The 72,089-nt window shown below is 45.5% G+C and overlaps 1 protein-coding gene across 1 annotated transcript; it reads left to right on the top strand.

Moving 5' to 3' along the window:
- The first annotated feature begins 31,325 nt into the window (after positions 1-31,325).
- Positions 31,326-60,656, top strand: LOC134346388 (uncharacterized). The gene is made up of 3 exons (XM_063047746.1): positions 31,326-31,522; positions 54,469-54,852; positions 59,680-60,656. Exons 1-3 carry the CDS (start codon positions 31,462-31,464, stop codon positions 60,138-60,140), a joined length of 906 nt encoding a protein of 301 aa, XP_062903816.1. The 5' UTR covers positions 31,326-31,461; the 3' UTR covers positions 60,141-60,656.
- The last annotated feature ends 11,433 nt before the right edge of the window (positions 60,657-72,089 follow it).

Here is a 72,089-nt window from a genome sequence, read left to right as displayed (position 1 = left end):
TATAATCCATGTAGAAGACTAAACTAAGATACATTAAACAAAGTGTGGTAGGATGCAAGGGAAAATAATATGGTGCGGGGATTTCAATGGACACAGTATACTATGGGGATGTAAAAATGTGGACGAAAACAGATTAGTGATAGAAGAATTTCTAGATGATGAAAAACTGGTATGTATAAATAATGGAGAAGGTACGAGATATAATATCCCAAAACACAGAAACTGCAATAGATTTAACATTTGCAAGTAGAGAATTAGCAGGAATCAGTACTTGGAACGTATTGAAACAAACTACAGTAGGAAGTGATCACTATCCCTTACTCACAAGAATTCAGGTTAAAATAGAACAAAATGTAGGATCTCAAGTGTCAAGGTGGAAACTAAATAAGGCAGAGTGGGAGATATTTCAGAAAAGAAGTGAAGTAAGATGCACAAAGATTTTAGATGAAAATATGTCAGCTATAGAAAAAATGAATGATAAATTGGTCACAGCAATTATAAATTCAGCAGAAGAAACAATTCCGAAAAGTAAAGGTACAGGAAAGAGGAAAAATGTTCCATTATGGAATTGTGAATGTAGTAGAACTATAAAAGCAAGAAATAAAGCATTTAAAATGTTAAAAAGACAACATTCGGTAGAAACATTAATACAATATAAAAGAGCACAAGCAGAAGTTCAGAAAACAATCAGACAAGCAAAGTGAGCATTTTGGAGACAGTATTGTAACAAAATTGGAAGAGAAACTCAACTGTCCGAAATATGGGGCATAATAAGGAAAATGAATGGTATAAGAAGTAGTAAAGAGATTCCTGTGCTAAAAAGTAAGGACAAAATGGCAATTAACAATGTAGAAAAAGCAGCAATATTGGCAAAAACTTTTGTAATCATACATAGCTCGGAGAATTTGACGGTCGAGGCTAGACAGCAAAAGGAGGAGAGGCTTAAGCAAAATTCAGGAATTATGGACAAAAGAGCAACGTCAGAAGAAGTACTGGATACACCCATTAGCATAACGGAAATAGAAAGAGCCATTATGAATGCGTGGCCAACTTCTCCTGGGAAGGATCAAGTATGGGGTATAATGCTGAAGCATTTATCAAGAAGTGCACTTCTAGTTCTACAGAGACTGTTTAATAAGATATGGGAGATAGGTAAACTACCAACTGCATGGAAACATTCTGTTATTGTTCCAGTATTAAAACCTGTTAAAGATTCATCAGACCCAACAAATTACAGACCAATTGCACTAACTTCACAGCTAGGTAAACTTATGGAATGAATAATAATGGATAGGGTTACATACTTTCTAGAAAAAAGAAATCTTATTTCTCCCTACCAAAGTGTTTTTTGTCAAGGGAGAACTACAGTGGATTCAATACTCAGCTTGGAATCTGAAATTAGGAAGGCTCAAACAAATAAAGAAACGGTCCTGGCAGTATTTTTTGACATAGAAAAGGCTTACGATATGCTCTGGAAAGAGGGTATGTTAATTAAATTGAAAGAAGTAGGGGTGGAAGGAAAATTATATAATTGGGTTCTAGACTTGCTTTTTGGTTGAACAATTCAAGTCAAGGTGGAAACAGAGGACATATCTGGTTGAAAATGGAACACCACAAGGTCGTGTCTGCAGTCCATTACTATTTTCCATAGTGATAAATGACATATTTGCGCACGTTGAGCATAGTGTGGGGAAATCCTTATCTGCAGATGACGGGGCTTTATGGGTGAGGGGAAGAAATTTAATTTGTATACAAAGGAAAATGCAAGATGCAATAAATAAAGTGGAGGAGTGGGCAAATAAATGGGGTTTCAAATTGTCCACAAGTAATTTGCAAGTGATATGTTTCTCAAGAAATCACAAACCAGTTTCCTTGAAATTATATGAACAAAAATTAGAGCAGGTAAAGGTAATTCGGTTCCTTGGTTTGTTATTTGATGAGAAACTTACCTGGAAAAAGCAAATCGAGAAAATTACAAACAAGTGTGAAAAAAATAAATAACTTATTGGGGTGTCTTGCCGGACAGGACGGGGGTGCGAGCAGGATATCGCTATTAAATATTTATCTAGCTCTGATGAGGGCGACATTGGATTATGGAAATGTAGCTTACATATCAGCTGCAGAAAGTAATTTAAAAATGCTGGATGCTGAGCAAGCTCAGGCCCTCAGGATATGTAGTGGTGCATTCAGAGCATCAACTATATCAGCTCTTCAAGTCAAAATGGGGGAAATGCCATTAAGACTCAGAAGAATAAAGCTAATGCTAAATTACTGGGTTAACCTCATGGGACATAACTACTCACATCCAGCTAAAGCGATATTAAAAGACTGCTGGGAACATAATAAGTCAAGTTATAATAGTTTTGGATGGATTGGGGATGCAGCAGCACAAAAATATGGGCTACATGAAATGGAATATAGCCCGACAGTTCCAATACCTCATGTTCCTCCATGGGTCTTTACAATGCATACAGTAGATAAAAACCTACAACAACTTTTAAAAAAGAAGTTTAACCATGGAATCAAACAGATAGTACAAGAATATATAGACTGGCATTTTAGAAATAAACTTGTAATATTTACGGATGGATCAAAAGACCCTAGATCTGGCCATACAGGTATTGCAGTCTACATTTCTCAGTGCAAAACTAGTATCAGGAAAAGAACATCAAACCATTTATCAGTGTATACAACAGAATTAATGGCAATATTGAGTACATTATCTTGCTTAGAAGAAAATAATATCAAAAAGGCTGTAATCTGTTCAGACAGTTTATCTGCATTAACCTCAAACAAATCAAGAAAATCAAAATGTAGGCAGGATATTTTATTGGAGATTTTATGCAAGTTATGTACACTGACCAAAAATGGGGTAGAAGTAAGCTTTCTTTGGGTTCCTGCTCATTGTGGAGTGGAGGGTAATGAAAAGGTGGATAGTAGAGCTAAACAATTGCTCAAATCGTCTATAATAGAGGCCCAGATCCCTCTTAGCAAAGCGGAAGTCAAGAGCATTATTTAAACACGTATTGAGGAGACATGGCAGAAGCATTGGGATGTGACTGAAACAGGGAGACAACTGTACAAAATACAGAGGCGTGTCAGATACAAAAGATTGTCAAGTGGATATAGAAAGATAGAAGTGATCATCAGTCGTTTGAGAATTGGACACACTAATCTCAATTACACATAACACAAAATAGGGAAACATCCAACTGGGTTGTGTGAATACTGTAATCAACCAGAAACAATTGAACATGTATTGATAAAATGTAAGAAGTATCAAAAAGAAAGAGTGAAGATGATAGGAGCGCTTAAGATAAACAAAAGAACTGATGTGGGTATAGAAGACATTTTAAGTGGGAATTCAAGAGAAATACAGATCCGTATCATGAAGTGTCTGAAAGACTCAGGTTTATTATATAGAATAAAGGGAATGCAATTCTTTTCCCTTTTCCTGTTTATCCAACGATCCACACTCCAGTCTAGCAGGTGGCAGTAATGCACCTAAAAGCTGGTTTGCCAACCGCCATAAAACAACAGAAGAAGATGAAGAAGCTGCTTCAGTTGTTGGATTGTTCCTGTCCAAACCTCCCTGTCTGAATCCCTTCTCTGCCCCTTCCTCCTGAAGTCTTGCCTTGCAACCAGTGTCTGAAGCCTCGCCTCGCCTGGAACCTTCGCTTGCACCGCTGTCAAGTTCAACTGCCGGAGCAAGATAAGGAAGTGTCTATCGTTGTTTTAAACTGTCTCTGTGTCCACACCTTCATTAGGTAGTTCCAGCCATTTGCCACTACCTTGTGTTGGGAACCGTCTCTTTGTGCCCTCACCTCTGCTGGGTAGATCCAGCCGTTTGCCGCTAGCTTGAGTGGAGATCTGTTTCTCAGTGTTCTGTGTAAGAGTCCTGGCCCTACGTCCTGTTTCCAAGGAGGAGTCCCAGCTCTGTGTTCTTGTTCCTGTCTCTCAAGATTACCAAGGCTCTGCGTTCCTGTCTCCCTTGACCAAGGCTCGCCTCGAGGAACCCAAGCCTCGTCATGTCCTCGCCTCGAGGAACCCAAGCCTCATCATGTCCTCGCCTCAAGGAACCCAAGCCTCATCACGCCCTCGCCTCGAGGAACCCAAGCCTCGTCATGTCCTCAAGGCATCCGGTTTTCCTCACCCAATTTTGTTTTGGGATAGGAACACTGGCATATCTTCCTTTCCCTTTGATTTTTTGACAAAACTCCCCTAGTTCTCAGGAAAATCACCCCCTTGAGTGGACATGTTCCTATCTTCTTGGAACAGTTGTTCCATCCTCAAGTCTCCCAAATCAGGACTTTCATGTGCATCAATTGTTATGGCCGATGGTGAGAACATTTCTGTTTCTCCCTCACCAATTTCAGCTGGTTGATATGGTACCACCCACTTTTATCAGGAGAAGTCAGTACTTTGTACACTGAGGGGCGTGCTTTGTCTATAATTTCATGGGGCTCTGCAAAGCTTGGATTTAAAAATGAGTGGGTTGGTGTATTCTAATCATCACTCTTTGTCCTGCGCTTAATTCTATGGGACTGACTTTTGAGTCAAAGTAAGCTTTACTCTGTTGTTTCTTTCCTGTTTGGTGGGCTGCCACATAATTGACCTCTTTCACTGTCTCTACCAATTGTTGTACCCACTTTTCTGACACAGTCCCATCAATTTCAGGTTCTGACAAATCTAATCCTAAGAACTCCTCTAATCCTCTCACGTCCCTTCCGGTCATGAGTTTATCAGGGGTGTAGCCAGTTGAAGATGTCACTGTATTCCTTATTATCATCAAGGCACAAGGCAAATCTAATCCTCTGATGTCCCTTCTGGTCATCCCTTGCTGGGTGTAACATATTGAAGATGTCACTGTATTCTTTATTATCATCGAGGCACAAGGCAAAACTACTTGACATGTTATTCCATGTTGTCGCACCAATTTGCAATCATGTTTTTTAGTGTTCGATTCATCCTTTCCACAATTCCACTGGACTGTGGTCTATAGTGTATATGAAATCTCTGCTTGATCCCTGAAAGTGCCATGACATCTTGCATTATCTGGGCTGTGAAATATGCAACTTGATCTGATTCGATACTCCGGGGTAGTTCCCAACGAGTGAATATCCTTTCCAATAACATTTTTGCAGTGGCCTTTGTGGTTATTTTAGCTGGAAAAGTTTCCACTCCCTTTGTATCTATTTCTACCAGAACATATTTGTACCCTCCTGGGGTGGGTGGTAAGAGACCAACATAATCTATCTGCAAGGCCCTTCCACCGGTCGTGTGTGGAAAGGCTCCTTTCTTTACATGTCTGTCTGGATTATATTGTACACAAATCAAGCAATTTTTGACATACTGCTCCACATCATTCTTCTTTTTAGGCCACCAACCCACTTCCTTGATCTTTTCCAGGGTGCTTTCGCACCCCTGGTGTCCCCATAGGTCATGGCACCAATGGATCATCTCATTTCTTCCTCACTTTGGAACAACAAGCTTTCCTTCATGAAGGACAACTCCATCTTTGACAAACACTCCCTTGTCCTCTGTATATTTCAGACCCTGCACCTTCTATCATGTTTTTTAAATCTTTATTTCTTCTGCTCCTCTGTTAAATCCATAACCTTAATCTGTTTTTCCTTCTGCCTTCCAATCTGCCCAATCTGTGGCTGCCATTCCTGCCTAAAGAAAGCACCTTGCTTCACCAATTCTCAACCTTTCTATTTCCCTCAGGAGATGATTTAGAGTGGGCATTCACCTTTATGACTCCAAATTCTTTTCCCTTTGCTTCCTCAAATCCTTATCATCAACATCAGGTGCCATGCCCAGTTTGAGCTTTGACTGCCATGGCTCACACACTCCTGTTTCGGGTCAAGTGGATCAATTCATTGGCATTCATTTTCAGTTCTCTGGCTGCTGTCTCCATCATCATGTTGTCTTTGTCTTCTTCTTGCTTTCTTCCCTTCAATCTTTCCCATAATTACCGTGCATTCTAACTCTTCTTTCCTAATCACACATCCAATGAAGTTACGTTGCCTTTTCATGATCTCATACATTATTTCTCTTTTCGTGTTTCCTCAGATATATATTGCGATAAAGCAGCAGATGGGAGAGGCCTCGCATCAGCTGAAACAAACCCCCTGGCTTCCCACAGAGGGAAATTTCTGTAAGGCTGTTACAAACATACATACTATCAGAGTGTGACTGACCCTGGTGGAAAACGTTCGGGGTGGCTCACCACAAATACCACAGCTGCCATTTCTGCTGCCTGTACACCCATGGTTATGAGTAACATTAAAGCTATACTCTACCTTTCCTGGCCATGTTCATCCTCTACATATACGTCACACCCAGTTCTCCTCTCACCATCCTGTACTGATGAGGGGCCATCCACAAACATTTTAAAGTGGGGTTTTTCTTCTTCCTTTGTTTTTGTTCTCACTCATTACTTTATCTGATCTGATTCCACACCCTCTTTTTGTTTTGATGCAGCTGGGCCCTTGGGATCATTTACTATCATAACTTGGCAGTCATGTTCACTTCCTTGGTGTACCAGGTTATCGGCTAACATAGAGGTAGTGTTTACTCGCTTTACACTAATATTTCTCCCTCAAAACAGCAATGCCTATCTTGCAAATCTGTTTTGGCTTACTGACCAATCATTAATCCTTCCATCTAACAGTAATTGTATGGGGGTGTGTTCTGTCAGTATTGTGAATGGATTAAGTCCAACTATGTAGGTGAAATGCTGTACTGCCCAGAAAACTGCTAACAAGTGTTTTTCACATACAGTATACCCCTGTTCTACTGGTGAGAGCATGAGTGAAGCATAGCTTAACTGCCCATGCATCTCCTGTAATATCATTGCTGAGGGGGTGGTATCAGTTGTCGCCATCTCCAATGAGATTTGGGTTTTTAAAGCAGGCGCAGTGGCCAACGCTTGCTTCAGATCTGTGATGGCCTGGGTGTGTTCTGATTTCCATCCCACACCACATTCTTTTTCAGTAACTCCATTAAAGGAGCTGCCTTAGTGGAAAATCCATCAATGTGATCCCTGCAGTAGCTGACCAGCCCCAGAAAGGACCGCAGCCCTTTCAGGTCTCGGGGAATAGGCAGTTTCAAAACTGATTCAACTCTTTGCTTATCAATTTCCCTTCTTCCCAGTGTCAAGATTGTTCTCAAATAACTAACTTTTGTCTCGTTACCTGTGCTTTTTTGGGGTTTACCTTCATTCCCAATGCAGAAAGGGGCAGCCATGGGCACTCACATGGGTCCCAGCTATGCCTGTCTGTTTGTTGGCTTCGTGGAACAGTCATGTTCCAGGCCTACACTGGGGACTGTCCCGCACTTTTCCTACACTACATCGACAACTGCATTGGTGCTGCTTCCTGCACCCGTGCTGAACACTTCGATTTCATTCACTTTGCCTCCAACTTCCACCCTGTTCTCAAATTCACCTGGTCCATTTCCGACACCTCCCTTCCGTTTCTCGATCTCACTGTGTCTATTCCAAACTCTACCAAACTCTGTGTTACCTTACCCACATCTTCCTCTGCTTTTTTGGAAAACCATGGTTCTGTGGTTTGGGGTCTGGACCTTGTATGCTCACAGTGCCGACCATCTTTCTGCAGTCATGCTTGTGCCTTGCAAATATCCCTGAGTTCTGTGCAACAATTTGCTGCACCTTCTGATCATTGCTCATCTCCTCCGGTTTTATCCATATTTCACCCACTGTGCATATTCTATCCTGACATTCTCCTGCTGGGATCTGTATGTGGTGTCTGTTATTCATGCCAGTTGGCATCTGCCAAATCATACAATTAACTGGGTCAAAACAAAGCCCCGCTTTCCCCAGTTTATGTTCGTACTCCCTGGGTAATTCCACCAACACTGTTGAATGTTTCTCCAGACAGTGTGATGGAGGAAGGGTCGCAGCAGGAGGAGGGGAGAGGGGCTCGGGAGAGTGCTCAGTGCTGGGAAGCTGCTCAGGTGAGTGTGCTTTAAAAAGGAGCGTGGAGGGCAACCGAAGGGTTAAACAGAGTGTTGATTGGAGGGAGTGAGTACTTGAGATAATTGGCAGGGACAAATAAAAGGAGGGGTAACTGAAGAGGAGCGGCCAGTGTGTGAGTGGCTCAGGGTAGGAGTGGAGCTTTGAGGCTTTGGCTCGAGAGGCTTCGGTGAACAGAGGCTGAGAACGAGCCTGCTCCCAGTGAGGTAAGGCCGGGTGAGTTCCTGTAATTAATTTAATTAACTTGGGAGTAGGTAATGGAGGCAGCAGTTAGGGTAGTCGAGTGCTCTGTTTGCAGTATGTGGGAAGTCAGGGCCAGCACAATTGTCCCTGATGACTACACCTGTAAAAGGTGCATCCAGCTGCAGCTCCTGACAAACCGAGTTAGGGAACTGGAGCTGGAGCTGGATTAACTTCGGATCATTCGGGAGGCAGAGGCAGAAACAGACAGGAGTTTCAGGGAGATAGTCACCCCTAAAAGTCAGGTGGCAGGAAGCTGGGTGACTGTCAGGAGGGGGATGGAGAATAGACAGAATGAGCAGGGCACCCCTGTGGCCATTCCCATCAATAATAAGTATACCATTTTGGATACTGTTGGTGGGGACGACCTACCAGGGACAAGTTGTAGTGGTCGTGTCTTTGGCACCGAGACTGGACCCTTAGCTCAGAAGGGAAGGAGGGAAAAGAGGAGAGCAGTAGTGATAGGGGATTCGATAGTTAGGGGGACAGATAAGAGGTTCTGTGGGAGAGATCGAGAATCCCGGATGGTCTGTTGCCTCCCTGGTGCCAGGGTCCGCGATATCTCGGGTCAAATTCTCGGTATTCTCGGGAGGGAGGGTGAGCAGCCGGATGTCGTGATCCATGTAGGGACCAATGACGTGGATAGGAAGGAGGAGGAGGTCCTGCAAAGAGAGTTTAGGGAGTTAGGTGCAAAGTTGAAGGACAGGACCTCCAGGGTTGCAATCTCAGGATTGCTGCCTGTGCCACGTGCTAGTGAGGCTAGAAATAGGAAGATAATGCAGCTAAATACGTGGCTAAGGAGATGGTGCAGGAGGGAGGGCTTCATGTTTCTGGACAATTGGGCTTTGTTCCAGGGAAGGTGGGACCTGTTCCGATGGGACTGTTTGCACCTGAACTGGAGGGGGACTAACATCCTTGCGGGTAGATTTGCTAGTGCTGCTCCAGGGGGTTTAAACTAGATTTGCAGGGGGAGGGGAACAAGAGTGTTAGAGCAGATAGTGAGGTGGAGGAGGATAAAGGTCATGCAAGGACTGCATGTATAGACAGAAATCAAAGGTTTGTATGTGATAGAAATGTTTCTCAGGTGCATCTACCGTATTTCAGTGCAAGGAGTATTGTAGGTAAGGTAGGAGAGTTTAGAGTGTAGATTGACAGGTGGGATTATGAAATTATTGCTATTAGTGAGACTTGTTTGCAGGAGGGGCAGGACTGGCAGCTTAATGTTCTGGGGTTCCATTGTTTCAGATGTGACAGAGGGAGAGGGATGAAAGGGGGAGGAGTGGCATTACTAGTCAGGGAGAATATCACAGCTGTACGTAGACAGGACAGCCCGGAGGGCTTGTCTACAGAGGCCATATGCGTGAAGCTGAGGAATGGGAAAGGTGTGACCACACTAATAGGGTTGTATTATAGACCACCCAATAGTCAGAGAATTGGAGGAGCAAATCTGTAGAGAAAGATAGCAGACCGATGTAAGAAACAGAAAGTTGTAATAGTAGGGGATTTTTACTTTCCACATATTGAATGGGACTCCCACACTGTGAAAGGATTAGATGGCGTGGAATTTGTCAAATGTGTCCAGGAAAGTTTTCTAAATCAATACATAGAGGTACCAACGAGAGAGGATGCAATACTTGATCTCCTGTTCGGGACCCAGACAGGTCAGGTGACAGAAGTATGTGTAGGCGAACATTTTCGGTCCAGTGACCATAATGTCATTAGCTTCAAGTTGTAGATAGTGTAGAGTATTGTCGAAGATTGCGGAGAGACATTGATAGGATGCAGAAGTGGGCTGAGAAGTGGCAGATAGAGTTCAACCCGGAGAAGTGCGAGGTGGTACACTTTGGAAGGACAAACTCCAAGGCAAAGTACAAAGTAAATGGCAGGATACTTGGTAGTATGGAGGAGCAGAGGGATCTGGGGGTACATGTCCACAGATCCCTGAAAGTTGCCTCACAGGTAGGTAGCGTAGCTAGGAAAGCTTATGGGGTGTTAGCTTTCATAAATCGAGGGATAGAGTTTAAGAGTCACGAAGTAATTATGCAGCTTTATAAAACTCTGGTTAGGCCACACTTGGAGTACTGTGTCTAGTTCTGGTCGCCTCACTATAGGAAGGATGTGGAAGCATTGGAAAGGGTACAGAGGAGATTTACCAGGATGCTGCCTGGTTTAGAGAGTATGGATTATGATCAGAGATTAAGGGAGTTAGGGCTTTACTCTTTGTAGAGAAGGAGGATGAGAGGAGACATGATAGAGGTATACAGGATATTAAGAGGAATAGATAGAGTGGATAGCCAGCACCTCTTCCCCAGGGCACCACTGCTCAATAAAAGAGGACATGGCTTTATGGTAAGGGGTGGGAAGTTCAAGGGGGATATAAGAGGAAGATTTTTCACTCAGAGTGGTTATGCATGGAATACACTGCCTGAGTCAGTGGTGGAGGAAAATACACTAGTGAAATTTAAGAGACTACTGGACAAGTAAATGGAGGAATTTAATTTGTGGTGTTATATGGGAGGCAGGGTTTGAGGGTTGGCACAACAATGTGGGCCGAAGAGCCTGTACTGTGCTGTACTATTCTATGTTCTATGTTTAATTATGAATAAGGATAGGTCTGGTCCTCGAGTTAAGGTTCTAAATTGGAGAAGGGTCAATTTTGAGGAAATGAGAAAGGATCTAGGAAGAGTGGATTGGGATAAGTTGTTTTCTGGCAAGGATGTGTTCAGTATGTGGAAGGCATTCAAAGGGAAAATTTTAAGAGTGCAGAATTTGCATGTTCCTGCCAGGATTAAAGGCAAAGTTCACAGGCATAGGGAACCTCGGTTTTCAAGGGATATTGGCGATCTGGTTAAGAAAGAGAGAGGTGTATAGCAGGTATAAGCAACAAGGAACAAATGAGGTACTTGAAGAGTATAGAAAATGTCAGAAAATACTAAAGAAGGAAATCAGGAAGGCAAAAGGAAGACATGAAGTTGCTTTGGCAGATAATGTGAAGGTAAACCCGAAGGGTTTCTACAAGTATATGAAGAGTAAAAGGATAGTAAAGGACAAAATTGGTCCCCTAGAAGATCGAATGGTCGTCTATGTGTGGAGCCTCACGAGATCTTAAACAGTTTTTTTGCATCAGTATTTACTCAGGAAACTAGCATAGCGTGTATGGAAGGAAGGAAAACAAGCAGCAGTGTCATGGAACATATAGAGATTAAAGAGGAGGAGGTGCTTGCTGCCTTACAGCGAATAAAGGTAGATAAATCCCTGGGGCCTGACATGATATTTCCTTGGGCCTTGAGAGAGACTAGTGTAGAAATTGCAGGGGCCCTAGCAGAAATATTTAAAATGTCCTTAGCCACGGGTATGGTGCCGGAGGATTGGAGGGTAGCTCATGTTGTTCTGTTGTTTAAAAAAGGCTCCAAAAGTAAACCAGGTGATTACAGGCCGGTGAGCCTGACATCAATAGTAGGTAAATTATTGGAAGGTGTTCTGAGAGATCGGATATACAAGTAATTGGACAGCCAAGGGCTGATTAAGGATAGTCGGCATGGCTTTGTGCATGGTAGATCGTGCTTAACGAATCTTGTAGAGTTTTTCGAGGAGGTTACCAAGAAAGTAGATGAAGGAAAGGCTGTGGACATTGTCTACGTGGACTTTAGTAAGGCCTTTGACAAAGTCCCACATGGGAGGTTAGTTCAGAAGGTTCACACCCTAGGTATTCATGGAGAAGTTGTAAACTGGATTCGAAATTGGCTGTGTGGGAGAAGACAGAGAGTGGTAGTGGATGATTGCTTATCAGACTGGAGGCCTGTGACTAGTGGTGTGCCTCAGGGATCTGTGCTGGGACCATTGTTGTTTGTTGTCTATGATCTAGATAATAATGTGGTAAATTGGATCAGCAAGTTTGCTGATGACACTAAGATTGGAGGCATTGTGGACAGTGAGGAAGGCTTTCAAAGCTCGGAGAGGGATCTGGACCAACTGGAAAAATGGGTCAGAAAATGGCAGATGGAATTTAATGCAGAAAAGTGAGGTTTTGCTTTTTGGAAGGACAAATCAAGATAAGACATACACAGTAAATGGTAGGGCACTGAGGAGTAGGGAGGAACAAAGAGATCTGGGAGTACAGATACATAATTCCCTGAAAGTGGTGTCACAGGTAGACAGGATTGTAAAGAAGGCTTTTGGCATCCTGGCATTCATAAATCAAAGTATTGAGTATAGGAGTTGGGATGTTATGGGGAGGTTGTATAAGAAATTGGTGAGGCCAAATTTGGAGTATTGTGTACAGTTCTGGTCACCTAACTATTGGAAGGATATCAGTAAGATTGAAAGAGTGCAGAAAAAATTTACAAAGATGTTGCCGGATCTTCAGGATTTGAGTTACAGAGAAAGATTGAACAGGTTAGCACTTTATTCCTTGGAGCGTAGAAGAATGAGGGGAGATTTGATAGAGGTTTACAAAATTGGGGGGTGTAGACAGAGTAAATGCGAGTAGGCTCCTTCCATTTAGATTAGGAGAGATAAAAACGAGAGGACATAGCTTTAGGGTGAAAGGGAAAGGTTTTGAGGGAAAATTAGGGGGATCTTCACTCAGGGAGTGGTGGGAGCGTGGAACGAGCTGCCATCTGACGTGGTAAATGTGGGCTCACTCTTAAGTTGTAAGAATAAATTGGATAGGTACATGGATGGGAGAGGTCTGGAGGGTTATGGACTAGATGCAGGTCAATGGGACTAGCGGAATAATGTTTTGGCACAGACTAGAAGGGCCGAATGGCTTATATTTTGTGCTGCAGTGTTCTATGGTTCTATGGATGCTATGTCCCCTATTCTAACTTCCAATGGTACATTCACATGTCCCACTTGTAAATGTCCTGTGAATCCACTTCGGATAATTTTGCCTTGTATCTCTCAATTTACGTTACTTATATTAATGGTGTTGATAGTAGTTTGGGATCCTCCAGTGTCCCATAAAAAGGTAACAGGGCAGCCTCTGACCCTACCACTCACTAGAGGTTTCCAGTTTCATCCCACCTTGTGTCACACACCCATGTTGATGAGGCCTGACACTATCATTCAGGCTCAGGGTACAATTCCCTGGATGATGGTGTCTCCACCATGTTATTTCATGGGCTTGGTCTTTCTGGCCCCTCCGAGGATGAACTGCATTGTTCTGCTCTTTGTCGTCTCAGGTTTGGACATTCTCTCTTCATGTGTCCCTCTTGGCCACAGATATAGCATTTTATTACTCCACCTTCAGTTCTCCCTGTTCCCGGCCCTGTTCCATTTCCTCTGCCCTTCTTTGACCCTTGATAGCATGACAGGGAGACCCTCGGGGTGGGTTCCCTACCCTCAGTTCTCCAGGCAGGTGCCTGACTTTTAACAGGCATCACCTTCCCATTCGGGAGTTTAGTTGGTCTTTGTATCTCCTCTTCCCTCGCTCCACACATTTTCCTTAGTACCCATGCCTCAGTATGTGTGGGTTCAGAAGGATCAAACATTTCCAGTGTCTTTTTAGATTCATCGGTACAGTGAGACACCAGTGTTCACAACCATCTAAATGGCCCCACTCTAATGCTGTTCCATAAACCCCGATGTTCACCTTTCCTCTGGTAACATTTGGCTAAAGCGTCCACCGGGTCCCCTCTGTTAACACCCGTAACAGTCAATATTGTGTTCTTCAGTTCCTCACTTGTTCCCCCACCATGTCACTGTGTATCTGGCAAAGCCGAGGGCATATTTGGATGGAAACACGTTATAATCAGTCTCCTTTTCTTGAAGTTATCTCTGATGGCTAGTTGTTTGGTAAAGCTCTTGAGGATTGTCTCTGAGCACACGTGTCTTGATATCCTCAGCAATATCTTTAAGTTGCTGTACACTGAACAGTGTGGTGTATGTTATATTCTCAGTTTGATTTGCTGCCCTGCTCCCCCTCTCTGATAGTAACGAGGGGTGCTAATCGTGCAGACGGTGGCACCAGCTCCCATTGGGAGGCTGTCGGTGGGAGTTCCTCAGGAAATGGAGTTTTGTAATTATCATAATTATATCCAGTAGCTTCATCTGCAAAATGATGCCAATCAATGTCTCCATATTCACCTCCCCCACCACTTGGGACTGGGTTTGTTCTGAGGTAAGATCATAAAGAATGGCTTTGTTTTCAGGAGTGACTGAGGTGTGATCGGAGAGTGGGTTTGTCCTGAGGAGAGACAGTGGAGAGATCAGAGGCTGGGTTTGGTCTGAGGGGAGATCGGACGGGCTGAGTTTGGTCTGAGGGGAAATCGGATGGGCTGGGTTTGGTCTGAGGGGAGATCGGACGGGCTGGGTTTGGTCTGAGGGGAGATCGGACGGGCTGGGTTTGTTCTGAGGGGAGATCGGACGGGCTGGGTTTGGTCTGAGGGGCGATCGGGCGGACTGGGTTTGGTCTGAGGGGAGATCGGATGGGCTGGGTTTGGTCTGAGGGGAGATCCGATGGGCTGGGTTTGGTCTGAGGGGAGATCGGGCGGGCTGGGTTTGTTCTGAGGGGAGATCGGATGGGCTGCGTTTGGTCTGAGGGGAGATCGGGCGGGCTGGGTTTGGTCTGAGGGGAGATCGGGCGGTCTGGGTTTGGTCTGAGGGGAGATCGGACGGGCTGGGTTTGGTCTGAGGGGAGATCCGATGGGCTGGGTTTGGTCTGAGGGGAGATCGGGCGGGCTGGGTTTGGTCTGAGGGGAGATTGGACGGGCTGGGTTTGGTCTGAGGGGAGATCGGGCGGGCTGGGTTTGGTCTGAGGGGAGATCGGATGGGCTGGGTTTGGTCTGAGAGGAGATCAGATGGGCTGGGTTTGGTCTGAGGGGAGATCCGATGGGCTGGGTTTGGTCTGAGGGGAGATCGGGCGGGCTGGGTTTGGTCTGAGGGGAGATTGGACGGGCTGGGTTTGGTCTGAGGGGAGATCGGGCGGGCTGGGTTTGGTCTGAGGGGAGATCGGATGGGCTGGGTTTGGTCTGAGAGGAGATCAGATGGGCTGGGTTTGGTCTGAGGGGAGATCGGGCGGGCTGGGTTTGGTCTGAGGGGAGATCAGACGGGCTGGGTTTGGTCTGAGGGGAGATCGGACGGGCTGGGTTTCGTCTGAGGGGAGATTGGAGGGACTGGGTTTGTTCTGAGGGAAGATAATAATAATGCCTAATTAGTTTCACAGCTGAAAAGACTGACCTTGCCTTTGGGGATGTGATAAATAAGGAAGTAGCTGAAAATATCTCCTCTTTCATTGCAGTAGGAAGAACAACAGAGAGCTCTCAGTGACTTGAGCAAGATTAAGTTACAGATTGGCTTTATCTGTCCCACGTTCATCGAAATAAACAGTTTGTTGTGTCACAGACAGAGATGTGCACATCATGCTGAGATGCATCCAGACAGGGTGCTGTCTGTGGTGTTTGATAACTCTGGTCTTGTACTCGCTGGAGTTTAGAAGAATGCTAGGGGTGCAGGGGTCTCATTGAAACCTCTGCATTACTGAGAGGCCTAGATAGAGTGGACATGGAGAGGATGTTTCCGATTCTGGGCAAGTCTTGGATCTGAGGGCACAGTCTCAGAATAGAAGGACGGCCATTTAGAACAGAGATGAGGAGGAATTTCTTTAGCCAGAGAGTGGTGAATCTGTGGAATTCATTGCCATACACAGCTGTGGAGGCCAAATCAGTGGGCATATTTAAAGCAGAGCTTGATAGGTTCCTAATTAGTCAAGGAGTTAAAGGTTGTGGGGATAAGGGAGGAGATTGGGGTTGAGATGGAAAATAAATCAGCCATGATGGAATGGTGGAGCAGACTTGATGGGCTGAAGGGCCTAATTCTGCTCCTATGACTTATGATGACGTAATAAAGTTTACTCTTGTAAATTGTTTGTGCAATAAATTTAAAAAAACACATTTCTGTGGTCACCCAGCTCTTTGCAGAATGTGGATTTGCTAAGAGGATGTGGAGAAGATGCAAGAGCTCGTGTCACAGTTCATTCCTCGCAGCAGCTGTGTAACAGCGGACTGACTCTCTGATGTACGGGTGTACCGAGGCAGACTACAAGTGTGCTGGAAGATCAGCAACTCAGTGATGGAAGTACTTTGTGTCAGGGAATGTAGAGGAGGCTTATCCCAAAAGCAGAGCAGCGGAGACGATTCAGCCGTGAACAATAACTTTGATAATAGACTGTAAAATAACAAGCCACGAGGGGCCACAAAACAAGAGAGAAACAGAAACAGGCAACAAGGTAAACTTTAGACAGGGAGAGTGAAGGCTGGGAATAACTATTCGAGGTCAGTTGGTTCGATGAGTGAACAAAGAGTGCGGATGAGATCTGGGTTTAAATAGGCTGCCGGTGATGAGTCTGGAACGATCGGCAGGTGAATCCTATTGGCTGGGTGGAGATGCGAGGTGCCTGAATGTGCAGGCTGGGGTTGTCAGTGTGAGCAAGCCTGACACTTTGATCTGCCCAAAACCTGTTGGTGACCCAAGGAAACGGGATGTCCAGTACCTCAACTGGAGGGCTGAGGCCAGTGGGGAAGCCCCTTGAACAGACTAGCGGCCACTTAAATGTCAGTGGTGTTATAATTTTAAAAAATAGGTTGACACTAATTAATGACCTGAATATAAAGATTTTGTAGTTTCTTTGTTTGTATATATTTTTAACATGTACCAGGGTTATTTTTGAAATATAAAAGTGTGATGAAAACTTGCAAGATTTATTTATGTAACACACATCAAATTTGCTGGTGAACGCAGCAGGCCAGGCAGCATCTCTAGGAAGAGGTACAGTCGACGTTTCGGGCCGAGACCCTTCGTCAGGACTAACTGAAGGAAAAGCTAGTAAGAGATTTGAAAGTGGGAGGGGGAGGGAGAGATCCAAAATGATAGGAGAAGACAGGAGGGGGAGGGATGGAGCCAAGAGCTGGACAGGTGATTGGCAAAAGGGATATGAGAGGATCATGGGACAGGAGGCCCAGGGAGAGGGAAAAGGGGGAGGGGGGGAAAACCCAGAGGACGTGCAAGGGGTATAGTCAGAGAGACAGAGGAAGAAAAAGGAGAGAGAGAGAGAGAGAGAGAAAGCATGTGTGTATATAAATAAATAACGGATGGGGTACGAGGGGGAGGTGGGGCAATAGCGGAAGTTTGAGAAGTCAATGTTCATGCCATCAGGTTGGAGGCTACTCAGATGGAATATAAGGTGTTGTTTCTCCAACCCGAGTGTGGCTTCATCTTTACAGTAGAGGAGGCCGTGGATAGACGTATCAGAATGGGAATGGGATGTGGCATTAAAATGTGTGGCCACTGGGAGATCCTGCTTTCACTGGCGGACAGTGCGTAGGTGTTCAGCGAAACGATCTCCCAGTCTGCGTCGGGTCTCGCCAGTATATAGAAGGCCACATCGGGAGCACGGGACGCAGGATATCACCCCAGCCGACTCACAGGTGAAGTGTCGCCTCACCTGGAAGGACTGTCTGGGGCCCTGAATGGTGTTAAGGGAGGAAGTGTAAGGGCATGTGTAGCACTTGTTCAGCTTACAAGGATAAGTGCCAGGAGAGAGATCAGTGGGGAGGGATGGGGGGGACGAATGGACAAGGGAGTCGCGTAGGGAGCGATCCCTGCGGAAAGCGGGGGGGGGGGAGAGAAAGATGTGCTTAGTGGTGGGATCCCGTTGGAGGTGGTAGAAGTTATGGACAATAATACGTTGGACCTGGAGGCTGGTGGGGTGGTAGGTGAGGACCAGGGGAACCCTATTCCTAGTGGGGTGACGGGAGGATGGAGTGACTGCAGATGTGGGCGAAATGGGGGAGATGCGTTTGAGAGCAGAGTTGATGGTGGAGGAAGGGAAGGCCCTTTCTTTAAAAAAGGAGGACATCTCCCTCGTCCTGGAATGAAAGCCTCATCCTGAGAGCAGATGCGGCGGAGACGGAGGAATTGCGAGAAGGGGATGGCATTTTTGCAAGAGACAGAGTGAGAAGGGGAATAGTCCAGATAGCTGTGAGAGTCAGTAGGCTTATAGTAGACATCAGTAGATAAGCTGTCCCCAGAGATAGAGACAGAAAAATCTAGAAAGGGGAGGGAGGTGTCAGAAATGGACCAGGTAAACTTGAGGGCAGGGTGAAAGTTGAAGGCAAAGTTAATGAAGTCAACGAGCTCAGCATGCGTGCAGGAAGCAGCGCCAATGCAGTCGTCGATGTAGCAAAGGAAAAGTGGGGGACAGATACCAGAATAGGTGCGGAACATAGATTGTTCCACAAAGCCAACAAAAACGCAGGCATAGCTAGAACCCATATGGGTGCCCATAGATGTATTTATTTTATTTATTTATTTTCTTTAAAGTTAAAAGTACATTTATTATCAAAGTACGTGCGCAGTATTCAACCCTGAGATTTGTTTTCCCACAGACAGCCACGAAACAGTGAAACACCGTGGATCCCGTTCAAAGAAAAAGGTCAAACACCCAACGTGCAGAAAACAGAACAAATTGTGCAAACAACAAAAAGAAACAAGCGAATAAAACACAGAATATAAAACATCAAACCGCAGAGTTCTTGGTAGATCGATGGCCTCACTCCAGTGCAGAGGCCTCCTCCAGCCGCACCCCCTGACTCAATCTTTTGTAACGCTTCAGTTGGCCACACTGCCATGGAATCTAGTCCACAGGGGCTGCGCAAGGCCGCACCCCAAAGATACACGTCTCCCAGGCCACCCCGGAGATATCAAAAATGGGCAGTCAGCAAGCTCTGGGAGCGGGAACCCACTGCTGTGAAGAACTGCAGTTTGAGTGCAGTTGTAGATCACAGACTCCAACAGGACTCCTGCACCCTTGAATAGGGGAAAAAGGAGACATTAAAGAGAGGAATTTGAACTTTTTTGCAGACGAGCTCAAAGAAGTCACTCTCTGGCAAAGAAGTTATCTAAGTTCCTCTTTCTGGTTGTCACTATTGTAACCAATATTTTAACGTGAACCTATGATCTCTGGTATGACTAACTTCTGTAATTCACAGTGGAGAGTTTGCGGACTGGTCGAATTACGACCTGGTATGGAAATCCCAATGCCCAAGAAGAAAAAATCTTACAAAAAGAGGTGGGTACGGCCCAGTCCGTCACAGGAGATGCCCTCCCCACCATTGAGCACATCTACAAGGAGTGCAGTCACAAGAAAGCAGCAACCATCATCAAGGACCCCCACCAGCCAGGCCAAGCTCTCTTCTCATTGCTGCCATCAGGCAGGTGGTACAGGAGCCTCAGGACCCACACCACCAGGGTCAGGAACAGTTATTACCCCTCAGCCATCAGGCAGGAGGTACAGGAGCCTCAGGACCCAAAGCACCAGGTTCAGGAACAGTTATAACCCTTCAACCATCAGGCTCCTGAACCAGTGTGGAAAACTTCACTCAGCTCAACTGTGAACTGATTCGACAACCGATGGACTCACTCTCAAGGATTCTGTAACTCATGTTCTCAGTGTTACTTATCTCATTCTTTTTGCCCAGTTTGTCGTCTTTTGCATATTGATCGTATGTCTGTCTTTCTTTGTGTGTAGCTTTTCACTGATTCTGTTGATTTCATTGTTCTACTGTGAATGCCTGGAAGAAAATGAATCTCAGAGTAGCGTATGGTCTCACATTTGTACTTCGACAATAAATTCACTTTGAAATTTGAGCCTCTAAGGAAGAGATCGATCAGGTAGGATTGGAGTGTGGTCCAACAGTGAGTAAATCTAGAGATTTCTGGACATGAAAGGACCTGTAGACAAAGTTAAAGAGCAAATGAGTTGTCCAGCTTGTAACTAAACTTATAAATAACAAAAATACCAAGAAAAACCAGGCTGATTACAAAGGATCAGAAGGGAATTGAAAAGCAGAAGAGAGACGGTAAGAGAGTATGAGTAAAGGTTAGTTGCCTCTGTGAGGAATGACATAAAAGCATTCTGTTGAGTTGTATATAGAAAGGTGCGTGTCTGGATGAGGACAAAATAAACTACAAACTTCTCTATGGGTGCTGACAAACTAATTGTTTCATCAGATTAAGTGGTTAAGTGGTTCATTTTAATGTCTGAGAATGTTTACAGTATTCTTACTCTTCACAGGCATCCATGAAAAAAACGAAAGAAGGAAATTGTGAAAAATGTTAGACCCCAAAGCCCCCCACCCCCTCCACACACACAAGCAGCAAGAAAACATCAACCCTTCCCCCTCCCCCAACTTGTTCCAACAAAAAGCAGCAGCAATCAACCATTACCAATTAACCTACTGACTGGTACGTCTTTGGACTGCAAGGGGAAACTGAAGGAAACCCACATGGTCATGAGGCCAACGCAGAGTTGACAGCGCTGCTCCGTTGGTAAAAAATGAAATCAAATCTTTAGAAAGAGGTGACTGAGGGTCGGAAGGTGTTGAATCATTGCAGACAGAGTTAAAGAACTGCAAGGGTTAAAAAACCCTGATGGGAGTTGTATACGCACCCCCAAACAGAGGTAAGGATGTGGCATACAAATTACAATGGGAGATGGAAAATGGATGCCAAAAGGGCAATGTTACAGTAGTTATGAGGGAGTTTAATATGCTGGTAGAGTGAGAAAATCAGGTTGGTGCTGGATTCCAGGAGGAGAAATTTCTAGAGTGCCTACGAGAGGGCTTTTTAGAGCAGCTTGTGGCTGAGCCCACTCGAGGATCAACTATTCTGGATTAGGTATTGTGCAATGAACCAGAATTGATCAGAGAGCTTAAGGTATAAGAACTCTTAGGGGCAAGTGATCATAATATAATCAAATTCACACTGAAATTTGAGAAGAGGTGCAAGTCAGGTGTAGTGGAGTAAAGGAAATTACAGAGGCATGAGTGAGGAGATGGTCAGATTGGATTGGAAAAGAACACTGGCAGGGATGATGGCAGAGCAGTAGCGGCTGCAATTTCTGCAAGCAATACAGGAGACTCAGGATGTATACATCCAAAGGGGGGAAAGTATTCTCCAGGAAAGATGACACAACCATGGCTAACAAGGGAAGTCAAAGCCAACATGAAAGCCAAAGAGAGGGCATATAATAGAGCAACAATTAGAAAATAAGACCGTAAGACACAGGAACAGAAATAGACCATTCTGCCCATTGAGTCTGCTCCATCATTCAATCATGGTTGACCCTTATCTTCCCTCCTCAGCACCACTACCCAGCTTTCCCCCAGTAATCTTTCATGTCATGGCCAATCAAGAACCGATCAATCACTGCCTTAAATACATCCAACAACCTGGTCACCACAGCTGTCTGTGGTAATAAGTTCCACAAATTCACTACCCCCGGCTGAAGCAATTTCTCTGCAACTCTGTTTTAGATGGACACCCCTTTATCCTGAGGCTGTGCCCTCTTGTCCCAGACTCCCCCAGCATGGGAAACATCCTTTCCACATCTACTCTGACTAGGCCTTTCAATATTTGAAAGATTTCAGTGAGATCCCCCTCGATCCTTCTAAATTCCAGTGAGTACAAGCCCAGTGTTCCTCACATGATAACCACTTCATTCCAAGAATCATCCTTGTGAACCTCCTCTGAACCCCCTCCAATGCCTGCACGTCTTTTCTTAGATAGGGAGCCCAGAACTATTCACAATACTCAAGATGAGGCCTCACCAGTGCCTTATAAAGCCTCAGCATCACATCCCTGCTCTTGTATTTCAGACCTCTTGAAATGAATGCTAACATTCCATTTGCCCTCCTCACCACCGACTCTGCCTGCAAGTTAACCTTTAGGGTGTTCTGCACAACAACTCCCAAGTCCCTTTGCATCTCAGATTTTTGAATTTTCTCCGTTTAGAAAATAGTCTGCACAGTTATTTCTTTTAACATGACCATACATTTTCCAACATTCTATTTCATTTGCCACTTTCTTGCCCATTCTCCTAATCTAAGTCCTTCTGCAGCCTACCTGTTTCCTCAACATTACCTGCCCCTCCACCAATCTTCGTATCATCTGCAAATTTGGCAACAGAGCCACGATTCCACCATCTAAGTCATTTATATACAGCATAAAAGGAAGTGGTCCCAACACCGACCCCTGTGGAACACCACTAGTAACTGGTAGCCAACCAATAAAGAATCTTTTATTTCCACTCACTTCCTCCTACCAATCAGCCAATGCTCTAACCATTGCCAGTAACTTCCCTGTAATACCATGGCTCTTAACTTGGTAAGCAGTCTCATGTGTGACACCTTGTCAAAGGCCTTCGGAAAATCCAAATATACAACATCCACTGCATCCACTTTATCTATCCCACATCTAATCCCCTCAAAGAATTCCAACAGGCTCGTCAGGCAGGATCTTCCCTGAAGGAAACTATGCTGACCTTGTCCTATCTTGTCCTGTGTCACCAAGTACTCCATAAGCTCATCCTTAACAATTGACTCCAAGATCTTCCCAACCACTGAGGTCAGACTAAATGGTCAATTATTTCCTTTCTGCTGGCTCCCTCCTTTCTTAAAGAGTGGAGTGAAATTTGCAATTTTCCAGTCCTCCGGAACCATGCCAGAAATATCATTACAAATGCCTCCGCAGTCTTTACCACGGCCTCTCAGAACACTTGGGTACGGTTCATCTGGTCCATGTGACTTATGTACCCTTAGGTCTCTCAGCTTTTTGAGCATCTTCTCCCTTGTAATAGTAATTGCACTCGCTTCTCTTCCCTCACACTGTTCAACACCCGACACACTGCTCGTGTCTTCCACAGTGAAGACTGATGCAAAATACTCATTTAGTTCATCTACCATCTCCTTATTATTTCTCTGGCCTCATTTTCTAGCAGTCCTATATCTACTCTCATCTCTCTTGTATTTTTTGCATACTTGACAAAAGCTTTTTCTATCCACCTTGATACTGTTTGCTAGCTTGCTTTTTTATTCCATCTTTTCCCTCCTGATGATTCTTTCAGTTGATTTCTGCAGGTATTTAACAACTTCCCAATTTTCTATTATAGTCTTGGACGACTTCCACATCTGTTCCCTTGATGGAGATGGGAACGCTGGGTGGTTCCACCTTCCTGAAGTCCACCACCAACTCTTTGTTTTAGTGATGTTCAGCTGCAGGTAATTCAGCCCACACCACTTAACAAAGTTGTCTCCACTCTTCTGTACTCAGCCTCTTGCCCTCTCTTTTGCTTTTACATTAGCTTTGACTTCCCTTGTCAACCACAGTTGTATTATTTTGCCGTTTGAGGTTTAGTTTGTTTTTGGAACGCATCTACCCTGCACCTTCCTCATTTTTCATAGAAACTCAAACCATTGCTGCTCTGCTGTCATCCCTGCCAGCATCTCCTTCCAATTTACTTTAGCCCACTCCTCTCTCATACCACTGTAATTTCCTTTACTCCACTGAAATACTGCTGCATCAGACTTTACTTTCTCCCTATCAGATTTCAAGTTGAACACAATCATTTAGTCATACTTTATTAATCCCGGGGGAAACTGGTTTTCGTTACAGTCGCTCCATAAATAATAACTAGTAATAGAACCATAAATAGTTAAATAGTAATATGTAAATTATGCCAGCAAATTATGAAATAAGCCCAGGACCAGCCTATTGGCTCAGGGTGTCTGACCCTCCAAGGGAGGAGTTGTAAAGTTTGATGGCCACAGGCGGGAATGACCTCCTATGACGCTCTGTGCTGCATCTCGGTGGAATGAGTCTCAGGCTGAATGTACTCCTGTGCCCACCCAGTACATTATGTAGTGGATGGGAGACATTGTCCAAGATGACATGCAACTTAGACAGCATCCTCTTTTCAGACACCACCGTGAGAGGGTCCAGTTCCATCCCCACAACACCACTGGCCTTACGAATGTGTTTGTTGATTCTGTTGGTGTCTGCTACCCTCAGCCTGCTGCCCCAGCACACAACAGCAAACATTATCGCACTGGCCACCACAGACTCGTAGAACATCCTCAGCATCATCCGGCAGATGTTAAAGAACCTCAGTCTCCTCAGGAAATAGAGACGGCTCTGACCCTTCTTGTAGACAGCCTGAGTGTTCTTTGACCAGTCCAGTTTATTGTCAATTCATATCCCCAGGTATTTGTAATCCTCCACCATGTCCACACTGATCCCCTGGATGCAAACAGGGGTCACCGGTACCTTAGCCCTCCTCAGGTCTACCACCAGCTTCTTAGTCTTTTTCACATCATCCCTGCCAGCAACTCCTTCCAATTTACTTTAGCCCACTCCTCTCTCATATCACTGCAATTTCCTTTACTCCACTGAAATACTGCTACATCAGACTTTACTTTCTCCCTATCAAATTTCAAGTTGAACTCTCATATTGTGGTCACTATTTCCTCAGGGATCTTTTATCTTAAGTTCCCTAATCAGCTCCGGTTCATTACATAACACCCAATCCAGTAGAGCTGATCCCCCAGTAGGCTCAATGACAAACTGCTCTAAAAAGTCATCACTCAGGTATTCAAAAAACTCACTCTCCTGAGATCCATTACCAACCTAATTTTCCCAATCAATCTTCATGTTAAAATTTCCCATGACTATCATAACAATGCTCTTTTGACATGCCTTCACTATTTCCCTTTGTCATCTGCAGTCCAAATCCCAACCACTGTTTGGAGGCCTGTATATAACTGCCATCAGGGTCCTTTTCCCCTTGCAGTTTCTGAACTCAACCCACAAGGATTCAATACCTTCTGATCCAGTGTCACATGTTTCTACTGATTTGATGCCATTCTTTACCAGCAGAACCACACCACCCCCTCTGCCTACCTTCCTATCCCTCTGATACAATGTGTAACCTGGGACGTTCAGCTCCCAACTCCAACCATCCTTCAGCCATGATTCAGTGATGGCCACAGCATCATACCTGACAATCTGCAACAGTGCAACAAGATCATCCACCTCATTTCCTATTCTCAGTACATTGTGATATAACACACTGAGGACTGTATTTGCTTTTCAGGCGATTGGGGCTCATCAGCCTTGGATGACAGCCCGTCTCGGAGAAGGAAAACTCTGATTTTAAGCCTTCATTACTTGCGGCCATACCCACCCATGGGAAAGGCTTTGGGAGTAAAGCCCGAGGAAGAAATCCAGAGCTGGGGTCCCTAAGGCAGTTTGATGTTGTTTACAGCTTCACTCTGGCAACCTCTGTGACGACACTGGTGCCAAGCTGTATCGGTGTTTGCCCTTCCCTTGGACTATATCAGTGACGTGGAGAGGGGGAGCCCACTGCACGGGAACAGCCGGTTCTTCAAATCTTCCCACCCAGGCTTGTGCCCTGGAGAGGACACAGTCCACCAGAGGCACAAACCCATGATCCCCTGGGACTGACGGCTGCCGACTGTATTTACTACCCTTTTTGATTCTGCATCCCTGATGCACTGACACTCACCCTGATGGCTGCCTGTCCTTCCTGACAGTCTGACTGCATGCTGTGTTTGCTTTTTCACCATCTGTCCTATCCTGAGTCCCTGCACTCCAGTTGCCATTCTCCTGCCAAATTAGTTTAAACTCTCCCCAACAGCTCAAACAAACCTGCCCACAAGAATATTGGTTTCCCCTGAGTTCAGGTGTAACCCATCACTTTTGAACAGGGTCATACCTCCCAGAGAAGAGACCCCAATAATCCAAAACCAAAGCCCTGCCCCCTGCACCAGCCTCTCAGCCACGCATTTATCTACCAAATCATCCTGTTTCTACTGTGGCACAGGCAGCAATGCAGAGATTACTACCCTGGAGGTCCTGCTTCTCAGCTTTCTACCGAGCTGTCTAAATTCTCTCTTTGCTTTTCTTTCCTTTGTCATTGGTACCAATATGTATCAAAATGTCTGGCTGCTCTCCCTCCCTCTCCATAATGCTGTGGACGCGATCTGAGACGTCCCTGACCCTGGCACCTGGGAGTCAACGTCGCATCTGGGTGTCCTGTTCACATCTACAGAATCTCCTGTTTGTTCCTCTGAATATCAGAAGCAGGTTTGGGTCCCTTTATCTTTGAAAGGATGTGCTGAATCTGGAGAGGGTTCAAAGGAGGTTCACGAAAATGATTCCAGGATTGAATAGCTTGTCACATTAAGAGTGTTTGATGGCTCTGAGCCTGTATTCACTGGAATTCATTAGAGTGAGGAGTGACTTCATTGAAACCTATTGAATGGTGAAAAACCTTGACAGAGTAGATGTGGAGAGGATGTTTCCTATGTTCGAGGAGTCTAAGACCAGAGGACACAGCCTCAGAATAGAGGGGCGTCCTTTTACAATAGAGATAAGAAGTAATTTCTTTAGCCAGAGAGTGGTGAATCTGTGGAATTTGTTGCCATCGGCTGCTGTGGAGGCCAAGCCTTTATGTATATTTAAGACAGAGGTTGATAAATTCTTGAATGGTCATGATGAGATACGGCAGGAGACTGGGGCTGAGAGGAAAATTGGGTTGGCCATGATGAAATGGTGGAGCTGATTCGATGGGCTAAATGACCGAATTCTGCTCCTATATCTTACAGTCGTATAGTCACAGAGAGAAAGTACAAACTCCTTACAGACCGTGGTGGTAATTGAACCCTGGTTGTCTGTGCTCGTCACTGCACTAGGTGCCACTCCATCTCAACTGGCCCTTTTTCTCACTAATGACAGAGAGATATCCCTCCTGCCACAGCAAGAGGTGAGGCCAACAGCTCGCTGTTTCGATGTTACTGTCTGCAGTGTCGCTTATTTCGAGTTCCCTTGACTCGAGAATCAGCAGACCCTCTCTTACTATTGAGCTAGAGAGAGAGTCATGATAGTGTAAGAGGGAACAAGAAGATGGTTTGGACTCTGTATAGATTAAAAATTACATGAAAATATTGGAAAAATTTATTGAACTTAAACTGGGATAAGTCAGTGGAGCAAAGTTCCAAAGTAAGTTGTTTATCAAAGTATGCATGTATACCCTGAGATTCATTGTTTGCAGAGGTTTACAGGCGAAAAGAAATACCAGAGAACTTATGAAAAACTATACACAAGATGAGCTTCATTTGTCACATGTACATTGAAACATACAGTGAAATGCAGCATTTGTGTTGAGGATGAGCTGGGGGCAGCCCGCAAGAGTTGCCACATAACAAGCTCACCATGCCCAGCAGAACAACACAGAACACAACAGCAACTGAACGTCAACAGTGAGACAAGCCCCATTGCTCCCTCACACCCACCCACCCACACACAGGGACTTTCATCCAACCCCAGGCCTCCAGTCTCCAGTCTCAGCCTGACCTCAGTGGAAAAAAGCCTGTCCATACCCCCCATAATTTTGTATACCTCGATCAAACCTCCTCTCATTCTCCTATCCTCCAGGGAGAACATCCTCAAGCATTCAAACGTTCCCTGTGCATAGCAGACTGATTATTGCTGCAGACAGTACAAGAAACAATGTGATGGATAGAGCGGTTCACAGGAAGGGTCTCAACTCGACCCAAAATATCCATCTCCTTCAAACCTCACCTGTCCATCTGTCTCCACAGATGCTGTCTGACCTGTTCTGATACGGCACATTTCAAAAATTCGATTGCTGCCACATTGGACACCCACCAACATGATTACAGACAGAACTGCTCCAGAAGTACAACAGTGGGAGTTGTGATTGTGGGAGATTTTAATTTTCCACACATAGACTGGGAAGCCCATTCTGTAAAAGGGCTGGATGGTTTGGAGTCTGTCAAATGTGTGCAGGATAGTTTTTTGGAGCAATACATAGCGGTACCAACTAGAGAAGGGGCAGTGTTGGATCACTTTTAGGGAATGAGATAGGGCAGGTGACGGAGGTATGTGTTGGGGAGCACTTCGGTTCCAGTGATCACAATACCATTAGTTTCAGTGTAATTATGGAGAAGTATAGGACTGGACCTAGGATTGAGATTTTTGATTGGAGAAAGGCTAACTTTGAGGCCATGCGAAAGGATTTAGAAGGAGTGGATTGGGACAATTTGTTTTATGGGAAGGATGTAACAGAGAAATGAAGGTCATTTAAAGGGGAAATTTTGAGGGTTCAGAATCTTTAGGCTCCTGTTAGGTTGAAAGGAAAGGTTAAAAGTTTGAGAGAGCCATAGTTTTCAAGAGATATTGGAAACCTGATTTGGAAAAAGAGAGGAATCTTCAATAAATATAGGCATTTGGAGTTAATGAGGTACTCGAGGAATATAAAGAATGTAAAAAGAATCTTAAAGAAATTAGAAAAGCTAAAAGAAGATACGAGGCTGCTTTGGCAAGTAAGGTGGAAATAAATCCAAAGGGTTTCTACAGTTATGTTAGTGGCAAAAGGATAGTGACGGATAAAATTGGTCCCTTGGGGAATCAGAATGGACGGCTATGTGCGGAGCCAAAAGAGATGGGGGAGATTTTGAACAATTTCTTTTTTTCGGTATTCTCTAAGGAGAAGGATATAGAATTGTGTAAGGTAAAGGAAACAAGAAGGGTAGTTATGCAACATACGACAATTAAAGAAGAGGAAGTACTTTTAAGGAATTTAAAAGTGGATAAGTCTCCAGGTCCAGGCAAGATATTCCCTAGGACCTTGAGGGAAGTTAGTGTAGAAATAGCAGGGGCTCTGACAGAAATATTTCAAATGTCATTAGAAACGGGGATGGTGCCGGAGGATTGGCATATTGCTCATGTGGTTCCATTGTTTAAAAAGGGTTCTAAGAGTAAACCTGGAAATTATCGGCCTGTGAATTTGATGTCAGTGGTGGGTAAATTGATGGAAAATATTCTTAGAGATGGTATATATAATTATCTGGATAGACAAGGTCTGATTAGGAACAGTCAACATGGATTTGTGCGTGGAAGGTCATGTTTGACAAATCTTATTGAGTTTTTTCAGAGGTTACTAAGAAAGTTGACGGGGTAAAGTGGTGGATGTTGTCTATATGGACTTCAGTAAGGCCTTTGACAAGGTTCCACAGGGAAGGTTAGTTAGGAAGGTTCAATCGTTAGGCATTAATATGGAAGTAGTAAAATGGATTCAGCAGTGGCTAGATGGGAGATGCCAGAGAGTGGTGGTGGACAACTGTTTGTCAGATTGGAGGACGGTGTATAGCAGTGTGCCTCAGGGATCTGTACCGGGTCCAATGTTGTTTGTCATATATAATAATGATCTGGATGATGGGGTGGTAAATGGGATTAGTAAGTATGCAGATGATACTAAGATAGGTGGTGTTGTGGATGATGAGGTAGGTTTTCCAAGCTTGCAGAGAGATTTAGGACAGTTAGAAGAGTGGACTGAAAGATGGCAGATGGAGTTTAATGCTGAAAGATGTGAGGGACTACATTTTGGTAGGACTAATCAAAATGGGACATACATGGTAAATGGTAGGGTATTGAAGAATGCAGTAGAACAGAGGGATCTAGGAATAATGGTGCATAGTTCCCTGAAGGTGGAATCTCATGTGGATAGGGTGGTGAAGAAAGCTTTTGGTTTGCTGGCCTTTATTAATCAGAGCATTGAGTATAGGAGTTGGGATGTAATGTTAAAATTGTATAAGGCATTGGTAAGGCCAAATTTGGAGTATTGTGTACAGTTCTGGTCACCGAATTATAGGAAAGATGTCAATAAAATTGAGAGAGTACAGAGGAGGTTTACTAAAATGTTGCCCGGGTTTCATCACCTAAGTGACAGAGAAAGGTTGAACAAGTTAGGTCTTTATTCTTTGGAGTGTGGAAGGTTGATGGGGGACTTGATGGAGGTGTTTAAAATTATGAGGGGGATTGATAGAGTTGACGTGGATAGGCTTTTTCCATTGAGTGTGGGGAAGATTCAAACAAGAGGACATGAGTTGAGAGTTAAAGGACAAAAGTTTACGGATAACATGAGGGGGAACTTCTTTACTCAGAGTGGTAGCTGTGTGGAACGAGCTTCCAGCAGAAGTGGTTGAGGCAGGTTCAATGTTGTCATTTAAAGTTAAATTAGATAGATATATGGACAGGAAAGGAATGGAGAGTTATGGGCTGAGTGCAGGTCAGTGGGACTAGGTGAGAGTAAGAGTTCGGCATGGACTAGAAGGGCCGAGATGGCCTGTTTCTGTGCCGTAATTGTTAAAGGTTATATATATGGGAGTGATGAGAGAAGCCTCCGTCAATCAGGGTCAACCAAGGGCGTTGTGTCCAAGCTGCCTAGATACGCAAGCCAGGGCAGTACCATATGGACAGAAGGTTGTTGCTCATGTAGCAAGATCCCCCTCTCCAAGCTTCTGATGAACCCAAAGGAATGGCAGAGACCGGTACAGTTTGGCACCAGCTGCATCACAGGAGTTGCCAGTCAGCGTTGAACTTAACGAAGGGCTGCCTGAGGGATTCCAGCTCCAGAATTTTCCCTCGGGGTTTACTCCTGAAGCTTTCCCTATCAGTGAGTATATCTTCGTGTTTTTTTATGTTGCTTTGAACCTAGAGTAACAATTATTTAATTCTCCTTTACACTTGTCTACTGGAAATGATATGGAACAATTTGAATGTTGAATGTTGAATTTTGGGTTCCTGCAGTGTGTTTTGTTTCCAGCATCTGCAGTCTCTTGTGCCCCGTGATGATGGTCACTCCGCCTTCGGTGAAACCCCGGACACTAACTCCCCCTGTGTCCAGTTAACTGCAGGACCTCTTCCTTCTGGTCATTTCTCTCCCCCTCTAGTCCCGTACTTTATGGTCTCTTTCTCTTTGACCTCACCCACCAATTGCAATTGCCAAATCTATGTATCTTATCCCTGTTCACTCTAGGAATTGTACCGTAAGATCACAAGATATAGGAGCAGAATTAGGCCATTCGGTCCATCGATTCTGTTCCACCATTCCATTATGGCTGATTTAGTTTCCCTGAACCCCATTCTCCTGCCCTCTCTCCGTAACCTCTGATACACTTACTAATCAAGAAACTATCAGATTCCGTTTTAAATATACGCAGTGACTTTGCTTCCCACAGTCGTGGCAATCATTACTGTCTGGCTGAAGAATGTCTGATACCAGAGGGTGACAATTCAGCTGAGCGGAAGTAAGTTCAAAGGGCTTTTGCTCAGCTCCGTACTTGCATAATATTTGCTTCCAGTAAACGCAAAGAGTTTGTCACTACCGTCGTTAGATAGTGCACTGTGTTTGAAATGACTTCCTACCAGCCACTAACTTCGACAGTTCCTGAGAGTTTTTTCAGGAAGTGAAGAAGCAAATCGGGCAGCTTCTGTATTTCAGCGACAGGGAATAAAGAAAGAACTGAAGTGTGAGCGGACTCCATACCGAAGCGCTGGAAATGCTCTCTCTCCGGGTTTGTCTCTGCATGGTCCTGTTGTCCGTCTCAGTCCGGGGATACAGTAGGTGTTTTCCATTGTCCGCCTATCTCCTCGTTGTCTCTCTCCTACAGGCTCGTTTTACTTTCTGGTGAAGCGCGATCGATTTAGAGGTTGGTTCTGCCAGTGGAGGTTTGGTGTTGGGACCCTGTCCTTCCCTGAGTGCTGGGGTGGACTGCCTGCTGGTGACGATGAACCCCAGTACTACTGGGGAGAGACGTCCAAGTTTGATGCCCAGTTAAAGGCCGGGCACAATTCCAAGCCTGGGTGGTCTGGAATTTGGAGCGAAGCTGTAGCGTGGTGGTTAGCATGATGCTTCACCGTCCCTGTGACCCAGGTTCAATTCTCTCCGCTGTCTGTGCGTTCTTCAGTTCTGAATGCTATTTGCTTATTTTATTGTTTTCACGATCTTTCCCCTTTGTACATTGGCTGTTCAACGGTCTTCAGAATCAGAATCAAGCTTAATATCACCGGCATATGTCGTGAAACTTGTTAACTTTGTGGCGGCAGTACAATGCAATGCATATTAACAGAGAAAAACTGAATCACAATAAGTGTATGTATGTGTATAAAGTAGTTAAACTAAATAATATACAAAAACAGAAATAAAAAAAATGAGGAAGGGTTCATGGTTTCATTGTTCATGCATAAATCTGATGGCAGAGGGGAAGAAGCGGTTCCTGAATCGCTGAGTGTGTGTCTTCAGGCTTCTGTACCTCCTGCCTGATGGTAGCAATGAGAACAGGGCACAACCTGGGTGCTGGGGGTCCTTAATGACGGACACCACCTTTCTGAGACACCGCTCCTGGAAGATGTCTTGGAAACTACGGAGGCTAGAGCCCATGATGGCGCCGAGTAATTTTACAACTCTCTGCAGATTCCATCGATCTTACGATATAGACCCCTCCCACCATACCAGGCGGTGTTGCGGCCAGTCAGAATGCTCTCCACCGTACATCCGTAGAGATTGGAGAGTGTTTTGCGTGACATACCAAATCTCCTCAAACTCCTAGTGAAATATAACCGCTATCGTACCTTCTTTGTAATGACATCGACATATTGGGACTAGGTTCGGTCCTCAGGTGTATTGAAACACCCAGAAATTTGAAGCTGCTCACTCTCTCCACTTCTGACCCCTTGGTGAGGATTGGTTTGTGTTCCCTCGTCTTCCCCTTCCTGAAGTCCACTGTCAACTCCCTGGTCTTACTGACGTTGAATGCAAGGTTGTTGCTGTGACGCCACTCCACTAGTTGGCATAGCTCAGTCCTGTACTCTCTCTCATCACCACCTGAGATTCTACCAACAATGATTGTATCATCAGCAAATTTATAGATGACGTTTGAGCTGTGCCTAGCCACACAGTCACGGGTGTAGGGAGTAGAGCAGTGGGCTAAGCACACACCCTGAGATGCATCAGTGTTGATTGTCAGTGAGGTGGAGATGTTATTTCCAATCCACACAGATTGTGGCCTTCTGGTTCGGAATTTGAGGATCCAGTTGCAGAGAGAGGTACAGAGGCCCAGCTTTTGTAACTTATTGATCAGGACTGTAGCAATGGGTTCTTTGTTCTGTGGCTGCCTATAAGAAGACAAATCTCAAGGTTGTACATTGAACTTTGAACTCTGACTCCCTGTGACCACATGGGTTTCCTCCAGGTGCTCTGGTTTTCTCCCACAGTCTAATGGCTGGTAGGTCAGTTGGTCATTGTGTATTGTCTGTGATTAGGCTCGGGATGTTGGACGGCACAGCTCAAAAGGCCAGAGGGAGCCTATTCTGCATTGTGTCTCAGAAAGTAAATATACTCGGGAAGGGAGCCTGTGGGTGATGGTGCTCACGTACACCCGATATCCTGATGTGGAGAAATGGAGGCTGCTGGAATAGCAGGGGCGAGTAACTGCGTTGTGTATTGATAACGGTGCACACCGCGGCCACTCTGCATTGGCGGTGGAAGGAGGGAGTACTGACTGGGTGCTCACGTGGTCACTGTTGTCCTGGGTTGTGTGATGTTGTGGTTGTACAAGACATTGGTGAAGACATATAAGAGTACAGAAGTTGGGATGTTATATTGAAGTTGTACAAGAATAACATAATAATTTATAATACTAACGAACACAATAAATATTAGTACGTTAGCTTATATATGTGGATTGATTGTATAAACATAACGTTCCATATGAATGACTACTTTATCATTTCCTGTCAGTCACCTGAAGTACAGACACTCCTGGGCCTAGAATCACTTTATGGACATAAAGTCTATCTGTCAATCTATATATCAATCTATGTCTCTAAAGTATCATACGTACAGTATTTATATTTATTGTGATTTTATTATTGTGCTCTTTATTTTATTGTATTTTTTGTGCTGTGTTGGATCCAGAGTAGCAATGGTTTTGTTCGCCTTTACACTTGTGGCCACCTGTTGAACACCAAAAGGATGCAGAGAACATTGGATGGTCCAGCACAGCACAGACCCTTCAGCTCTCAACGTTGTTCCAATCTTTTAACCTACTCCAAGATCAATCTAACCCTTCCCTCCCACATAACCCCCCATTTCTCTATCCTCCATGTGCCTATCTAAGACTCTCTCAAGTGTCCCTAATGTATCAGCCTCTACCACCACCTGTCATGGTCCGGTCCATGAAGTCTGCATTCTGGTTCATGGCCCGGTCCATGATCCTTGTTCCGGGTTTTCCTATTTCTCTCTTTTTCTGTTGGGTGCTTTAATTGAGGCACCTGATTCTCATTTCGGTCTGGCACATAAATACCTCTGCAAAGCAGGGATTGTTTGCTGGACTGCTCCCTTCCTTTCCCCTTCCTCCTGAAGCCTTTGCCTGCGTCTTCACCTGTAATGCCATCAAGTTCAACCGCCAGAGTAAATCTGGGGCCTTGCTGTTTCAAGATAAGGAACAATCTGTCGTTGTTTGGAGTTGTCTGTTTGTGTCCTTGCCTCCGCTGGGTAGGCCTGGCCATTTGCCACTACCCTGAGTGCAGAACTGTCTCTTCGTGTTCAGTGCTCTGTGTATAGAAAGAGCCCCGGACCTTGGTCCTGTTCCCAAGGAAGGGGTCCTGGCTCTATGTGCTGTGTACGAGTCCTGGCCCTACGTCCTGCTCCCAAGGAGGGGTCCCGGCTCTGTGTTCCATGTTCCTGTGTTCAAGTCCAAGGCTCCGAGGTTCCTGAGTCCCAAGTCCAAAGCTCCGAGGTTCCTGAGTCCCAAGTCCAAGGCTCCGAGGTTCCTGAGTCCCAAGACCAAGTCAAGGCTTCGTGATCTTGTTCAGTCCACGTGTCTCATCCTGTCCATGTGCCTCACCCAGCCCTGTAAGTGAATTCCCTCGTCCTGTCCAGGAGTCTCACGTCCAGGTCTGTAGCCACACCACGACCTGTAGCCACATCTTGTCCTAGCCTAAGCCCAGATTCCGGTTCCCAGTCAAGACCCAGGTTCCTAGTCCCAACCAAGACCCAGGTTCCGGGTCCTTGTCCAGGCTCTAGTTCCGGAGTCCAGTGTCCCTAGTCCAGGCTCCTTGTTCCTAGTTCCTTGTCAGGGTCCTGTGTTTCTTGTCCATGTCCTAGCCCAGGCCCTGCATCCTAGTCTCGTCCAGGGCCCATATCAATGTCCTTTCTTACCCACTTCCATTACTTTCTTGACACACCTAGTCCTGTTCCTAGTACGTCAGTGTTGGGTGCGCCACCAACGCCCCCTGTATAAGACCACCAGGATGTTCCACACATCCACCACTCTCTGTAGAAATTGTACTCCTGATACTTTCTGCCAGACACCTTAAAATTAGCCCCTCTCAAATTAGCCAGTTCTGCTCTGGGAATGGAGTTGACTCTGTCTTGTTGGACATGGTCATTGTTTGACCCTCATCTCTACCCTCCAATGAAACCTTGTTGCTTATAGAGTCATAGAGAAGTACAGCACTGAAACAGGCCCGTTGGCCCATCTAGTCCATGCCGAAACCATTTAAACTGCCTGCTCCCATCAACCTGCACTGGGAATGTAGCCCTCTATATTCCTTCAATGTACCTGTCCAAACTTCTCTTAAACTTTGAAATCAAGCTCTGTGCACTGTTATACTGAAAGCTCTTTCCAGTCTCATCACCCTCTAAGTTCCTCTTAAAATTTTCACCTTTCACCCTTAACCGATCCATGTAGTCCCACCCATCCTTGGTGGAAAAAACCTGCTTGCATTTGCCCTATCTGTAAATGATGCAAGAATTCCAGATGTGCAGTCAGATCGGGGAAGTTAAACATTGCTGTTTGCAAAACTGTCACAGATTCCACTGAAATGCATTGAAGCTTGAGGTTTCACTGCTTGATGGCATTGTGCGCAGGCTGTGGCACTTTTAAGAGGCCATTCTGCCCATTGACCTCAGGCTGGTTCCACACAAAAGCACAAACACAAAAGGTTTGGCAGATGCTGGAAATCCCGAGCCACATAAAATGCTGGAGGCACAGCAGATCAGGCAGAATCTATGGAGGGGAATAAACAGTTGAGGTTTTGGGCCAAGACCTTTCATCAGGACTGGAGCAGAGAGGGGAGCAGTGTGAGAGGGTCTCACTTAGTTCCTGTCGAAGGGAGGATTTAAAAGCTCTACATGGAAACACACAGTGAAATGTGTCGTTTGCTTGAACGAGCAACATAGTCCAAGGACGTAGTGGGGGCAGCCCACAAGTGTCACCACGTTTCCGGGGCCAACAGAACACAATTTACTAATCCTAACCATGTCTGTGGAATGTGGGAGGAAACTGAATCTCCCGAAGGAAACCCAGGCAGTCACGGGGAGAACATCAAAAATCCCCACAGACAACGACAAGAATCAAGCCCTGATTGGTGACACAGTAAGGCGTTACGCTAACTGTGCCGTCCTTCAGAGTTGGCAGTTCTCTAAGAGACCTCATGGTGGAGCAAAATGAGACACAAGGGATTCTGTAGATGTGGTAAATCCAGAGTAACACACAGAAAATGTTGGAGGAGCTCAGCACGTCAGGAAGCTTCTCTGCAGGGAAGAAGCAGTCAATGTTTCGGGCCAGACCTTTCTTCAGAAGGCGAAGTATGACAAAGGGAAAGGATAAAAACAACTCAAGTTTGTCCAACTTCTCCTTATGCTCTCTAATCCAGGCAGCACCCTGGCGAACCTCTTCTGCACCATCTCTGGACCCTCGATACCCTCGACATGCGGTGACCAGAACTGTGTGCAATGCTCCAAGTGCAGTCTGACCAAAGTTTAATACAGCTGAAACATTGGACCATAAGCCACAGGAGCAGACTCAGGCCATTCAGCCCATCGATTCTACTCCACACTCAACCATGGCCAATTTAGTTTCAAGAGTTACAGACTTGCCGTAGGGTAATGGGTCTTTCTAGTCCAGCAAGTCTGTGTCGCCCAGTTACACCCGTGTGACCAATTGACCTACTAACCAGTAGGTCTTTGAGATGTGGGAGGAAACGAGAGCACTTGGAGGAAACCCACACGGTCATGGTGAGACAATACAAATTCCATACAGGCAGCTGTGGGAATTGAACCCAGGTCACTGGCTCTGTAACAGTGTAACACTAACTGCTATATTACTGTACCAACTCGAAATTTCAGAAGGATTTATTATCCCTCTTAACCCCATTCTCCTGCCGTCTCCACGTAACCTTTGATGCCTTTAGAAGTCAAGAACTTATCAACCTCTGCTTTAGATATACCCAATGACAGCACCACAGCTGTCTGTGGCAATGAATTCCACAGATTCAACACCACCTGGCTAAAGAAATTCCTCCTCATCTCCATTATAAAAGTAAGTCCCTCTAAGCTGAAGCTGTGCCCTTTGGAGTAATACACACAAACTGCTGGAGGAACTCAGCAGATGAGGTATCAACTACTGAGAGGAATGTGCAGTCATCGTTTTGGGCTGGAAAGGAAGGGGGCAGTCCACAATATCCTGAAATTGGAGGGTGAGCAGCCAGAGGTTGTGGTACATATTGGTACCAATGACAATGGTAGAAAAAGGGTGGAGGTCCAAAAAACAGAATACAGGGAGTTAGGAAGGAAGCTGGGAAGCAGGACCACAAAGGTAGTAATCTTGAGATTGTTGCCCGTGCCACATGACAGTGAGTATAGGAATACAATGAGGTAGAGGATAAGTGTGTGGTTGAAAGATTTTTGGATCATTGGGACCTCTTTTGGGGCAGGTATGACCTGTATAAAAAGGATGGGTTGCAATCGACTCTGAGGAGGAGCAATATCCTGGCAGGGAGGTTTGCTAAGGCTATTGAAGAAGAAAGCCCTTAACTCCGAGTGGAGTAATCGAAATGCCATCATGACGACATTTTTTTTAGCATGCTTTCTTATTTTTATGAGGCCGAGTTGCTAGCTGAACGCTCAACCCAGCACAGATGGAAAGTGTGCAAGGGAGCCAGCTGGATTTGAACTTGGGAGCCTTCACTCGCTCTGAAGTCCGGCGCTGATGCCACTACACCGCCAGCCGGCTAAGGCTATTGGGGAGGGTTTAAACTCGATTTGCAGGGGGGTGGGAACCGAAGTGAAAAGGCACAGGATGGGGAGGTTGGAGCACAAATAGAGACAGTAGTGAGTTTGTGATGAGGGATAGGCAGATGTTAGAGCAAAGAAGCACTCAGCCTCTTGGTTTGAGATGAGTCTATTTCCATGCAGGACCATTACAGAGACTTGGATGTCTCAGGAATAGGAATGGCTGCTGAGTATGCCAGGCTTTAGAGGTTTCAGACTGAACAGAGAGGGAGGCAAAAGAGGTGGGGGCATGGCATTGCTAATTAGCGACAGTGTCACAGCTGCAGAAAAGGAGGAAGTCATGGACGGATGGTCCACTGAGTCAGTGTGAAAGTCAGAAACAGGAAGGGGCAATAACTCTACTGGGTGTTTTTTATAGACCTCGCAATAGTAACATGGATATCGAGGAGCAGATAGGGAGGCAGATTACACTAATAATAGGGTTGTTGTGATTGGTGATTTTAACTTTCCTACCATTAACTGGAATCTCCTTAGAGTGAGGGGTTTAATGGGGTGGTGTTTGTTAGGTGTGTTCAGGAAGAACGTAGAACATAGAATAGTACAGCACAGTACAGGCCCTTCAATGTTGTGCTGACCCTCAAACCCTGCCTCCCATATAAGCCCCCAGCTTAAATTCCTCCATATACCTGTCTAGTAGTCTCTTAAACTTCACTAGTGTATCTGCCTCCACCACTGACTCAGGCAGTGCATTCCACGCACCAACCACTCTCTGAGTAAAAAACATTCCTCTAATATCCCCCTTGAACTTCCCACCCCTTACCTTAAAGCCATGTCCTTTTGTATTGAGCAGTGGTGCCCTGGGGAAGAGGTGCTGGCTATCCACTCTATTTATTCCTCTTATTATCTTGTATACTTCTATCATGTCTCCTCTCATCTTCCTTCTCTCCAAAGAGTAAAGCCCTTGCTCCCTTAATCTTTGATCATAATGCATACTCTCTAAACCAGGCAGCATCCTGGTAAATCTCCTCTGTACCCTTTCCAATGCTTCCACATCCTTCCTATAGTGAGGTGACCAGAACTGGACACAGTACTCCAAGTGTGGCCTAACCAGAGTTTTATAGAACTACATCATTACATCGCGACTCTTGAACTCTATCCCTTGACTTATGAAAGCTAACACCCCATAAGCTTTCTTAACTACCCTATTCACCTGTGAAGCAACTATCAGGGATCAGTGGACATATACCCCCGGATCCCACTGCTCCTCCACACTATCAAGTATCCTGTCATTTACTTTGTACTCTGCCTTGGAGTTTGTCCTTCCAAAGTGTACCACCTCACACTTCTCCGGATTGATCAATATATAGAGGGACCAACTAGAGGGGATGCAATATTGGATCTCCTGTTAGGAAACGAGTTAGGACAAGTGACAGAAGTCTGTGTAGGGGAGCACTTTGGTTCCAGTGATCATAACACCATTAGTTTCAACTTGATCATGGACAAGGATAGATCTGGTCCTAGGGTTGAGGTTCTTAACTGGAAGAAGGCCAAATGTGAAGAAATGAGAAAGGATCTAAAAAGTGTGGTTTGGGACAGGTTGTTCTCTGGCATGGATGTGATCGGTAGGTGGGAAGCCTTCAAAGCAGAAATTTTGAGAGTGCAGAATACGTATGTTCCTGTCAGGATTAAAGGCAAGGTGAGTAGGAATAAGGAACCTTGGTTCTCAAGGGATATTGCAACTGTGATAAAGAAGAAGAGGGAGTTGTATGACGTGTATAGGAAGCAGGGAGTAAATAAGGTGCTTGCGGAGTATAAGAAGTGCAAGAAAATACTTAAGAAAGAAATCAGGAGGGCTAAAAGAAGACATGAGGTTGCCTTGGCAGTCAAAGTGAAGGATAATCCAAAGAGCTTTTACAGGTATATTAAGAGCAAAAGGATTGTAAGGGATAAAATTAGTCCTCTTGAAGATCAGAGTGGTCAGCTATGTGCGGAACCAAAGGAAATGGGGGAGATCTTAAATAGGTTTTTTGCGTCTGTGTTTACTAAGGAAACAGGCATGAAGTCTATGGAATTAAGGAAAACAAGTAGTGAGATTATGGAAACTGTACAGATCGAAAAGGAGGAGGTCCTTGCTGTCTTGAGGAAAATTAAAGTGGATAAATCCCCGGGACCTGACAGGGTGTTCCCTCGGACCTTGAAGGAGACTAGTGTTGAAATTGCAGGGGCCCTGGCTGAAATATTTAAAATGTCGCTGTCTACAGGTGAGGTGCCGGAGGATTGGAGAGTGGCCCATGTTGTTCCATTGTTTAAAAAAGGATCGAAAAGTAATCTGGGAAATTATAGGCCAGTAAGTTTAACGTCGGTAGTAGGTAAGTTATTGGAGGGAGTACTAAGAGACAGAATCTACAAGCATTTGGATAGACTGGGACTTATTAGGGAGAGTCAACATGGCTTTGTGCGTGGTAAGTCATGTTTGACCAATCTATTAGAGTTTTTCGAGGAGGTTACCAGGAAAGTGGATGAAGGGAAGGCAATGGATATTGTCTACATGGACTTCAGTAAGGCCTTTGATAAGGTCCCGCATGGGAGGTTAGTTAGGAAAATTCAGTCGCTAGGTATACATGGAGAGGTGGTAAATTGGATTAGACATTGGCTCGATGGAAGAAGCCAGAGAGTGGTGGTAGAGAATTGCTTCTCTGAGTGGAGGCCTGTGACTAGTGGTGTGCCACAGGGATCAGTGCTGGGTCCATTGTTATTTGTCATCTATATCAATGATCTGGATGATAATGTGGTAAATTGGATCAGCAAGTTTGCGGGTGATACAAAGATTGGAGGTGTAGTAGACAGTGAGGAAGGTTTTTAGAGCCTGCAGAGGGACTTGGACCAGCTGGAAAAATGGGCTAAAAATTGGCAGGTGGAGTTTAATACTGACAAGTGTGAGGTATTGCACATTGGAAGGACAAACCAAGGTAGAACATACAGGGTTAATGGTAAGGCACTGAGGAGTGCAGTGGAACAGAGAGATCTGGGAATACAGATGCAAAATTCCCTAAAAGTGGCGTCACAGGTAGATAAGGTCGTAAAGAGAGCATTTGGTACATTGGCCTTTATTAATCAAAGTATTGAGTATAAGAGCTGGAATGTTATGATGAGGTTGTATAAGGCATTGGTGAGGCCGAATCTCGAGTATTGTGTTCAGTTTTGGTCACCAAATTACAGGAAGGATATAAATAAGGTTGAAAGAGTGCAGAGAAGGTTTACAAGGATGTTGCCGGGACTTGAGAAACTCAGTTACAGAGAAAGGTTGAATACGTTGGGATTTTATTCCCTGGAGAGTAGAAGAATGAGGGGAGATTTGATAGAGGTATATAAAATTATGATGGGTATAGATAGAATGAATGCAAGCAGGCTTTTTCCGCTGAGGCAAGGGGAGAAAAAAACCAGAGGACATGGGTTTAGGGTGAGGGGGGGGAAGTTTAAAGGGAACATTTGGGAGGGCTTCTTCACACAGAGAGTGGTGGGAGTATGGAATGAGCTGCCAGACGAGGTGGTAAATGCGGGTTCTTTTTTAACATTTAAGAATAAATTGGACAGATACATGGATGGAAGGTGTATGGAGGGATATGGTCCGTGTGCAGGTCAGTGGGACTAGGCAGAAAATGGTTCGGCACAGCCAAGAAGGACCAAAGGGCCTGTTTCTGTGCTGTAGTTTCTATGGTTTCTATGGAACTCCATCTGCCACTTCTCAGCCCACTTCTGCATCCTATCAATGTCTCTTTGCAATCTTTGACAATCCTCTACACTATGTACAGCACCATCAACCTTTGTGTCATCTGCAAACTTGCCAACCCACCCTTCTACCCCCACATCCAGATCGTTAATAAAAATCACAAAAAGTAGAGGTCCCAGAACTGATCCTTGTGGGACACCACTAGTCACAGTCCTTCAATCTGAATGTACTCCCACCACAACCACCCTCTGCCTTCTGCAGGCAAGCCAATTCTGAATCCACCTGGCCAAACTTCCCTGGATCCCATGCCTTCTGACTTTCTGAATAAGCCTACCATGTGGAACCTTGTCAAATGCCTTACTAAAATCCATATAGATCACATCCATTGCACTACTCTCATCTATATGCCTGGTGACCTCCTCAAAGAACTCTATCAGGCTGGTTAGACACGATCTGCCCTTCACAAAGCCATGTTGACTGTCCCTGATCAGACCATGATTCTCTAAATGCCCATGGATCCTATCTCTAAGAATCTTTTCCAACAGCTTTCCCAGCACAGACGTAAGGCTCACTGGCCTATAATTACCCGGACTATCCCTACTACCTTTTTTGAACAAGGGGACAACATTCACCTCCCTCCAATCCTCCGGTATCATGCCCGTGGACAACGAGGACATAAAGATCTAGGCCAGAGGCTCAGCAATCTCTTCCCTTGCCTCGTGGAGCAGCCTGGGGAATATTCCGTCAGGCCCCGGGGACTTATCCGTCCTAATGTATTTTAACAACTCCAACACCTCCTCTCCCTTAATATCAATATGCTCCAGAACATCAACCTCACTCATATTATCCTCACCGTCATCAAGTTCCCTCTCATTGGTGAATACCGAAGAGAAGTATTCATTGAGGACCTCCTTCATTTTCACAGACTCCAGGCACATCTTCCCACCTTTATCTCTTATCAGTCCTACCTTCACTCCTTTCAGCCTTTTTCCCTTCACATAATTGAAGAATGCCCTGGGGTTTTCCTTTACCCTACTCGCCAAGGCCTTCTCATGCCCCCTTCTTGCTCTTCTCAGCCCCTTCTTAAGCTCATTTCTTGCTTCCCTATATTCCTCAATAGACCCATCTGATCCTTGCTTCCTAAACCTCATGTATGCTGCCGCCTTCCACCTGACTAGATTTTCCACCTCACTTTTCACCCATGGTTCCTTCACCCTACCATTCTTTATCTTCCTCACCAGGACAAATTTATCCCTAACATCCTGCAAGAGATCTCTGAACATCAACCACATGTCTATAGTACATTTGCCTGCAAAAACATCATCCCAATTCACACCCGCAAGTTCTAGCCTTATAGCCTCATAATTTGCTTTTCCCCAATTAAACATTTTCCTGTCCTCTCTGATTCTATCCTTTTCCATGATAATGCTAAAGGCCAGTGAGCGTTGGTCACTGTCCCCCAGATGCTCACCCACTGAGAGATCTGTGACCTGACCCGGTTCATTACCTAGTACTAGATCTAGTATGGCATTCCCCCGAGTCGGCCTGTCCACATACTGTGACAGGAATCCGTCCTGGACACACTTAACAAACTCTGCCCCATCTAAACCCTTGGAACTAATCAGGTGCCAATCAATATTAGGGAAGTTGAAGTCACCCATGATAACAACCCTGTTATTTTTGCACCTTTCCAAAATCTGCCTCCCAATCTGCTCCTTTGTATCTCTGCTGCTACCAGGGGGCCTATAGAATACCCCCAAAAGAGTAACTGCTCCCTTCCGTTTCCTGACTTCCACCCATACTGACTCAAAAGAGGATCCTGCTACATTACCCACTCTTTCTGTAGCTATGATAGTATCCCTGACCAGTAATGCCACCCCTCCTCCCATTTTTCCGCCCTCTATCCCTTTTGAAGCACTGAAGTCCAGGAATATTGAGAATCCATTCCTGCCCTGGTGCCAGCCAAGTCTCTGTAATGGCCACTACCTCATAATTCCATGTATGTAATTATGAGGTAGTGGCCATTACAGAGACTTGGCTGGCACCAGGGCAGGAATGGATTCTCAAAATGTCAGAAGGCTTCCTGACACAAAATGTAGATAAGCCAACTGGAGGAGCGGCTGTACTTGATCTGGAATTGGGAAATGAACCTGGTCAGCTGTCAGATCTCTCGGTGGAAGAGCATTTTGGAGGTAGTGACCGCAACTCTGTCTCCTTCACCATAGTGCTGGAGAGGGATAGGAGCAGACATTCTGAGAAAACATGTAATTGGCGTCGGGGGAAATATGATGCTGTTAGGCAGGAACTTAGGAGCGTAAATTGGGAGCAGATGTTCCCAGGGAAATGCACGGCCAAAATGTGGCAAATGTTCAGGGAACATTTGCATGGTGTTCTGCACAGGTATGTTCCATTGAGGCAGGGAAAGGTTGGTAGGGTTAAAGGACCATGGTGTACAAAGGATGTAGAAAATCTAGTTAAGAAGAATAGAAAAGCTTACGAAAGGTTCAAGAAACTAGGTACTGCTAGAGCTCTAGAAAGTTACAAGTTTGCTAGGAGGGAGCTTAAGAATAGAATTAGGAGAGCCTGAAGGGGCCATGAGAAGGCCTTGGTGAGCAGGATTAAGGAAAAACCCAAGGTATTCTACTAGTATGTGAAGAGTAAGAGGATGAGCTGTGTGAGAATAGGACCAATTAGGTGCGATGGTGGAAACGTGTGCATGGAGAGAGGATGTGCCAGAGCTTTTGAAAAGCATAAAGTTAGATAAGTTACTGGGACTGGTTGAGATATACCCCAGGCTACTGTGGGAAGCAAGGGAGGTGATTGCTGAGCCTCTTGCGACGATCTTTGCATTATTGATCGGAATGAGATAAGTACCGGGGATTGGAAGTTTGCAAGTATTGTTCCCTTGTTCAAGAAAGGGAGTAGAGAGAACCCAGGAAAGTATGGACCAGTGAATCTGACTTCAGTGGTGAGCAAGTTGTTGGAGAAGATCCTGAGAGGCAGGATTTATGAGTATTTGGAGAGGCATAATCTGATTAGGGCTGGTCAGCATGGCTTTGTTAAGGGCAGGTCACGTCTTATGAATATGATTGAATTCCTTGAGGATGTAACAAAACACATAGATGAAGGTAGAGCAGCTGATGTCGTGTATATGGATTTCAGTAAGCCATTTGATAAGGTTCCCCATGCTGGGTTCCTTCGGAAAGTAAGGAAGGATGGGAACTCAGGGGACCTTGCTTTGTGGATCCAGAACTGGCTTGCCCACAGGAGGCAAAGGGTGGCTGTAGATGGTCCATATTCTGCATGGAGGTCGGTGAACAATGGAGTTCTGCAGGGATCTGTTCTGGGACCCCTCCTCTTTGTGATCTTTAAAAGTGACCTGGATGAAAAAGTAGAAGGATGAGTTAGATAGTTTGCTGATGACACAAAGGTTGGGGGAGTTGTGGATAGTGTGGAGTGTTGACAGAGGTTACAGCGGGACATTGATAGGATGCAGAAATGGCTGAGAAGTGGCAGATGGACTTCAACCCAGATAAGTGTGAAGTGGCTCCTTTTGGTAGATCAAATTTGAAGACAGAAAATAGTATTAATGGTAAGACTTGGCAGTGTGGAGGATCAGTGAGATCTTGGGATCTGTGTCCCTAGGACACTCAAAGCTGCTGCGCAGGTTGACAGTGTTGTTAAGAAGGTGTATGATGTCTTGGCATTTATCAACTGTGGGCTTGAGTTCAAGAGCCGTGAGGTAATGTTACAGCTATATAAAACCTTGGTCAGACCCCACTTGGAATACTGTGTTCAGTTCTGGTCAGATCACTACAGGAAGGATGTGGAAACTATAGAGAGAAGGCAAAAGCGATTTACAAGGATGTTAACAACAGGAATTCTGCAGATGCTGGAAATTCAAGCAACATACATCAAAGTTGCTGGTGAACGCAGCAGGCCAGGCAGCATCTATAGGAAGAGGCGCAGTCGACGTTTCAGGCCGAGACCCTTCGTCAGGACTAACTGAAGGAAGAGTGAGTAAGGGATTTGAAAGCTGGAGGGGGAGGGGGAGATGCAAAATGATAGGAGAAGACAGGAGGGGGAGGGATGGAGCCGAGAGCTGGACAGGTGATAGGCAGAAGGGGATACGAGAGGATCATGGGACAGGAGGTCCGGGAAGAAAGACGGGGGGGGGGGTGACCCAGAGGATGGGCAAGAGGTATATTCAGAGGGACAGAGGGAGAAAAAGGAGAGTGAGAGAAAGAATGTGTGCATTAAAAAGAGTAACAGATGGGGTACGAGGGGGAGGTGGGGCCTAGCGGAAGTTAGAGAAGTCAATGTTCATGCCATCAGGTTGGAGGCTACCCAGACGGAATATAAGGTGTTGTTCCTCCAACCTGAGTGTGGCTTCATCTTTACAGTAGAGGAGGCCGTGGATAGACATGTCAGAATGGGAATGGGATGTGGAATTAAAATGTGTGGCCACTGGGAGATCCTGCTTTCTCTGGCGGACAGAGCGTAGATGTTCAGCAAAGCGGTCTCCCAGTTTGCGTCGGGTCTCACCAATATATAAAAGGCCACATCGGGAGCACCGGACGCAGTATATCACCCCAGTCGACTCACTCCCTTACTCACTCTTCCTTCAGTTAGTCCTGACGAAGGGTCTCGGCCTGAAACGTCGACTGCGCCTCTTCCTATAGATGCTGCCTGGCCTGCTGCGTTCACCAGCAACTTTGATGTATGTTACAAGGATGTTGCCTGGATTGGAAGGCATACCTTATGAGAATAGGTTGAGTGAACTTGGCCTTTTCTCCTTGGAGCGATGGAGGATGAGAGGTGACCTGATAGAGGTGTATAAGATGATGAGAGGCATTGATCGTGTGGATAGCCAGAGGCTTTTCCCCAGGGCTGAAATGGCTAGCATGAGGGGGAATAGTTTTAAGGTGCTTGGAAATAGGTACCAAGGGGATATCAGGGGGAAGTTTTTACACAGAAAATGGTGGGTGCGTGGAATGAATTGTCAGAGGTGGTGATGGAAGTGATACCATAGGGTCTTTTAAGAGCCTCTCAGATAGGTACATGGAGCTTAGAAATATAGAGGACTACGCGCTAGGGGAATCCTAGGCAGTTTCTAGAGTAGATTACATGGTCGGCCCAACATTGTGGTACGAAAGGCCTGTAATGTTCTGTAAATTTCTATGTTCTAAGACAGAATACGAAGGTGGGAGGAGGGGAAGGAGTACAAGATGGCAGGTGATAGGTGAGACCAGGTGAGAGAGAAGGTGTTCGGGTAGGGCAGCGGGATGAAGTAAGAAGCTGAGAGGTGATAGGTGGAAAAGGTAAAGGGCTGAAGAAGAAGGAATCTGATAGGATAGGAGAGTAGACCATGGGAGAAAAGGAAGGAGAAGGGGAACCAGAGGGAGGTGATAGGAAGGTGAGGAGAAGAGAAGGGGTAAGAGAGTAACCAGAACGGGAACAATATCAGGGAGAAGGGGGAAGGAGGAAGGGAGAAGAAATTACCGGAAGATGGAGAAATCAATGTTGAGGGGAGATTTGGTAGAGTTTGTAAGATTATGAGAGGCAGAGATAGAGTAGACAGACAGTATCTTCCTCCCAGGGTTGAAATATCTGACACCAAAGGCCTGCATTGAGGATGAAAGGGGATGTGAGGGCTAAATGTTTTACACCCAGAGTGCCAGGTGCCTGGAACACTCTGCCTGGGGAGGTGTTACAGACAGATACATCAGAGATTTTTAACAGACATTTAGATCGGCTCATGGATGTGAGGAAAATGGAAGGGAATGGACATTGTGCAGGCAGAGGGGATTAGTTTAGTTGGTCATTGGATTACTAATTTCATTGGTTCAGCACAACATTGTGGGCCGAAGCGCCTGTTCCTGTGCTGGACTGTTCTGTGTTCTATGTTCTCGTGTTAAATACAGTAAATCTATGATCATCTGCTGTTGAGAAATCCTGGTTGTTCCCTATCTGGCTCACCAGGTGCCTGTGATTCACGGTGTCACTCTGTTTCCCATTTCCAGGGAATAAAAATGACCTTCTGACATCACGATCTACCACCACGGGAGAAACACACAGAATGCTGCAGGATCTGAGCAGGTCAGGCAGCGTCTATCGAGGGGAATAAACAGTCAATGTTTTGACCTGATGCCCTTCACCAGGACTGGAAAGGAAGGGGAAAGATGCCAGAATATGGTGGTGGGGGAGTGGGACTGACTGGGTTGTTCTTACACAGGGCCAGTATGAACACAATGGGCTGAATGGCCTTCTGCATGCTGCAACTGTTCCGTCACTCCGAGGTAATTCCAAGAGCTCTCCTCCGTAACCGGTGCCCCCGATTCTCCAATCACTTCCCCTCCTGAAAATGAAATGGCAGGATTGTAAATGCCATCAGACCCAGGGAACAGACGACAATGACAAACCCCCGAAACCCTGACTCAACCCCAGCCTGTAATACAGTATGGTTCATTCAGAGTCTGAGGTGAACAGGTTTGTCACCAAAGACACAGGAAAATTTCGATAGATATACCTGGAGAGCATTCTAACTGGCTGCATCACCCATCAAAGTTGCTGGTGAACGCAGCAGGCCAGGCAGCATCTCTAGGAAAAGGTACAGTCGACGTTTCAGGCCGAGACCCTTCGTCAGGACTAACTGAATGAAGAGCTGGTAAGAAATTTGAAAATGGGAGGGGGAGGGGGAGATCCGAAATGAGAGGAGAAGACAGGAGGGGGAGGGATGGAGCCAAGAGCTGGACAGGTGATTGGCAAAAGGGATATGAGAGGATCATGGGACAGGAGGCCCAGGGAGAAGGAAAAGGGGGAGGGGGGAAAACCCAGAGGATGGGCAAGGGGTATAGTCAGAGAGACAGAGGGAGAAAAGGGAGAGTGAGAGAAAGAATGTGTGTATATAAATAAATAACAGATGGGGTATGAGGGGGAGGTGCGGCATTAGCGGAAGTTTGAGAAGTCAATTTTCATGCCATCAGGTTGGAGGCTACCCAGACGGAATATAAGGTGCTGTTCCTCCAACCTGAGTGTGGCTTCATCTTTACAGTAGAGGAGGCCGTGGATAGACATATCAGAATGGGAATGGGATGTGGCATTAAAATGTGTGGCCACTGGGAGATCCTGCTTTCTCTGGCGGACAGAGTGTAGCTGTTCAGCAAAACGATCTCCCAGTCTGCGTCGGGTCTCGCCAATATATAGAAAGCCACATCGGATGCAGTATATCACCCCAGACGACTCACAGGTGAAGTGTCGCCTCACTTGGAAGGACTGTCTGGGGCCCTGAATGGTGGTAAGGGAGGAAGTGTAAGGGCATGTGTAGCACTTGTTCCGCTTACAAGGATAAGTGCCAGGAGGGAGATCAGTGGGGAGGGATGGGGGGGACAAATGGACAAGGGAGTCACGTAGGGAGCGATCCCTGCGGGAAGGAGAGAGCGGGGGAAGGGAAAGATGGACTTAGTGGTGGGATCCCATTGGAGGTGGTGAAAGTTACGGAGAATAATATGTTGGACCCGGAGGCTGGTGGGGTGGTAGGTGAGGACCAGGGGAACCCTATTCCTAGTGGGGTGACGGGAGGATGGAGTGAGGGCAGATGTGCGTGAAATGGAGAGACGCGTTTGAGAGCAGAGTTGATGGTGGAGGAAGGGAAGCCCCTTTCTTTAAAAAAGGAGGATATCTCCCTCGTCCTGGAATGAAAAGACTCATCCTGAGAGCAGATGCGACGGAGACGGAGGAATTTCGAGAAGGGGATGGCATTTTTGCAAGAGACAAGGTGAGAAGAGGAATAGTCCAGATAGCTGTGAGAGTCAGTAGGCTTATAGTAGACATCAGCAGATAAACTGTCTCCAGAGATAGAGACAGAAAGATCTGGAAAGGGGAGAGAGGTGTCGGAAATGGACCTGGTAAACTTGAGGGCAGGGTGAAAGTTGGAGGCAAAGTTAATGAAGTCAACGAGCTCAGCAAGCGTGCAGAAAGCAGCTCCAATGCAGTCGTCGATGTAGTGAAGGAAAAGTGGGGGACAGATACCAGAATAGGCACGGAACATAGATTGTTCCACAAACCCAACAAAAAGGCAGGCATAGCTAGGACCCATACGGGTGCCCATAGCTACACCTTTAGTCTGGAGGAAGTGGGAGGAGCCAAAGGAGATATTATTAAGAGTAAGGACTAATTCTGCTAGACGGAGCAGAGTGGTGGTAGAGGGGAACAGGTTAGGTCTGGAATCCAAAAAGAAGCGGAGAGCTTTGAGACCTTCCTGATGGGGGACTGGACATCCATGGTGAAAATAAAGCGGTTGGGGGCCAGGGAACTTAAAATCATCGAAAAGTTTAAGAGCGTGAGAAGTGTCACGAACATAGGTAGGAAGGGATTGAACAAGGGGTGATAAAACCGTGTCGAGGTATGCAGAAACGAGTCCGGTAGGGCAGGAGCAAGCTGAGACAATAGGTCTGCCAGGACAGGCAGGTTTGTGGATCTTGGGTAGGAGGTAGAAACAGGAAGTGCGAGGTGTGGGAACTATAAGGTTGGTAGCAGTGGATGGGAGATCCCCTGAGCGGATAAAGTCGGTGATGGTGTGGGAGACAATGGCTGGTGCTCCTTAGTGGGGTCACGATCGAGGGGTAAATAAGAGGAGGTATCCGCGAGTTGTCGCTGTGCCTCGGCAAGGTAGAGGTCAGTACACCAGACTACAACAGCACCCCCCTTATCAGCGGGTTTAATAATAATGTTAGGATTAGTGCGGAGGGAGCGGAGAGCAGAGCGTTCCGAAGGAGTGAGGTTGGAATGGGGACAAGGTGCGGTGAAGTCGAGACGGTTGATGTCCCGTCGGCAGTTGGCAATAAAGAGATCCAGAGCAGGCAGAAGACCAGAGCGGGGTATCTATGAAGAGGAGGAGGGATGAAGACGGGAGAAGGGGTCATCGGTGGGGGTGGAAGAGTCCTTGCCGAAGAAATAGGGACGGAGACGGCGGAAGAAGAGTTCCGCGTCATGGGGAACGTGGAACTCGCTGAGGTGTGGGCGAAGAGGGACAAAGGTGAGGCCCTTACTGAAGACAGAGCGTTCTGCCTCCGACAGCTGAAGGTCGGAGGGGATGGTAAAGACCCGGCACGGATGAGAGCTGGGATCAGAGGCGGGAGGGGGGAGGCTGGGGGTGTCAGTGGAGGGGGGAGGGGGGAGGGTTGGGGTGAGAGGAAGATGGAGCCTCTGAGGGCCCAGGAGCTGACGGTGGGATCTGAGGGAGACGGGGTTGCAGAGTATTGGTGGCGGAAGGGGAGACGGGAGTCACAATAGCAGCACATAAAGACCCGGCCTGGAGTATCACCATCTGGTCTGGAGGGGCCACTGCTCAGGATCAGAGAGAGCAGCAGAAAGTTGTAAACTCAGTCAGTTCCATCACGAGCACTAGTGTCCCCAACACCCAGGACAGCTTCAAAATGCAATGCCTCAAAAAGGCGGCATCCATCATTACAGACCCCCAGCACCCAGGACCTGCCCTCTTCTCATTGCTACCATCAGGGAGGAGGTACAGGAGCCCGAAGGCACACACTCAATGTTTCAGGAACAGCTTCTTCCCCTCTGCCATCAGATTTCTGAATGAACAGTGAATCCATGAGCACTTCCTCAGTACTTTTTCACTCTTTTACCACAACTTATTTATTTACTTTCCTTATTTTATATGCACTTACTGTAATTTACAGATTTTATTATAATACATTGCTTAAAATAACAAATTTCATGACATGCGCCGGTGATGTAATCTTATTGTCTATTCCATTGTTTTAGAAACACAGAATCACAGAAAACCTACAGCACAATATAGGCCCTTCAGTCCTCAAAGCTGTGCCGGATATGTCCTTACCTGAGAAATTACCGAGGGTTACCCATAAACCTCAATAACATCAATAACTTCAGACTCCTGTCTCCCGGCTCGACAAACCATCAATCACTTCAAAATCCTGTCTTAACCCTCCTCAAACCATCAATCACCTCAGACTTGTCTCACTCTTCCTCAATCCATCAAAATCACCTCAGCCTTGTCTCACTGCTCCTTAATCCAATCACCTCAGACTCCTATCTCACCCCTCCTCAATCCATCACTTACCTCAGACTTATCTCACTCCTCAATCCATTAATCACTTTAGACTCCTGTCTAAACCCTCCTCAATCCATCAGCCACCTCAGACAAATGCCTCACCCCTCCTCAATCCATCAATCTCCTCAGACTCCAGTCTCACCCTCCACAATCCATCAATCACCTCAGATACTTCTCACCCATCCTCAAACCAACAATCACTTCAGACTCCAGTGTTCCCACTTGACAAATTATCAACCACTTCAAAATTCTGTTTTACCCCTCCTTCACCCATCAATCACTTCAGACTCCTGTCCATCAATCCATCAGTCACCTTGGAGTCAACTCTCACCCTCCTCAATTCATCAATTATCTCAGCCTCTTTTCTCACCCGTCCTCAATCCGTCAATTACCTCAGACTCCTCTCTCACCCCTCCTCAATTTATCAATCACGTCAGACTACTGTCTCACCCGTCCTCAGTCCATCAATCACAACAGAATCCTGTCTGACCCATCCTCAATCCATTGATCACCACAGACCACTACCTCACCCCTCCTCAAACCACCAATCATTGGGAATCCTGCCTCAAACCTCCTCAATGCATCAATCATTTCAATCTCCTGTGTCCCTCCCCTCAATGCATCAATCATTTCAATCTCCTGTGTCCCTCCCCTCAATGCATCAATCATTTCAATCTCCTGTGTCCCTCCCCTCAATGCATCAATCATTTCAATCTCCTGTGTCCCTCCCCTCAATGCATCAATCATTTCAATCTCCTGTGTCCCTCTCCTCAATGCATCAATCATTTCAATCTCCTGTGTCCCTCCCGTCAATCCATCAATCATTTCAATCTTCTGTGTCCCTCCCCTCAATGCATCAATCATTTCAATCTCCTGTGTCCCTCCCCTCAATGCATCAATCATTTCTATCTCCTGTGTCCCTCTCCTCAATGCATTAATCACTTCAGACAACCATCTCACCCCTCCTCAATCCATCAATCACCTCAGACTCCTGTCTCACCCCTCCTCAATCCATCAATCACCTCAGACTCCTGTCTCACCCCTCCTCAATCCATCAATCACCTCAGACTCCTGTCTCACCCTCCTCAATCCATCAATCACCTCAGACTCCTGTCTCACCCCTCCTCAATCCATCAATCACCTCAGACTCCTGTCTCACCCCTCCTCAATCCATCAATCACCTCAGACTCCTGTCTCACCACTCCACAATCCATCAATCACCTCGGACAGTTGTCTCACTCCACCTCAGTCACTGAATCACCTCAGACCCCACTCTCACACTCCTCATTCCATCTAGAACCACAGACTCATGTCTCAGCCCTCCTCAATCCATCAATCACATCAGACTCATCTCACTCCTCCTCAAACCATGAATCACCTCAGACTCATGTCTCAACCCTCCTCAATCCACCAATCAACACAAACTTTGTCTCACACTTCCTCAATCTATCAATCACCTTGCACTCCTGTTTCACCCCTTCTCAATCCATCAATCACCTCAGACTCCTGTCTCACGGCTACTTAATCCATCAATCACGACAGAACCCTGTCTCAATCCTCCTCAATCCATGAATTACCTCAGACACATTTCTCACTCCTTCTCAATCCATCAATCACCTCAGAATCCTGTCTCATCTGTCCTGATCCATAAATCATACAGACCCCTGCCTCAACCCTCCCCAGTATTATTATTATTATTACTTTATTGTCACCAAACAATTGATACTAGAGCATACAATCATCAGAGTGATATTTGATTCTGCACTTTGCGCTCCCTGGAATACAAATCGATAGTAAATATCATAAAAATTTAACTATAAATCATAAATAGAAAATAGAAAAGGGAAAGTAAGGTAGTGCAAAAAAACCGAGAGGCAGGTCCGCATATTTGGAGGGTATGACCCAGATTCGGGTCAATAGAACAATCAGCCGAGACTCCTGTCTCAACCCTCCTCAATCCATCAATCACCTCAGACTCCTGTCTCGCTCCTCCTCAAACTATCAATCACCTCAGACTCCTGTCTCGCCCCTCCTCAATCCACTAATCATCTCAGACCTCTGTCTCACCCCTCCACAGTCCATCAATCACCTCAGAGAAGTCTCACCCCTCCTGAATCCATCAATTGCCTCAGAATCCTGTCTCACCCCTCCTTAATCCTTCAATCAACTCAGACTTCCGTCTCAGCCCTCTTCAATCCATTAATCACCTCAGACTCCTGTCTCACCCCTCCTGAATCTAACAATCACGTCATACTTCTGCCTGACCACTCCTCAATACATGAATCACTTCAGACTCCTAACTCTCCACTCCTCAATCAGACAATCCCCTCAGACTGCTGCCTCTCCCCTTTCCTTTCACTCTGGCCATTCAACAGTCCTCTATCAGTCCCGATGCAAGCCCAAAACTTCAGTGTTCTTTTACCCCCACAGATGTTCAAATATCGACCTCTGTCTACCCGTCCTCCCACTCACACACTCTCTGTCACTCACTCAATCCCTGTCTCACTCACTCCCAGTATCTCTCTCTCTGTCACTCTCATTCTCTCACTCTCACTCACTCACTCACACACTCTCTCTCTCTCTCTCCCTCTCTCCCCCTCTCTCGCACTCACTCACTCAATCCCTGTCTCACTCACTCCCAGTATCTCTCTCTCTCTCTGCAGAGTATTCACACAATAATTGGTCAATGTCCGGCGCTGATGTGGTCTCTGCGGTGGAAGGAGCCTCCGCTGTGTTACCGTGTACTTTCACCCACCCACCCACTGACCTCGTCCCTTCCGGCACCGTGATCTGGTTCAGGGAGAAACCAGGTGGTAAAAAACCGGTATTTCGCTGCTCATATCCCGGTTCCGGCCGCTCCGGGTGCGATACAACAACACTGAAGACTGGAGGAGGGCGGTTCGGATTCGTGGGGAACCTCAGGCAGAGAGATGCCTCGATAATGGTGCAGCGTCTGAACCGGAGTGACGGTGGTCGGTATTGGTGCCGGGTGGAGCTCAATATTGATAACTTTCAAACGCCGGTTCTAACAAATCTGTCTGTGAGAGGTGAGGACAATGTTCAAACATTGAGTTGTAAAACTACACTAATCATTTCACATTTTATCTCCCTGAAAACATTTTATGCATAATTTACAAGTATATTTTGCAGGATAATCATGTCAAATTGTACGTCAAAGCACTGCAGCACCGTACAGGCCCTTCAGCCCACAATGTTGTGCTGGCCCTTAAACCTGTTCCAAAATCAATCTAACCCTTGCCTCCTACATACCCTCCATTTCTATAACATCCGTGTACCTGTCTGAGAGTCTTCCCCCTCCACCTCTTTCCCCTCCCCCTCTCCCATCCCCCTTCTCCCCCTCCTCCCCCTCCCACATACTCCTCCATTTCTATAACATCCGTGTACCTGTCTGAGAGTCTCCTCTCCCCCTCTTCTCCCTCTCCTATTTCAAAACTATACTCCTTCATGTTAGCCATTTCAGCCTTGGGGAAACCCAATGCCTCTTATCATCTTATACACCTCTATTAGATCACCTCTCATTCTCTGTCATTCCAAGGAAAAAAGGCTGAGTTCACTCAACCTGTTCTCATAAGGCATGCTCCCCAATCCAGGCAACATCCTGGTAAATCTGCTCTATACTCTCTCTATAATATCCACATCCTTCCTGTAATGAGGTTACCAGAAATGAACACAGTACTCCGGGGGGGGGGGCGGGGAGGGGTCTTATATAGCTGTAACGTTACCTCACGGCTCTTGAACTCAGTTCCATGGTTGATGAAGACCAACACGCCATACGCCTTCTCAACAACATTGTCAAGCTGCACGGCAACTTTCAGTACGGTAAGTATTTACAATGGAAAGTGTTCACTGTAGAATTCCCTGTCAAACACACCAGCTCAGGCTGTTGAACACTTAAGACAAATGTAGGTCCCCTACAGACAGAAACAGGTGAATTGATTATGGGGAGCAAGGACATGGCAGACCAATTGAATAACTACTTTGATTCTGTCTTCACTAAGGAGGACATAAATAATCTTCCAGAAATAGTAGGGGACAAAGGGTCCAGTGAGATGGAGGAACTGAGGGAAATACATGTTAGTAGGGAAGTGGTGTTAGGTAAATTGAAGGGATTGAAGGCAGATAAATCCCCAGGGCCAGATGGTTTGCATCCCAGAGTGCTTAAGGAAGTAGCCCAAGAAATAGTGGATGCATTAGTGATATTTTTTCAAACTCTTTAGATTCTGGACTAGTTCCTGAGGATTGGAGGGTGGCTAATGTAACCCCACTTCTTAAAAAATGAGGGAGAGAGAAACCAGGGAATTATAGACCGGTTAGCCTAACATCGGTGGTGGGGAAAATGCTAGAGTCAGTTATCAAAGATGTGATAACAGCACATTTGGAAAGCAGTGAAATCATCGGACAAAGTCAGCATGGATTTGTGAAAGGAAAGTCATGTCTGATGAATCTCATAGAATTTTTTGAGGATTTAACTAGTAGAGTGGATAGGGGAGAACCAGTGGATGTGGTATATTTGGATTTTCAAAAGGCTTTTGACAAGGACCCACACAGGAGATTAGTGTGCAAACTTAAAGCACACAGTATTGGGGGTAAGGTATTGATGTGGATAGAGAATTGGTTGGCAGACAGGAAGCAAAGAGTGGGAATAAACGGGACCTTTTCAGAATAGCAGGCAGTGACTAGTGGGGTACCGCAAGGCTCAGTGCTGGGACCCCAGTTGTTTACAATATATATTAATGACTTAGATGAGGGAATTAAATGCAGCATCTCCAAGTTTGCGGATGACACGAAGCTGGGCGGCAGTGTTAGCTGTGAGGAGGATGCTAAGAGTATGCAGGGTGACTTGGATAGGTTAGGTGAGTGGCCAATTCGTGGCAGATGCAATTTAATGTGGATAAATGTGAGGATATCCACTTTGATGGCAAAAACAGGAAAACAGATTATTATCTGAATGGTGGCTGATTAGGAAAAAGGGAGGTGCGATGAGACCTGGGTGTCATTATACACCAGTCATTGAAAGTGGGCATGCAGGTACAGCAGGCAGTGAAAAAGGCGAATGGTATGCTGGCATTTATAGCAAGAGGATTCGAGTACAGGAGCAGGGAGGTACTACTGCAGTTGTACAAGGCCTTGGTGAGACCACACCTAGAGTATTGTGTGCAGTTTTGGTCCCCTAATCTGAGGAAAGACATCCTTGCCATAGGGGGAGTACAAAGGAGGTTCACCAGATTGATTCCTGGGATGGCAGGACTTTCATATGATGAAAGACTGGATCAACTAGGATTATACTCATTGGAATTTAGAAGATTGAGGGGGGACCTTATTGAAACATATAAAATCCTAACGGGATTGGACAGGCTAGATGCAGGAAGATTGTTCCCGATGTTGGGGAAGTCCAGAATGAGGGGTCACAGTTTGAGGATAAAGGGGAAGCCTTTTAGGACCGAGATTAGGAAAAACTTCTTCACACAGAGAGTGGTGAATCTGTGGAATTCTCTGCCACAGGAAACAGTTGAGGCCAGTTCATTGGCTATATTTAAGAGGGAGTCAGATATGGCCCTTGTGGCTAAAGGGATCAGGGGGTATGGAGGGAAGGCTGGTGCAGGGTTCTGAGTTGGATGATCGGCCATGATCATACTGAATGGTGGTGCAGGCTCAAAGGGCCGAATGGCCTACTCCTGCACCTATTTTCTATGTTTCTATGTTTCAGTACAGTCAGTATTTACACTGGAGAGGGTTCACTGTAGAATTCCCGGTCAAACACAGCAGCTCAGGCTGTTGAACACTTTCAGTACAGTCAGTATTACACTGGAGAGGGTGCAGAGGAGATTCAAATCCAGATCAAGATGATGTTTACTGCCATCTGACTGTATATATCTACAAAAAAATGAAACAACTTTCCTCTGGACCATGGTGCACCCACACAACATATATCACACACAACTCATAAAACAAAATATTCCAACAAGTATGTTAATAACATGTTATTTAAAACAAGGGTCCCCAACCTTCTTTGCCCTGCAGACCGGTTTAATATTGACAATATTCTTGCGGACTGGCCGACTGGTCCGGGGGGGGGGTGGTGGTGTTCAAGTAGGGTTCAACTCACCTCAACATGTCTTTTACAGTTAGGGTTGCCAACTTTCTCACTCCCAAATAAGGGACAAAAGTAGCATCCACATGTAAAACATGTCAAATTACCAATATTCTTGGTCCGGCAACAAGCATAAACGAATTCACATGGATATTGTCAATTAATGCTCACCTTTCCTCACCATGCCCAGCACACTCAGGGAGGAACCTGATTCCAACGCCCCACCACGTCTTCAGCAGAAACAAAATGGTCTCCCCACTATCCCGCGCGTGTGTAGTGACATCACTGTCTCCCTTAAAGGCACAGACAACTATTCTGCATTACCCAGATGGATGCCTAAGTACACTTTTAACGATACTGAATGAGATCCAATTGTCACCTGGTTACATAGGTTTTATGTGTTATTTGATAGGTTATTTTTTGGGTCTGGGAATGCTCAAAAATTTTTCCCATATAAATTAACGGTAATTGCTTCTTCGCTTCACACCATTTTGGCATGAAAGGTTTCATAGGAACGCTCTAACTTGGTGGGGGAAATATGGGACAAGGGCAGTCCCGTATAGGACAAACCGATTTAGCCCAAAATACGGGATGTTACGGCAAATACAGGACAGTTGGCAACCCTGTGTTCAAGTTCAACAGTGCGTGACAGAGAATGAGGAAAGGTGCAGCTGACTCATATCGTTTCCTCGTGGCCTGGTAGCACATGCTTTCTGGCCGGTGGTTGGGGACCACTGTTTTAAAGTGTATGGAGTGTGCAGCAGAGCTACAGAGTAAACAGGGAACAGAATGCTATCTTAGTGAGGAGGACTCAGAGGTGGAAATGCATTTATTAGTCTCACTCATTAATTAAAATTAAAAATGAATTATTTCAAGAATTTTTGGAAGTTTTTACAAGAAAAAAAGCTATTATACCAAAGGAAAACAAAATCCACTTTAATGCTGTCGCCCTAGTGTTGATACACTGTAGTGCTACACCGTACTGATGAGTGTTGTTACAGTGTGGTGACTAGTGTTGTTACACTGTAATGATCAGTGTTGTTACACTGTACTGATTAGGCTTGTTACACTGTACTGACTAGTGTTGTTACACTGTAGTGATTAATGTTGTTACACTTCTGATTATTGCTGTGATGCTCTACTGATTACTAGTGTTATACTGTAGTGATTAGGCTTGTTACACTGTACCGACTAGTGTTGTTACACTGAATTGTAGAAACAAAGAAAACCTACAGCACAGTATAGGCCCTTCGGCCCACAATCTGTGCCAAACATGTACTTACTTTAGAAATTACCCAGTGTTATCCATAGCCTTCTATTTTTCTAAGCTCCATGTACCGTTATATTGAATTGAAATGAATTGACTTTGTTACTGACATCCTTCAAACACTGCACAGGCTAGTGTTGTTACACTGTTGTGACTAGTGGTGTTACAATGTACTGATTAGTGTTATAACACGCTACTGATTAGTGTTGGTGTCAATTGGTTTAACACCCGAATGGTTGAAGGGAATTAGCTGTTCCTGAACGTGGTGGTGTGAGATTTAGGCTTCTCTACCTCCTGCCTGATGGGACTGTTTTATGTTCGAAAGAGTTTCTCTTGTTGGAATGGTTTGCAATTAGTCAGACACATGTGGGAGTGTTTTCATTTGGGAGGGTGCTGCGGGGAGTTTTTATTATTTTGTAGGCTGGAAATTTGGTCAGTGTTAAACATGTTTGGTGGTGGTTAACTGATTTATTCTGGCACCTGTCCTTCCCTCAGCTCCCGGCGAGAGCGTCTCTGTGATGACTGGAACCAAGGGAGCTTCGGTCACGTTACCCTGTGAGTTCACACGGCCTCCGCAGAGCCTCACCGCACACACGGTGACGTGGATGAGGAAGGATCCCTACCGACACATCGTCACATTCAGGCGTTATGAAAATGGATCGTGGGCAGCGGAAAACGGAGTGACTCGGTACGAGCTCGTCGGGGACCCAGAGCGAGGAAACATCTCGATCAGGATAAAGCAGCTGAGTGTGGAGGACAGTCACAGCTACCTGTGTCTGGCTGAGTTCAGGAAAAAGAGCCATGATTATTCATTCTACAGAGGCCAAGTCACACCCCCATTTATCTACGTGTTCCAGAGTGAGATCCAGCTGCAGGTCAGACTAGGTCAGAAACCATTGACACATTCTGCAGGGTATGGGGAAGGTTTTGGGAGTTGGGGGGGGGGAGTGAAATGAAGCCTGCTACCATTATCCTTTCTCTAATCAATCCCCACCCCAGGTTTATCATCTGTCCCTGAGTGAGATCTGACTGTAGGTCAGACCCGGAAAAGAACCCATTGTATTATGTGTCCAGACTCTGGGGCTGAGTGTTATGTCAGCCACTCCCAGCCTCAGCTGGTGATGAGTTCCGTTTCCCCACCACATCTCCATCTCAGACGGTCCTTCACACAGGGTGGCCCCCAGACCTTCAACGGGCCCCCGGTCGGGGCCTTGCCTGAGCCTGGGAGGAATGAGTGGATTCTAACGGAGGATCAGGAAGCTTCCCAGAGAAGATACACACTCAACGTTTCAGGAAGAGCTTCTTCCTTTCTGCCGTCAGGTTTCTGAATGGACAGTCAGAAAAGTGAGGACCAACTCACTCTTTTTTCTTTTTTCTCTATTTTTGTGCTACTTATTTAATTTTAAATTATACATGTAGATATATATTTCTTATTGTAATTTACAGTTTTTTATAAATATGCATTGCAATGTATAACAGGATGGCAGGGTAAAGATATGTCTTTACCAAAGGAGCTGTAAGACACTCCTTCCCTCTGCTAGCCTGGCGGGTTAAAGATCCAGCAGAAATGGAAAACACTTTGGAGTCTGGTATTGCTATTAACTGATGGTATTACACAATACAGTAATATAAATGCAGATATATCAAACAGGTTAGCAATGATTATATATATAACTAAGTGTGGAAATATATGAAAACCAAGCTTCTTCAAGTCTAGGGGTCAATAGATAGTCTTACGATGATGAGTAAAGTTCAGTTCAGTTCGTGGTATTGAGTTGAGTGGTGATGGAGAGAGAGAGAGAGGGAGAGATTTGAGTCTTCAGGTGAGCTGACGCCATCGATCTTACCGTTGTCCTCCTAAATCCTTTAGAAGTCACCGACTGTGACCACAACAAAGGGGACCGTTCTTCTGTGGTGGAATTATCAACTCAGGCGAGGGTTGGACACAAATAACTCCCCACCGGTCACACCATTTTCATATTGCGAGAGCCACTGATCGATCCGCTTGATCTATCCTCCAAAATGCACCTTTTCTTTGGCACAACAAAGCTCAGTCAGTGTCCAAAACCATGTGTCTCCAGGTCTAAAAGCTGACCTTCCATTTATCTCACCGTGCCGAATACTAGCTGTCCATCAAACAGCTCCTCCCTCCTCTCTCTGTAAGAACACAGAAGCTGCCAGTGTCCTTGTAGAAAGTATAAACAAACTGTGAGCAGTCTTCACCTCTTTCTCTCTTTCTTTCTCTCTCCTTTTAACAAGGTGTCTGGCCACAAATCTCCCTCTCTCTTTTCAAAAGCACAGTTCATAGGGGTAATTCAGGACCCCGTCACACCTAGTACGATAAGATGGACTCTTGACCTCATTATTTATTTGTTTATTAATTTAGAGACACTGCACGGAACAGACCCTTCCGGCCCAATGAGTCCCACCACCCAGAAACCCACCGATTGAACCCACCACAATTCACAATGACCAATTAACAACGAACAATTTACAATGACCAATTAACCTACGAGCCAGTACATCCTTGGACTGTGGGAGGGAACTGGAGCACCCAGGGAAAACCCACTACGGACCTAATTTAACTTCTTTCTCCTCTGTGTTAAACATGGAACATGGAACATACAACACAGTACTGGCCATTCAGCCCACCTGTAACTTACTCCAAGATCAGTCCAACCCTCCCTCCCTTCAAAACCCTCCATTTTCTATCATCCATCTGACTATGTGTTCATCCATCGTCGACGTCGATGAAGACCACGACACCATTAATGATGACGATGGTGGTGTTGAGACTAGCGCGTGATTTGGATTTAAGTGAGGGAGAGTTGCGCAGCGTCAGCCTCACTCTCTCTTCCCAATTCCCATCTGGATCCAGTGGCAAGACAGAGTCGAGACGGCTGGAGATGGGACTAGGCGCAGTGGATGACCAGGACGTCTTCTGTGTCTTGTCCTGCTCTACACATTCCACGACGCTTGCAGAGACCGCCTTCTTGACCGTTGGACCTTCCATTGGTCTCGTCCGCTCAATCCGCCGGAGTCTGTCTTCACATGCTGGGGTAGACAACTCCCTATCTCACCGAAGGTTTGAGACCCATTGGCTACCTTCACCTGGTTTAGCCGGCTTGTCGAAGCTGTCGCCCGGGATGTGGCCGCTGTTGTATGCAAACAGCTACGGGGAGCCACAGTTGAGAGCTGAGTACCAGGTAGGGACAAAAGGTAGACTAACTGCCTTGAAAAGGATGCGACATGTTCCCCCACCAGAGGTGCTACCCCTCCCTGACACCTGTAAGAGTCTCTTAAAGTCCCTCATGAATCTGAATCTGCCACTACCATCAACTCCAGCAGCCACCACTCTTTGTGTAGAAAAACTTACCTCTCACACTCCCCCATACTTTCCTCCAATCACCTTAAAATTACGCCCCCTTGTATTAGCCATTTCCACCCTGGGAAATGTATTTCCCCCCATTCACACCTGAGAACTCAATCAGAATCAGAATCAGGTTTAATATCACCAACATCTGTCATGAAATTTGTTGTTTTGCTGCAGCAGTACATTGCAATAAATGATAATAAAACTGTAAACTACAGTAACAAGTATAGATATAAAAAGTTAAATTAAATAATTCGTGCAAAAGGAGAAAAAATTCGTGAGGTAGCGTTCATGGGTTGAATGTCTATTCAGAAATCTGATAGCGGAGGGGAAGAAGCTGTTTCTGAAACATCGAGTGTGTGACTTCAGGCTCCTGTACCACCAGCCTGATGGTAGCAATGAGAAGAGGGCACGTCCTGGGTTATGGGGGTCCTCAGTGATGGATGCCTCCTTGTTGAAGCATCTCCTTTTGAAGATGTCTTGGATGTTAGGTAGGCTAGTGCCCATAAGACCATGAGACATGGGAGCAGAATTAGGCCATTCAGCCCATCGAGTCTTCTCTGCTATTTCAACATGGCCGATCCATTTCCCTCTCAGCCCCAATCTCCTGCCTCCTCCCCATATCACTTCATGCCCTGACCGGTCAAGAATCTATTAACCTCCGCCTTCAATATACCCAATGAACTGGCCTCCACAGCCACACGTGGCAACAAATTCTACAGATTCGTCACTCTCTGGCTGAAGAAATTCCTCCTCATCTCCATTCTAAAATTGAACTGACTTGATTTCTCACATCTTTTAAATATATGAGGAGTAAAAAACTTTACGTTACATCTCCGTTCAAATGTGCAATGTGCAATTATAGTAATTTATAATGTATTATGTACAACAGGATAGTCAGTATAACATAGAAACACAGTAGTATCAACATGAATTAAGCATTCTGATGGCCTGGTGGAAGAAGCTGTCCCGGAGCCCGTTGGTCCTGGATTTTATGCTGCTTTCTGTCAGATCGCTGGCTGATGGTAAGAGTGGGCTCCCTCACCTCTGTCCCTCTGACCCTCAACACAGGTGCCCCTCAGGGCTGTGTACTAAGCCCCCTCCTTTACTCTCTGTATACCCATGACTGTGTCGACAGCCACAGCTCCAATCTGCTAATTAAATTTGCTAACAACAATGCACCCTGTATTCTGAGGCTGTGTTTTCTGGGTTAAGACGCCCCACCATAGGAAAATTCTTCACATTCATTCTATCAAGATCTTTCAGCAGTCAATAGGTTTCAATCAGATCCCCATCATTCTTCTGAATTTCAGTGAGTACAGGCCCAGAGCCCTCAAACTCTCCTCATATCAGAAGTTTTGAGAGGAGGGGACTTCAATCAGGTCCACTGCCCAAGGATAAAAGGCAGCAATGGGTCACGGTGGTGAAAAAGAGCTTTGAACAGTGACCATTTGGTGTTTGGGATCGTTACATTGTAGTGAAATGTGTTATCACACTGTACTGAGTAGTATTGTTACACTGTAGTGATCAGTGTTGTTACACTCTACCGATAGGTTTGTTACACTCTACTGACTAGTTTGTTACACTGTATTGATTAGTGTTTTTACACTGTACTGATTAGTGTTGTTACACTGTATTGATTAGTGTTGTTACAGGCTACTGTGTGGTGTTGTTACACTGTACTGACTAATTAGTTATACTAGTTTGTTACACTGTCGTGTCTGGTGTTATTACACTGTACTGACTTGTGTTGTTACACTCTACTGATTCGTGTTGTTACATTAGTCTCTAGTGTTACTCTGCAATGACTCATGTTTTACATGAGTAGTGATTAGTGTTGTTGCACTTGTCACGTACCCCGTGACGGGAATAAAGAACCAGCAGAGATGCAAAGCACTTTGGAGTCCAGTATTGCTATAAACTAATTATATTTATTAGTAACTATGCAATACAGTAATATAAATGTAGATAAATCAAACAGGTTAGCAATGATTATATATAAAAGTAAGTGTGGAATATATAAGTATGAAAACCAAGCTACCTTAAGTCTAGGGGTAAAAAGATACAGTCTTACAATGCTGAGTAAAGTTCAGTTCAGTTCGTGGTATTTAGTTGAGTAGTGATGGAGAGAGAGAGAGAGAGAGAGAGAGAGAGAGTGTTGAGTCTTCAGGTGAGCTGTTGCCGTCGATCTTCTTGTCGTCCTCCGAAATCCTTTACAAGTCATCGACTGTGACTTTAATCAGGGGGACCGGTCTTCTGTGGTGGAGCTATCACCCCGGCAAGGGTGGACACATAGACAACTCCCCACCAGTCAACCCCTTCTTCACCATTGGAATGGCAATTTGGATCGATCCACCTGATCAATCCTCCAAAAACCCACTTTCTCTGCGGGCACAACAATGCTCATTCAGTGTCCAGATCATGTGTCTGAAATCTGTATCATCTGACCCCCTATTTATTTCACTAGGCTGAGCATCACCTGTCATTCAAAGAGTCCCTCCCTCCTTTGTCTGTAAAGGAGCACAAGCAGGCAACAAGTCCTTGAAAGTTACATCAACAATCTGCCTTTGGTCACCATAGCAACCTTGGAGCTGCTCAGTGCTGTCTCCAACTCCAAACTCAGTAGAAATCCAAAGTTACTTCCAATGCCTTAAAGTGACAGTCCAACCTTTAATCTTCGTCTCACTCTCACTTTTCAAAAGCAACATATCGGTGGTAAATAACTCTGTGTCTCTCTCTCCTTTTCAAACAAACCATCAATGATGAATATCTCTCTCTGTCTCTCTTCAAACAGTTAATAGGGGCACTCCTGGATCCCCTCACACTCCCCTTCCTCAGGGAAAAAAAATTGTTGAAGACAATTTTTTTTAATAGGTCCATCCCAGGGTTTTAAACAATACAGGGAAAAAACATCAGATGACAAAGCAAAAATGGTTACAGTTTTCAACTTAACATCTGGATAACTAATCAGTTATAACATTGTCAGTACCTTTCACATGTTTGATTTTTAAGTCACCTTCCTGCAATATCGGACTCCAATTCAACAACCTTCTATTCTTATCCTTCATCTTAGTTAGAAACATCAACGGATTATAACCCATGTAAACCACAAGTCGTCTCTGAGCAACAGAAAGGTTTTGAGGTCTCTGATCATAGGCCTGAAAATGTTGTAAAGCCAGAATAAGTGCTGGTAATTCCTTTTCAATAGTTGAATAATTTTTCTGGTGTACATTAAAGTTCTTTGAGAAATAAGCTACTAGGTGTTCAATGTCATCCACACCCTTCTGTAACAGTATTGCCCCAGCAGCTTCGTCACTAACACCGGTTGTTATAGAAAATGGCTTTGAAAAATCAGGTGCTTTGAGCACAGGATGATAACACAGGATGGTTTCCAGATGTTCAAATGCCTCCTGGCAAAGGTCACTCCATTCAAATCTTTCACTCTTCCCTAGGAGTTTTGTTAGGGGGAGAACGATGTCAACAAAGTTCTTACATAACTTTCTATAATACCCAACCATCCCTAAAAACCTTCTCAAAGCTTTCTTGTTCGTTGGAACAGGAACTTCAGCAATCACTTGAACCTTGGCCTGTACAGGAGCAGCTGGCCTTGGCCCACCACGTAACCCAGATACGTGACAGTAGCATGGCCAAACTCACTTTTAGCAGAGTTCACCATAAGATTGGCCTTGGAAAGTCTGTCAAACCGTTTTTCTACAGCTGCAATATGTTCTTCCCATGTGTCACTCCAGACCACTAAATCATTGATATGAACCCCTGTGCTTTGTAACCCTCCAATCACAGAATTGATTGTTCTTTGAAATGTTTCTAGAGCATTCTTCATCCCGAAGTGTAAAACATTGTATTCATACAGTCTAGACGGTGTCACAAATGTTGATATCTCTTTAACCCTCTCTGTTAAAGGAACACCCCAGTATCCTTTTAACAAGTCAATCTTAATAAGCTATTTAGCCTTCCCCACTCTATCAATACCGTCATCCATTCTCTTTCTTTGTTCTTTCTTGTTTCTAATTTCTTCTTCAACCACTTTACTTTTCTCAAAGCTCACTCTGTGAAGATACCATTTCATAAGCTGGGCTAAACTCATAATGACGTGATGCACGGCACCTGTGCCTCATTTCAAAACACCAATTAGTCCTTTTACTTGTTTTTTTGGCTTTGGGTCCAACTGGTGGACCTTATCAGTAATATTTTTCAAAACAATGGAATTCTGACATCTTGGTGAGTCGAGATTCAGTGGGCAAACATGCCTTTCCATTCCATTATCAGATTTCACGACTCCATTTTGTACTTCAACAATTCTCCCAGCTGCAATTCCAGTAAACAAGTGTCTTATTTTGACTCGACCATTTTGTAAACTTTCCTTGGCAAAGTCACAAAGCTTACTGCATCCCTTCCAGAGTTCTCTGACTAGGGTCAAAGGTCCTTTTGGCCTGTAACTGAACACAGGTTCCAACAAATTACCCTTCACTGCCTTCTGAATCGAATCTCCAACAATAAATAAAAGGAGGGGAATTCCCTTATTCCCATTTTCCTCATTTCTCACACAATGACATCCACCTAAAGGCATACAGTAAGCCATGTTTAACATTTCAGCCCTGTAACCTTTCAGAACCACCACATGACTTGCAGGCACTGTGGCTGGTCTCCACTTCCTCATCAACACCTCATCTTTAAGGTAACATCCCACTGACTCTCTCTGAACCTCCTCTCCTGTGAGAGCTATCTCCCTTAAAGCCATCATTTCAGAATCTCGCTTCTGTTCCTCGATACATTCCTTTCCCAACAAAGACAAACCTTTCTTATACACCTTACCCTTATCAGCTGTACTACCCTCTAAGTCCTGCTGAAATCTGGAAGGTAGAAAAGTCTCTGACACATCATAATTTAAACCTCTGGTCTTCCTATTGTAGGTCTCAATAGCAACTTTGCTCATTAGCTGAATTGCTGAAACACTCTTATCTTGGAGAGCTGTCAACATACCTCCATTGATTATTAAACTCAGTACCATCATCAGGCTGATCAGGATCATGTATTCATTATGAAAGAGACCAAATAAACTACCCATCTGATTACGACCTATACTTCGACTTGTATCCATGGCAACTTCCACTCCAAAACCACAACTCTTCCTCCTCTCCATAATATCACTCTGAATAACAGCATGACCTTGCAGGTGCTCAAATGTCCAAACAAAATTCAACAAACTAGTGCATCCTGCCTCAGCAGGCCTTTATCCTGCAAGCAGGGTCAAAGGTCGCACAACCAATCCAACCTTTTGCAGCACTTTATCCAAAAGTCCAGGAACAGCACTTTTCCCATTATTTTCAACAACATTGATCTCAGCAGCTTCCACTTCATGACCAACTTGTAAAACACGGTCAAATACAAATGACTGAGAATCCTCACATTCCACTCGTACCAAGCTTAACCCCTTACTCGCTGAACCAAGTCCATCTGACACAAAAGGACTGCATTCCCTTTCAACCAAGTCAGACACCTCAGACCTTAACTGTGTTTCAACACAAAGTTCAGTACCCTGTGAATCCACAGGTAGTTCAACAACCTTGACACATTCAGTCGGGACAACTGCCTCTTCTGGGCTGTCATCACTTGTCCCAGTTTCAAATTCAAGGTCATCTTGAACCTCCCAGCTATTCTCTGGGCAACTCTTTTCTGGAGTAAACTCAACCTCATGGGTTAAAACTTCTTCTTCTGCTTTCTTATCAAACCCCTTCAGGGTAGGGGCATCCTCTGCCACTGGGTATGCCCTTACCTCGTCAGGAACACAACTCTTAAATTCATCACACAACTCTAGCCCTTCTGAGCTGTAAAAATCATCAGGGTCCCACATTAAACCTCTCCCTTCTAAACTGTCTCTACCTTTCTGCCACGTGACCTTCACATTGCCATTTCTCCGATCAAGCTGTCTCTGTCTTGCTGCCTCTCTAGCTTCATGGACCCTCTGTTTTTCTGCTTCTTCCCTCCGTTTCGCTGCCTCTCTGGCCTCTCTCTCTCGAGCTGTTTTAATCTCAGTTCATGCTCCCTGTTTACTATTTCCAACAGAAGCTGAAATTCATCCTCAGTAAGTTCACCTTCCACGAACAACTCTAACGCCTCCTCATCAAATGTTCCCTTATCTATATAATATTCAACTATTTTCCTTTGAATTTCTACCTTACTCACACCCTTCTTTACCTCAATTCTCAATTCTTTAGCAATGTCCCGCAACTCATACCTTTTAGCAAGCTTCAAAGTCACCAGGTCTGGAGATTTCAGAAAGTCTCTAACATCCATTTCTGCTGTTTTTTCCACACAACCAAATCAAAAGGGATTCGCCCCAATCAAATCAAACCAGCCTCCCGACCAATTTGTTCATATCGCGGACGCAGGCCCCAATTTATGTCACATACCCCGTGACGGGAATAAAGAACCAGCAGAGATGGAAAACACTTTGGAGTCCAGTATTGCTATAAACTAATAATATTTATTAGTAACTATGCAATACAGTAATATAAATGTAGATAAATCAAACAGGTTAGCAACGATTATATATAAAAGTAAGTGTGGAATATATATGTATAAAAAAACCAAGCTTCTTTAAGTCTAGGGGTAAAAAGATACAGTCATACGATGTTGAGTAAAGTTCAGTTCAGTTCAGTTCGTGGTATTTAGTTGAGCAGTGATGGAGAGAGAGAGAGAGAGAGAGAGTTGAGTCTTCAGGTGAGCTGATGCCATCAATCTTCTCGTTGTCCTCCGAAATCCTTTACAAGTCACTGACTGTGACTTTAACCAGGGGCACTGGTTTTCCTGTGGTGGAGCTATCACCCCGGTAAGGGTGGACACATAGACAACTCCCCACCAGTCAACCCCTTCTTCACCATTGGAATGGCAATTTGGATCGATCTGCCTGATCAATCCTCCAAAAACCCACTTTCTCTGCAGGCACAACAATGCTCGTTCAGTGTCCAGACCATGTGTCTGAGGTCTGTATCATCTGACCTCCCATTTATTTCACCAGGCTGAGCATCACCTGTCATTCAAAGAGTCCCTCCCTCCTTTGTCTGTAAAGGAGCACAAGCAGGCAACAAGTCCTTGAAAGTTACATCAACAATCTGCCTTTGGTCACCATAGCAACCTTGGAGCTGCTCAGTGCTGTCTCCAACTCCAAACTCAGAAGAAATCCAAAGTTACTTCCAATGCCTTAAAGTGACAGTCCAACCGTTAATCTTCGTCTCTCTCTCTCTCTCTCTCTTTTCAAAAGCAACATATCGGTGGTAAATAACTTTGTCTCTCTCTCCTTTCCAAACAAACCATCAATGATAAATATCTCTCTCTGTCTCTCTTCAAACAGTTAATAGGGGCACTCCTGGATCCGCTCACACACTCTACTCATTTATGTTGTTACACTCTACAGATGAGTGTTGTTACAATGTACTGACTAGTGTTGTTACGTTGTAGTGATTTTTCTTGTTACAGTGTACTGACTAGTGTTGTTACATTGTATTGAGCAGTGTTGTTACAGTGGAAAGTGGCCAGTGAGTGAGTGGGCCAGTGAAGGAATGGAGCTTTGAGGCTTTGACTGGAGAGATTCTGGCAGTTTTGGCAGTTGGTCTGTGCAATCAAGTCAATCAAGATTTGAATAGCTCAGACTCAGCAGAAAGCAGCTGATTGGGCAGTCGAGGTCAGGTGACCAAGCAGCTTGAAAAGCTCAAACGGATAAATAGAGGATAGCTCAAGCAGAGCGGCCCGTGAAGGAGTGGAGCTTTGAGGCTTCAACAAGAAGAGGTGGAGGATGAACTTGTTCCCAGTTAGTTTTTACAATGTCCCCTGAGATGGTGGTGTGCCTCTCATGTGAGATGTGGCAGTCTTGGGGGAACGCCCCTCTCCCGCAGAGTCACATCTGCCAGAAGTGCATACGGCTGGGCGATCTGGAAGACCGTGTAAGGAATCTGGAGCAGCAGCTGGATGACCTTTAACTCATAAGGGAGAATGAGGCAGTCATAGATGAGAGCTACAGGGAGGTAGTCACACCACGGCTGTCGGAAGCAGGTCGTTGGGTGACAGTCAGAGGGGGGAAAGCGAAGGTGAGCAGACAGGCAGTGCAGAGCACCCCTGTAGCCATTCCCCTGAATAATAAGTTTACCGTCCTGGATACTGTTGGTGGGGACGACTGACCAGGTGTGAGCCACGGTGGCAGGGCCTCCGGCACTGAGTCTGACCCTGTGGTGCTGAAGGGTGGGACGGAGGAGAGGAGAGCTGTCGTCATTGGAGACTCTATAGTCAGGGAAGCAGACAGGAGATTTTGTGGACGTGAGAAGGACACCCGCATGGTTTGTTACCTCCTGGGTGCCAGGGTCCAGGATGTCTCTGACCGGGTGCATGACATCCTGGTACGAGAAGGAAAGCAACCAGAAGTCGTGATACATGTTGGGACCAATGACATAGGCAGGAAGAAGGATGAGGTCCTGAAGTGTGAGTTTTGGGAAATAGGCAGAAGGCTGAAGAACAGGACCTCAAGGGTGGCTTTCTCAGGATTGCTGCCAGTACTACGTGATAGTGATGGTAAGAATTGGAGGAGAAGGCAGTTGAATGTGTGGCTGAGGAGTTGGTGCAGGGAGCAGAATTTTAGATTTTTGGATCATTGGGATCTCTTCTGGGGAAGGTGGGACCTGTACAGATTGGATGGGTTGCACCTGAACTTGAAGGGGACCAATATCCTTGCAGGTAGGTTTGCTAGCATGGTTCGGGAGGGTTTAAACTAATTTGCAAGGGGTTGGGACGCAGAGCAATAGAGCAGTGGAAGAAGTGCATGGAGGAAAGCCGGATCTAACATAGAGGCTTTGAGGAAAGAGAAGCAGAATAAAGGGTGTAAAGGTAGGAAGGTAGAAGGGCTAAAGTGTGTGTACCTCAATGCAAGAAGCATCAGGAACAAAGGTGATGAACTGAGAGCTTGGATACATACATGGAATTATGAGGTAGTGGCCATTACAGAGACTTGGCTGGCACCAGGGCAGGAATGGATTCTCACTATTCCTGGATGTCAATGCATTAAAAGGGATAGAGAGGGAGGAAAAGGTGGAGGAGGGGTGGCATTACTGGTCAGGGATACTATTACAGCCACAGAAAGGGTGGGTAATGGAGCAGGATCCTCTTTTTGGGTCAGTATGAGTGGAAGTCAGGAACAAGAAGGGAGCAGTTACTCTACTGGGGGTATTCTATAGGCCCCCTGGTAGCAGCAGAGCTACCGAGGAGCAGACTGGGAGGCAGATTTTGGAAAGGTGCAAAAATAACAGGGTTGTTATCATGGGTGACTTTAACTTCCCTAATATTGATTGACACCTGATTAGTTCCAATGGTTTAAGCGGGGCAGAGTTTGTTAAGTGTGTCCAGGATGGATTCCTGTCACAGTATGTGGACAGGCCGGCTAGAGGAATGCCATACTAGATCTAGAATTAGGTAACGAACCGGGTCAGGTCACAGATCTCTCAGTGGGTGAGCATCTGCGGGACAG

This window comes from Mobula hypostoma, chromosome 5, assembly GCF_963921235.1.
Source record: "Mobula hypostoma chromosome 5, sMobHyp1.1, whole genome shotgun sequence".
Classification (NCBI taxonomy): Eukaryota; Metazoa; Chordata; class Chondrichthyes; order Myliobatiformes; family Myliobatidae; genus Mobula; species Mobula hypostoma.
The sequence above is the reverse complement of the archived record's forward strand: the minus strand, read 5'-3'. Positions and strand labels throughout refer to the sequence as shown.

Excerpts from the sequence above, each read along its gene's own strand:
- LOC134346388 (XM_063047746.1), top strand. The coding sequence starts at position 31,462 with ATGCTCTCTCTCCGGGTTTGTCTCTGCATGGTCCTGTTGTCCGTCTCA. Across the intron at positions 31,523-54,468 it reads CGTCTCAGTCCGGGGATACA|AGTATTCACACAATAATTGG; the intron begins GTAGGTGTTTTC and ends CTCTCTCTGCAG. Across the intron at positions 54,853-59,679 it reads AACAAATCTGTCTGTGAGAG|CTCCCGGCGAGAGCGTCTCT; the intron begins GTGAGGACAATG and ends TCCTTCCCTCAG.